This window comes from Herpailurus yagouaroundi, unplaced genomic scaffold (genome assembly GCF_014898765.1).
Source record: "Herpailurus yagouaroundi ecotype Mexico unplaced genomic scaffold, PumYag 166, whole genome shotgun sequence".
Taxonomy (NCBI): domain Eukaryota; kingdom Metazoa; phylum Chordata; class Mammalia; order Carnivora; family Felidae; genus Herpailurus; species Herpailurus yagouaroundi.
In genome coordinates, this window is record NW_024412407.1 from 15,638,876 (window position 1) to 15,710,964 (window position 72,089).

Consider the following 72,089-nt stretch of genomic DNA (forward strand, 5'->3'; position numbering starts at 1 on the left):
CACTGCAGTCGTGTGAGAAGCAGCTTAGTTATAAGCTCTTGTTTGAATCCACATATGCCCATACACACTCAAATAACACAGAGCTACACACCACACCACACCACACCTTCCTTGAGCCTTCAGTCACTCCAAATATGCATAAGAAATAAGAGTCCAGAAGATTAAAATTTTCTGCATTCAAGTAAACAGCAAAAGCAATGTAGGGATATCTAATATCATTTGGGTTTTTAAATGAATAGAGATTAACAGAATATGTTAAACACTGACCAGTTGATGTCTTTTAGGTTTTATAACATACAATTCATTGTAATTAAAATGTGTTTGAACCCAAAGAGTGAAGACATCTTTATTTAAGACAGAGTCCAACGTACACACTCATGGAGGAAAAAAAAATCTACACAGAACAGAGATATATATGGTAAATTTTTTTAAACACTAGTCTCCCACTTTCATTTATCAAATACTAAAAGGAGCTATACTTTATATAGCACTTATTAAGTACCAAGCATTATTCTAAATGCATTATGCATATCAACTAATTTAATCCTCAAAACACTCTATGAAGTATGAAATATTGTTATCCTTCTCTTAAACACTGAAAGACTGAGGCACAGATAAAAAGTCCAGCCCAAGGTCACAAGGAAGGTAAGTTTCTCAATGTTTTCCATCATGGTTTCTTCTTATGCTACTATTTTTTTAGAAAAGATGCATTCACTGCCAGATTATATACACCTCTGTTTCCTCTATATCTTTTATGTTTTCATTATTACATTTAACTCTTCACTTCACCTAGAATTTATTCTCAGATGGTGTGAGGAAAGTATCAACTGTCTTTCATTAATTCTAAGATATACACCTGTCAAATTTTAACATCTGTGAAAGCAGAATTCCTGGAGGTCTTACCATCGTTGCCAGGCTGCAGTCTTGCCTGGTTCTGTCTGATAATATCAAGACAGTGTCAAAATCACCCTTAAGGATGAATGTCAGAGGTTTGGAAACAAACATGAGAAACACTAGTTAGAACATGCGTTTAAGAAATGCCACATCACCAAAGTTCTAGAGTGAAACAGAGGATACTACTGTATAGGGGAGAAAACATAGACATGAATAACCCTGAGTAAAAAAAAAAAAAAAAAAAAAAAAAGTGAATTAAAAGAGCTAGACTTTGGGAAGTAGGTTTATTCATATCTGAATTGCTTTATTGCACCTCTACTCAATTTTTATATTTTTTTTTTAATTTTTTTTTTCAACGTTTATTTATTTTTGGGACAGAGAGAGACAGAGCATGAACGGGGGAGGGGCAGAGAGAGAGGGAGACACAGAATCGGAAACAGGCTCCAGGCTCTGAGCCATCAGCCCAGAGCCCGACGCGGGGCTCGAACTCACGGACTGTGAGATCGTGACCTGGCTGAAGTCGGACGCTTAACCGACTGCACCACCCAGGCGCCCCCTCAATTTTTATATTTACACACAAGAAGTGTATACAATTAAAAGTCTATACCTAAGTAAGTCTAAAATAGCTCAAAAACTATAGAGAAGGAGTCAACAAACTTTCCTTAAAGATTCACAGATTTTTTTTTGTTTTTGTGGACCAACAGGTTCTGCCACAATATTTAGTACAGCCATCATAGTGCAAAAGCAGCCTGGGCAATATGTAAATGAATGGATATGGCTGGGTTCAATTTTTTTTTTTTTTTTTTTTACAAAAATAGGCAGTGGGCCAAGTTTGTCCTGGTAACAAGAGTAACAAGTCCATGTGATAGGAAAGCATTTGGTTTTAGTTTATCAAGTAATTTTTTTTCTTCCTAGCAGTATAATGTTGACTTATTTTTCTCAGTTTTTTAACTTAATAAGTAAATTGACAAGTATTATTTATTTACTTACTCTACTCCTTTGAAATGTCATCTTTACAAAAATCAGAACGTAAAATCTCTTACATTCTAAGATTTATTTGGAGGCTTTCCAATTTGACCCATTAATATAATTCTCTATTCTTATTACAGGAATATTTAAGATATTATAAAATGATATTTTATTATTATTAGTGTCCTTTAATATCTCTTCCTGATAGAAATTATTATGATTTGTTATGTTTTTAGTTCTCCAATTAGTTAACATACAGTATAGTGTTGGCTTCAGGAGTAGAATCCAGTGATTCATCTGTTATATATGACACCCAGTGTTCACCCCGAAGAGTGCCCTCCTTAATGTCCATCACCCATTTAGCCCATCTCCCACCCATCACCCCCATCAACCCTCAGTTTGTTCTGTCTATTTAAGAATCTTTTATGGTTTGCCTCCTCTCTGTTTTTATCTTATTTTTCCTTTTCTTCTCCTATTTTCATCTGTTAAGTTTCTCAATAGAAATTCTTATTTTTTTAAACATTTATTTTATTTATTTTCGAGGGAGAGAGCACAAGTGGAGGAGGAGCAGAGAGAGAGAGAGAGAGAGAGAGAGAGAGAAAAAGAATCTGAAGCAGAGAATGTGAAGCAGGCTCCAGGTTCTGAGCTGTCCGTGCAGAGCCTAATGGGACTCAAACTTATGAATCATGAGATCATGACCTCAACTAAAGTCGGACACTTAGCTGATTGATCCACCCAGGTGCCCCAGAAGAAATTATTTTTACATTATCATAAATGTATTCTTTCCAGTGAACTTTAAAACACTTAAGTTGCAAAAAAAAAAAAAAAAAAAAAAAAAAAAAAGCTCATTAGAAGTATGTTTGATATTGCATTAAACCAACCCAATCAGTGAGAAGAGTTCAAATTTTTAGTGGTCAGTCTTTGTATCCAGGAAATCAAGTATTTTTCACACTCTGGTAAGATTTTATACTTAATTCATACAGGTTCCACATATTTTCTCGTGAGTCAATTTCTAGATATTTAACTTTTGGGGGATTATGAAAAATGGAATATTTTGTATTCCATTATATTTTCTAGCTTGCTTCAGGTGCTATATAATACAGCTATTAGTTTTGTACCATTTTAAACAAGAATATTTTTATTAATATTTTTAATTATTTGTTTAATTGTTTCTTCTTAATTTTCTAGAAAGATCACTGCATTACAAGACAACATAATAGTTTTGTCTCCTTCCTTTTTCCCTTCCTCTCTTTTTCCCTTCCTCTTTTCCTTCCTGACTTTGTTCCCTTCTTTCCTTGCTAATTTCCTTCTTATCTTTAATTGAGATATATTTAGCATATAACATTGTGTAAATTTAAAGTTCACAACATATTTATTTGATATATTTATATTGCAACATGATGGTCATTGTAGTGTTAGCTAACACCTCTATCATATCAAATTATTATCATATCCTCTAGTGTTGGAAACAATTGGAATTTACTCTCTTAGCAAGTTTATTATCTATAATAATCATTTTGCTGTCTATAAATGCTGTTCTGTGTATCAGGTTTCCAGGAATGATTTATCTGCTAGTTGCAAGTATGCACTCTTGCAACTTGCTCATTCTCCATCCTCTGGGCCCTGGTAACTACAATTTTACTGTCCACGTTTACAACTTCTTTTACATTCCACATATAGGAGATAATGTACAGTATTTGTGTTTCCCTGTCTGAGTTATTTCACTTAGCATAATGCCCATCCATGTTGTTGCAAATGCAAAATTTTATTTTTTTCATAGCTGAATAGTATTCTATTATATTTATACATACCACATCTTTTTATCCATTCATTTGTCCATTGTCAGACACTTCAGTTGTTTCTGTATTTTGGCTATGGGGAATAACATTACAATAAATTTTTGCCCACTTCCTACTCAGATTATTTGCTTTTTTGCTATTTAGCTGTATGAGTTTATATATATATACACACACATACACATTTATATGTATATACATTTGTATACAAATATATTTGTATACAAATGTATATACATATATATATATACATACATATATATGTATAATGAGTTATATATATATATAATGAATCATATATATAGTTGGATATTAATCCCTTATGAAATATGTGGTTTGTAAATATTTTCTCCAATTCCATATGTTGCTTTTTCATTTTGTTGATAATATTTCTTTTGCTATGCAGAAGGCTTTTAATTTGATGTATTCCCACATGTTCATTTTTGCTTTTGTTCATGTTTGCTTTTGTTGGTGTCACAGCCATGAAATCATTGACAAGCCAACTGTTAAGGAGATTTTTCCCTATGTTTTCCTCTAAGAGGTTTATGGTTACAGATCTTACATTAAATCTTTAATCATTTTGAGTTCATTTTTATGAATGTTGCAAGATAGGATACCTGTTTCATTTTTTGAATTGGAAGTGTTCTGCAATTTGGGGGGATCTGAATGTCCATATTGGGCTCTCATTTCTCCACAGGAAGAAATGTAGGTCCAAGAGGACCCTCTTGGTGCAGTGCTATGCTAATCTGGGGAAGGCCCAAGGCAGTCAGAATGTAGCTGCTCTTACCCTTCTAATGCAGTCCTTTTTGGTCTCAGTGGTCCAGGGTGGTACTTCAGCCATGTCCTAGGTTCTGGGATTTCACAATGGTGTCTTATTTAGAGATAGTTGCTAGTTGGTCTTCTTGTAAGGGAGACTGAAATCAGTAATGACTTTTGTTACCATTTGATAATAACACTCCATTGTCTTTTCACTTTCTTGATGATGTCCTTTGAAGCACAAATGTTTACGTTTGATGATGCCCATTTTTTCTAGTTTAAATCTTTTGTTGTTTGTACTTGTGTCATATCTAAGCAACCATTGCCTACTCCAGGGTCACAAAGATTGATGCCTATATATTTCTGTAAGAGTCTAATAGTTTTAGCCCCTACATTTAGGTCTTTGATACATTTTGGATTGATTTTGCATGTAAATGCAATGTAGGGTTTCAAGTTCTTTCTCTGGCATGTTGCTCTCAGTTGTCTCAGCACAGATTTTCAAAAAGACCTTTCTTTTTCCATTGATTTGTCTTGACATCTTTATCAAAGACAATTGATCATAAATGTGAAGGTATATTTCTAAACTCTCAATTCTATTTCATTGAGCAATATGTCTCCCTTTATGCCAGTACCACACCATCCTGATTACTGTAGCTTTGTAGTAAATATTAAAATGAAAAGTTAGTCCTTCAATTTTTTCTTCTTTTTCAAAGATTGTTTTGGCCCTTCCAGGCCCCATTCGTTTTCATATGAGTTTTAGGGCCCACCTGCCAATTTATTCTAATAATTCATCTGGGATTTTTATAGGAATTGTATTCAGTCATAGCTTATTATGATCCTACATAGCATATTCAACCTTAACATATTTAACATACTTTGTTTTAGAGTCTAGTTACTTATAAAGTATAGTTACACAACTATAGCTAGTTGTGTTATCCCCTTACTAGATGGTCAGCCCCATAACAGTAGAAGATATCTTTTATTTTTAAATGTCTTGAAATTTTTTGAATATCTTTGCAAAAGCATATATTTCCAAATATTTAACCTGTATAAATCATCAAAATCCTACTTAATATGATATTTTCAGTCATCTTAAAAGCATACTTGTATAGATCAATAGCGAATTTGGTCAGTTACATTCAAACAAGAGTATAGCCAATTTGTTTTTGCAATACGTATACTGCAGACTTGGGAAATATCATTCTTTATGCTCTGTATCTATGCTTATAAATTTGAGTCCAAGCCTTGTTCAAACTGCTCTTTTATATCAGCTATTTAACTTTTTTTAACTTGCTAGCCAAACTGGCTACAAAAAAAGGTGAGGGGCAACACACATACCACATTTTTTTCAGGACTTTAGAGAATTTTCAATAAATGAATATAAGCATATTTTAAAATGGTTTTAAAATAGAAACATGCAGGTGGTTTGGTGTTGCTTATGATTGATGAACTATTCATAAACAGTAGTAAAATAATAGTTACTCTATATAAGCCATCACTTTGGCTAAGAAAAGAAAAAATTCAGTCTGTGTAGTAATTCTCTGGCCAAAAATAAATGGGTATCACTTTTAGTTTTTAATTGTCACACCTGTGTTTTTTTTTTTTTTCATTTAGTCATGGCATGATACACAATGGGACATGACTTAATGACCAGCAGACATAATATGAATTATTTTCAGCTCACAGAGATGTTGCCAAGTGATTCCCATACATGGAGTAGACATCCAAAGAGTTTTTCAGACTGTAAAGAGCTCCAGTTCATCCGGACCACCGTTAACACTGAATTACTTGACACATCTCTAATTAAAACTACCACAGTGGTGTTTCTACTCAAAAGCAACCACACTGTGATCTGTGTGAACACACTTTTGCCAAGTTTCTGATTATCAGATGGCAACGCAGAACCAGCTGGTGTAGAGTCCTTTATATCTGATCCTCTGACATTGAGAATGCCATACATTTCTTTGGAAATCAACATATGCTTGACTAGCTATCTCTTGCAGTAATTATGCAATTTCAAGAATTTTTTGAAGTTGTATATCTCAAATCACCTATTAAAAATTATTTTATGTTAGTTAAAAAATTCTTTTTAATGTGTATAACTCCACAGTTTCCAAAATTCACTTATCCACAAATTTCATTCCGTTCTTTTATATGGATATGTCTTTAGCTATTTGCAACTAAAGGATTATTTATAAAGAAACAGATCAGCCCACAGGTGTAACTAAATATACAATCTAACTCAAATTGTAACCAATATACATCAAATAAGTTAGTCATTCCCTATATCTTGACATCTTGATGGAGGATATTATTTTTATTACAGTGTTCACCACTCATTGCTTTTCTTTAGTATATTCTAAGCTCACTAATTATATTAATATCCTCCTCAGCAAGTCCTGGTCTTGTGAATATTCTCCAGTTCTCTTTCCTCTCAGATATTTCTCCATTCTCCAGTGAGACAGATCCATCAATTTCATTCACTTTACTTATGTGAAACCATAGTATGCATATACAATTGAAGCCCAGTAACCCTGTGATTCATTTTGACTCCTGGTTGCTGTGTGGCCTTCCCACTGTGTGGGAATCTCACTGAGCACCCATTCCTTCTTCACTAAATTGAAGATAACATTAATTTATCTCATAAGTCCTTGAAATTTAAATGAAATTATGTAAATAAAAGCATTTTCATACATACAATTGATATTTTCTTTCCTTTACCAACTGTCTTTATTTCTCAAATTCTACTTCAAAGGAGCTATTAATTATTACTCAGGATCTCACTCTTTTTAAGTTCAAATGTATAGGTGTTTGAGCCACTGCAATGACAGTTTAGATCCACTGACTGTCCTTAAGAAGCATTACAAAATTATACCAGGCCAGGGTTTGATCTTCATATTTTCAAACTCAAAATTTGGTCTTATCTGCTTCTCAGACTGGATCAAACTTGGGGATATTTATTCACTGTAATAAAGATTACAGTGGACTAATGGATAATGCTGATTTCATTTACATTGAGAAAAACAATTGCCAAGGAGAACAGATACTCATTTCTTTGACCATTGTATTCTTTCTCTGTAAGAAGCTGAATGGGAAATCAAATTATAATCACAAGAGCTCTTAGTGATCTTGGAATCAGAGCAGAGTTTGCTGTGGCTTTGATTGCAGCGCCTAATGGCCTCCAGGTTTGACAAGTGCATGTGCTCATTTCCACAAATGCACCTGCCTTCCAAACAGGATGGGTTTGTTCCTGCACCAGGCAGTGACAGAACTGCCATGTAGCACAATTTTAGCAAGTACCGTTTTCATGACAGTCTACATAAATGATGCCCCCTGGATTTGTGCAACAGTGGCGATGGTAGAAACCCTTTTTCCTACATGAGATTTTAATGTGTACTGCTGATCTATTTTTCCTTGACATTTTTCTTAATACTTCCGCTGATGGCCAACTTCCTTCATATTTCAGATTTTGCATTACAGTGTCTTTGTATATTATTTTTATTCAAAAAAAATTTGGGGGGGGGAGAGCGCAAGCAGGAGGGGGCAGAGAGATGTGGACAGACGATCTGACACCGTCTCTGCAATGACAGTCTGACAGCAGCGAGCTCTGTGTGGGGCTTGACCTCACGAACTGTGAGATCATGGCCTGAGCCAAAGTCTGAAGCTCAATCGACTGAGTCACCCAAGTGCCCCCACCATTGTTTATTAACTTTATCATGGTCCTGTCAGAAAAAAAGCAACCTTCTAAAATGCTTTAAGATTATTTTTACAGCAAACATTTTATTTAATATGACATTTAAAATTTTTGATAAATCGTTGAATGGGCCTCCAAAAGAAATAGTGCCAAGGCTATAAAGGTCTTAAAACATTCTTGCACTCAACTGTCTACCTTCCTTAGCCAAACCTAGTCAAACTGCTCCCGAAGAGAAAGGCAAACAAAGTGCTTTTTGTCTTAAAGGGAATGGAGGGCTAGTTGCTTGATACTACTTTATATTTTCCCTTCTTTTGCTACTGATTCTATAGTCGACTCAAAATGGAAAGCACTGTATTCTCTGCCCTGCCATCTTATAGTCTGCTGATGTATGGTAATAGCTTTGGAAATTCCTGCCTTCTTTTTAATTGTTTTTGTTTTGTTTTGTTTTGTTTTGTTCAAGTTTTATTTTTTATTTATTTTTGAGAGAGACAGAGAGCATGAGCAGGGGAGGGGGAGAGAAAGGGAGAGAGAGAATCCCAAGCAGGCTCCATGCTGTCAGTGGGGAGCCTGATGCAGGACTCAAACTCCCAAACCATACCGTGAGATCATGACCTGAGCTGAAATCTAGAGTCGGACATGTAACCATCTGAGCCACCCGAGAGCCTGCTTGCCTTTTTTAAATATAGGGTTTCCCAAACTTTATAATTATGATTTTTAATAAGATCTATTAATATCCTGTAGAATACACTTAAAAACTGGGACCTATTTTCCATTCATTTCAATAGTGAATATAGTTGACATCAAAGTGGAGGGAATAATAGCTTTGAGAGACAAATTATTATGTCTCTTGTTATCATATGTTGCATCTTAATTTAAACGGAGTGGCAGAACCCACTACTCCAGGCTCTGTGCTGCATTTGACCCTTATAGTTCCATGGGCTCTGCTTAATGTCAGCTGAAATAGGTACTCTATGAAGCCTCTGGCAAAGCGGCAGATACTGGATGCTAAAAGCTTAGGTTGTATCTCTTATCACCTCACACCAAAAATCAATTCACTGGGAATTAGCCCCCTGATGGTGGGCATCTCCCATTGATTTTCTCTCTACTGTAGAGCCCCTGTGGTTGGCACTCAATAGCCAAGAACTGATGAATTTCTTCTTTCCCAGGTCCTCTCTCTCCATAGACACGTGCACACGTACACACACACACACACACACACACACACACACACACACTCTTACACTATACAAGGATGCCTATTTTTGTATAATTGGATTGGAAAGTATTATGACAAGAAAACTTTAGTAAATTTCTGTTATACACATTCACAGATTTTTCTGTTATGAGAGTCTCATCTCCTTAGGAATTTTATGTCACTTTAAATAAAAATGTCCCCAGAATATTTTATGACAGGGTTTTTCTACATGAATGCATCCATTCAAATGTTTCATTACTTTGCCAAGACACATTTTATAACTTTCAGGTTTTCACTTTAACAGTCCCAAGAATCTCATGGTATCAACTTGTCTAATTTACCAGTCCAGATATTTATTTTTTCTGAAAACAGAGTGCAATTCCCACACCTTGTAGCACAGGCCAGGAAATTTTTTTTTTCTTTTCAGTCCCTCCCTTTCCAGAATGGGGAAGATCAAGGAGAAAGCAAAAAGTTACCATACCAGAGATGAACTGCTGCAAAATGCACAGAAAAATTTAAAAATGGAAGGACCTCTGGAGAAAGAACCATGCATCTCACAGTCTGAATGACTCTCAGCATTGGGCCCCTGTATAACAATAGCACTTTCAACATCATGTACAAGTCAAAGCCTTCCAGCATTTTTACCCTTTCCTTTAATCAGCATATGACCCCCTTTCAGTGTAGTATGTATATAATTAAAACCATTTTTCCCCACATGCAATAGAGTCTTGTATCTGTTAAGATAATTTGTAAACTGATGTTGTCATGTGGTCTTTAAGAAGACCTCATAAAAAATGAAAACAAAATATTTGACTATTACAAATAATGAAATTCTCTAAATCAGGGTTTCAAAAACAGAGCTAAGCACCCAAACACCCCAAGAATTGTTCCAACATTTGAAAAAATATCCTTTGCAAATCGAGATGATTGCTCCTTGATTCCTTAAGTTTTCAGATGTGAAGCTTATCATGGCTTCCAAGAGAGGAAGTCATTATATCAGAGGATGGTAAGAAGAGACCAGAGACTCATTCATGTGCCTGGAATCTACCCCAGATTGGGCAACATGTTTCCTGGACGTGACTGGAATATCGTGTATGGAGCTTTATCACTGCCCTTATTACAGGGCTTTATGTTTGTTATGTGTTCATCTCTTTGAGGAGACTGTGAATTCCTTGAGAGCACAAACTATATAATAAGCATCTTTGTATCCTGATGACAAGCAAAATGTCCAGCATTTCAAAAATACTTTCTCAATTAATCAACTATGAAGTTTTACCAGCATCACCATCATCACTGCTACTAAAGCAAAAGAGGTGGTACTGCCTTTCTCTTTTCTTTTACCTTCCAGAACATTTCCTGTTTGTTCATTCAAATCAGATTTAAAGTCATGGAGCCTGGAAAGACCTTGAAAGAATGAATATTTATTGTGAGTCTACCTAGCAGCCGTGCTTTAATTGTATTATCCCACTTAATCCTTCCTTACAATCTTATTTAAATAATGCAAGGCTCATTTTATAGATGATGAAACAGGTTCAGAAAAGCTTAAATAGGTACCACTAGCATAACTGGGGTCTGAGTCAATCTGTTTAACTCTAAACACTGGACTTTATACTGTATTCTATCCTTGTGAAATAATTCTCTCATTTTATAGACAAAAGAATTGAAGATTAGAGATACTTATGGGCTAACTAAAGCCAGATGACTGATTAATGCTGTTCATTACTAAAAGTCTGATTACCAGATTAACAGCCCAATGGGATTTCCAATGGAAATAACATGAGAATAATGTTTCTCACTAACTCTACATGCTTTGTCTCACATCCTAGCTTCGTACCTTATAATAGCGCCTGAAGACTGGAGTTATAAGACTGAGATATGGTGTGGATTTTTTTTTTTTGTTTTTTGCTTTTTGTTTTTTTTTTTTTTTTGTTTTTTTTTTTTGTGGTAGAAGAGGCAGTGATGATAGTGTTGATACTGCTATTGGTGTTGGGAACAGGAGGGTTGGGGAGGTGTTACTCATTGCTCCTCTCAATGTAGCCCCTGTTTTCCCAGGATTTAAGATTTTCTCTGATCTTCACCTTAGTTGACTGAGTTCCACAGGAGACTTTGATATTGGTAGTCATTTCCAGTATGTACTGTTTGAGATGTTTGTTTGTGAGTATATATATATTCTCTGTAGGTGTACAACTACGGAAAAGGGAGAAAAGGGGAGAAAGAGAGTGAGATTACACAAGGAAGAAAAGAGCAGACATTTGGGAACCACAAGTCTAAGTTACAGCGTTCTACAATGAAAAAGTAAGACTTAAATTCAGCTAATGCCAGTCATGAATGGTTTCATGCCTTGTAGTGTTTTATTAAACAAAATCACCAGATGAAGAGAAGTTTGGCTAAATCTATTATTTGAAATGCTAATGATTTTGATTTTCAGTATTCAAAGGGGTACCTCTAATCAGCCAAGAAAATTTGTTCTGTCCCTGTAAATAGCAGGTAGAATGCTTATTGCAGTTCCTCTTATTATATAAATTTAAGCTGAAATTATTCTTTTAAAGTAAAGAGGTCTATCCCTTCTCGTTGGCCCTAACTATATAACTATAGTTTTCTATATAACTATATAACTATAGTTTTCTAACTATAGAATGAAGGAGCCAAGTTAAATGATGTTTGTGGCTCATTTTTGCTTGTAAGCTTATATAGCTCTAAACACATTATTTTTTAAATCTGAGGAGGATAGCAACATAGAGGTTAAGACTATAGCTTTAGAGTCAGACAGTCCCAGTGCTACCCCTTCCAAACTGAGGGAATTAGAGAAGTTATAGGCATACCTCTTTTCTTGCACTTCACTTTATTGAACTTTGCAGATATTGCATTGTTCACAAATTGAAGGTTTGAGGCAACGCTGCCTTGAGTAAGCCTATAGGTGTCATTTTTCCAACAGCATTTGCTCACTTCATGTCCCTGTATCCCATTTTGGTAATTCTCACAGTATTTCAAACTTTTTCATTATTATTGTGTTTGTTATGGTGACCTGTGATCAGTGATTATGACTCACTGAAACCTCAGATAATTGCTAGCATTTTTTAGTAGTCAGGTATTTTTAAAGTAAGGTATGTGTTTTTTTAGACATAATGATATTGTACACTTCATAGACTATAGTACAGGGCAAACATAAATTTCATATGCATTGGGAAGCCAAACAATTCATTTGACTTGCTTTATTTAGAGGGTTGCTTTACTGAGGTGGTCTGGAACCAAACCCACAATATCTCTGAGGTATGCCCGTATACCTCAGTTTAGAGGTAAAATAATCGCCACACCATTTAGGCAATAGCTCAAACTGGGAAAATTATTCTTAATGTATATCCCTTAAACTTACCCTCCTCACCATTTAACCCATCCCCAAGTCCCAGCAATTCCAAATGTAACAAATATCTTGCATGTATTCTGTATTGGTTTGCTGGGGCTGCCATAGCAAAGTACCACTGACAAGGTGACTTACACAAGAGAAGCTGTTTTTCTCACAATTCTGGAAGCTAAATATCCCAAGATCAAGGTATCATCAAGGTTAGTTGCATTCTGTCTCTCTTCTTGGTTTGCAGGTGGCCACCTTCTTTCTTTGTCTTCATTCTTTCTCTTACACCTCTGAGATTGAGTCTACTCTTTCTATAAGGACATCAGATGCATTAGATTAGGGCTCATCCATATTACCTCATTATAACTCAATTACATCTTTAAAGGCTCTAGCTCCAAATGTAGTCATCCTGAGACACTGGTGGTTAGGATTTCAACATGTGAATTTTGGTGGCACAAAGTTTACCCTAAAACTCATCTATTTCTCTCCATCCCCACTGATGCCATCTCAGACTCGACTGCCATCACCTATACCTGTATGGTTGCAATACATTTCTTGCACATCATCTTATATCCACCCATTTATTTTTCACATAGTAGCCAGAAGGATATTTCTAAAATGTCTATATGAGGTCACGTCAGATGTTGTGGCTAGGGTTCCATAAGCACAGTACTTGAAATTAAAGTACTTGAAAAGATCTAAATAAAATAGGAATTCCTATTTTTTTAAGAAAAACCTTAAAATGCTTATTAAAATGTTTCAGTATTTACTCTAAAATAATTTAGGATGCAAAAAGTATCTTGTATGAAGAGTTAGGAGTTCAGAGAAATGAAGGCATCCACTTTTAGCACCAATGAACATTTACAAAAAAACACTTCAGTGTGAAAGCCACTCAAAATCTCATTACAAAAATCTGTGGGACATTATGCACCATAACTTGGTTCATCTATCCATTCTCTTTCTGCTGTCATTGCTAAGTGCCTGGCTTCCAAATATGCCCTAGTGGTCCCCCTATCTTTCCGGAGCTGACGTGGCCACAGTGGAGATGCACTTGGTCTAACAAAACAAACCTATCATCATCTTTGCCTCCAGGATTTGCTCCCTCCTATAACTTTCCCACTTTTTCAGTGGTGCTACCTGGAACCAGTTTTTGAGCTATTCTCCCCTAGTTGTCCCTAGCATCTAACTGCCAAATATATTGCATGTTTATATTTACTATGCCTCCTCTAACATTTCATCCTGAACCTAGTTATCCCAGCTTCAGGTTTTATGCATGGTTAAAGCAATCCAAATCCATCCAATCTCTTTCTTAGTTTTTCACATCAAAACCTGTGCCACAACCATATTTAGCACATTTCTTTAGCTTATAAATCCTCTGGTGAAATGAAATTGTAGTAGAATGCATAAATAAATAACGTAGAAAACACAGGGCAGGACAACACTCACTTGACTACCCTAATGGACACTGATTTTCCAGTTGGGATATTCCTTAGGAATGGGGCCATGACTTACAATTGATTGTTGTCCTTCTCTCTCTCTCTCTCTCTCTCTCTCTCTCTCTTTTTTTTTTTTTTTTTTAATCTCCCACAATAGCTAGACAGTGCTTTGGTTACAGTAGTTGCATTGTGGAAAAAAAGATTAATCGATTAGTATCCACAGCCTCTTGCTGTTCTGCACTCAGGAGGAAGGATCCTGTGTTGACTACTAGGTTTAAACCATGCACAGTAAAGTAGATAGTGAAAGAGAAGAAAGAAGTCCTATAGAGGCTATTTGAATTCATCTGCAAGAGATCCAACTAGTCACCAAGTAAAAAGAGGAAACTAGGAAGGTTGAGGAAGATAAAGAACATCTGTGGACTGAAAGTGAGACAACTTTTAGAAAATTGAAGTGGAGAAAGGAAAATATTAATCTTTTGATAACATGCCTATGAAATATTGAAGATAAGGGGTGAGAGAGAAATTCTCAAAGTTTATTTGTATGCTATGAATGCAACCACTATGATTTTTTAAGAGAAAGCAATAAAAATATAAAATAGCTCTCAATTATTTTTTGATGCTGGATTGATATTACTTTGTATGTGACACCAGGACAGGCTTGGGCCTCAAATAGCTCTGGTGTCATTTTGAGTTACAATGATGATAATGTTCCAGACAGTTGATTGCTGTCTCAATTGTTAACATTCAGAAGCACGATGCTTAGTCTTTTTGTTATTTCTGTGAAATCTAAATGCGTTGTTTTTCAGTTTTATTACCTAGAAATACCACCTTATGCAGTCTTAAAATATATAATTACAATAATGCATACATGAACTGCTTTTTATAGGTTACAAAAACAGTGTGCATTCATAACATCCTTCTTAAAATAATTAGGTACGATATGTAGGATAGATATTGTCTCCATTTTACAAATCAGAAAACATCAACTCATAAAGGCAAAACACCAATATGTAGGTAGAAGCTGTCAGAGTAAAAACTAAAATTTTGTCTTCAGATTCCAATTTCAGAGTTGTTTAAATTTTTTTCATGTTTATTTATTTGGGGGGTGGGTACAGAGAGAGAATCCCAAGCAGGCTCCACACAGACTGTGCAGAGTCCGATGCGGGGTCAATCCCATGAACTGAGAGATCACAACCTGAGCCAAAATCAAGAGTGCAAGGCTTAACCAACTGAGCCACGCAGGTGCCCTCCAATCTTGGAGTTCTTTAGGGGCCCTATAATTCTTGTGTACATAGAAACATAGAGGATTTTTTTATGTTTAGCTTATGTTTTTTCATTTTTTTTTCTTTTTGAAAGTTTCTAATTTGATAGAGACTCAGTGGACTGTATGCACTAATCAGCTACAAGACTTGAAAGATAATCCTTATTGGCTCTCCTGTTGCCTACTACTCTTCTGAAAGGAAGCTGCTCCTTTTGTTAATTTTGCTTAGGTGTATGACAGCTTTGCCACCTGCGTACTGTTTCGCCTTGGGCAAGTCACAGAGGGGGTTAACCTCTCCAGATATTTGTAAGGATATAATGTGATATCACAGGATGTGACAGAGAAAACACTCAAAAAATGTAAGCTATCAAGAGCATCTTTTTCTTTCATTTCTTTCTCTAATCAGTCCACTCCAATCTTAGTCTTTCATTTTAATCCCAAAAGAGCAAATGACAGGAATACATCAGCTTTTCCTTTTCCTTTATCCTCTTCTACCAGTCATTTGAAATAGTGCAACTTTCAGACATATAGGAAATTTTTCAAAAACATTAACTCAATATTATTGAAGACATCAACTCAACACTGTAAGACAAAACAAACGGCAGTGTCTTATAACTAGCTAACAGCAGCCTCAAATTTAGAGTAATGTAGAAATAAAAAGGCAGCTGCAGCTTTGGCATTTTAAGGTTAACTATTTCTTTCATAAGAGAGAGAGAGAGAGAGAAAGAGAGAGAGAACTTGCATAAGTGCAAGCAGGGGCAGGGCAGAGGGAGATAGAAGGAGAGAGAGACTCTTAGGCAAGTTCCATGCCCAGCATTGGGCTCCATGCTGGGCTCTATCTCAGGACTGTGATATCATGACCTGAGCCAAAAATCAAGATCAACTATATATATATGTGTATATATATATATATATATATATATATATATATATATATATTATATTATATTATATTATATTATATGTATACACACATACATATAGCCAAAATCATGACCTGAGCCAAAACCAACTATATATAGTTGTTTTTGTTTCTGTTTTTCCTTTATTTATCTTTCTTTCACAGCATAAGTCATGATAAATTTCTCTGCAGTTTTAATTTCTGGAAGAATGAAGAGGAACACCGCTTAAGTAAAGCAGATTGCCTAGTAAAATTCGATCACTTAATCAAAAATAATCTCATGGTTGATAAACATAGAACAGCAAATATTGTAAGTTATTAGAGTAAATTAATTTTTTAAAGTTTTAGAATGTTTATTGATCAGTGTGTACAAACTACAACTAAGTGAATTAAATGGTGCAAAGAGAAGTGAGACAAACTTTCTATTATCTCACTGGTGGTTAGAATTAAAAGGGTAGGATAATAGGGGCGCCTGGGTGGCGCAGTCGGTTAAGCGTCCGACTTCAGCCAGGTCACGATCTCGCGGTCTGTGAGTTCGAGCCCCGCGTCGGGCTCTGGGCTGATGGCTCAGGGCCTGGAGCCTGTTTCCGATTCTGTGTCTCCCTCTCTCTCTCTGCCCCTCCCCCGTTCATGCGCTGTCTCTCTCTGTCCCAAAAATAAATAAACGTTGAAAAAAAAATTTATAAAAAAAAATAAATAAATAAAAAATAAAAGGGTAGGATAAGAAAGAAAAAAAATCATGGCAGAGATAATGCAAACTGTAAGAGGAAGCATGCAATAATTGTCAAGGGACTCTTTAAAGAAGGAGAGAAGGTATTCTAAAACTGGGTAAAAGGCAGTAGCCAAGAATACAGACTGGATGTTTGAATTGGGACTGGAAGAAAACACAGTTTCAACATAAAAGGTGGTAAAAACTTTTTTAAGAAGACTAGCATGAGACCAGCAGGGAACAAAATCACACTTACATTAATAGGAAATCTTTCTGTTTATTCAGTTTTAAGCCAAAATGGGTGAGAAAGCTTTTTGGAAGTAATGTATGGAGGCCTAGAAAGCCACCTTGGGTATTTAAACTTAATGTCATAGTCGGTAAAGAGCTGCATGATCCAAGCTCTGCTTCTGAAAGACTAATAGACCAAGTGTAATTAAAACAAATTAAAAGGGAGAAAGTTGTGGAAAATCAACAATTGTTTAGATGAAGGTAGTAAGGGTCTGAGATAAAAAGGTGAACACTGGATGCTAAGGAGGTAACAGTTGAAAAATAATGAAGTCGCCAAATTTATAGGACTTTAAATTGAAATATAATACACATGTTAAAAAAGTACATATCTTTGTTTACTCTCAGGGGTATATAAACTACCTTAATTATCACAAACCAGCACCTATATCAAGGAAGAGACCATCCCCAGAAGACCCCACTTTCTGTCTCTACCTCTCTCCATTCTACTGCTCTTTCACACCACACATTACTTTCAATTGCTTTCATATTTTACATAAATGCAATTTTCCATGATATTCCCTCCTGTTTGGCTTCTTTAACTCAACACCATGCTTGTGATATTTATCCAAGTATGTTAGCTTGTTCTCATGGCTGTATGGCATTATACCACATAGATGGACCATAGTTATTTACCCATTCAACTGTTGGTGGGCATTTGGGTGGTTTTCAGTCTGGAGTAATAACATATAATGCTGCCACGGACTTTTGTGTGAATGATTTTTGGTTGGATATACATGTAGGAATTTAATTCCTGGGTCACACACATGTTGCTGTAGTAGATCATACCAACTCCTTTTCTGATAGTTGTAGCAATTAATGCTTCACGTACCAGTATATGAATTCCAGTTTTTCCATATCCTTCCCAGTGATTGGCATTTTCTGTCTTTAACATTCCAGTCATTCTGGTGAGTATACAGTAGTTTGTTCTCATGGGTTTCATTTTGTATTTCCTTAAAATAAATAGTAGAGTTACCATATTTTCTTTTCTTTTTTGCCATTTCAAAGTCCTCTTTTGTGAAGTGATGAGTTTCTTAAGTACTCTTGATAGAATTCCTTTGTCAGATATGTGTGGCAAATAAGTTCTCCCACTCACTGCATTGCCTTTTGACTCTCTTAATTTTGTGTTTTAATGAAGAAAAAAACGTTAATGTTAATGCAGTTCGATATACCACTTGTATCTCTGACAATTTGTGCAACATCATAATGAGAGGCCATGAAGTGTGTAGCAATCCCTTAACCATGAATGTGTTACATTGGTAACTAGGTTCTTCTCATCTTTCTCAAGAGTACTAACCTCTCCTTTCATACAACACTCATTTAACAAGACTTTACCAGGAAAGGAGAAGACATAAATGATTTCTCCAAGTTGCCCACTCTGGGTGATCTTGAGGTACTATTAACAGAATGAGACAAGTCAGTAATAAATGTCTGGTTAGGGATAAAGACAGTTTTTGATTTGGGATACAATAAGTTTGAGGTATTTATGAGACATTGAAATAGAAATTTCCAGTAGGCCTCAGATTTTCAGGAAGAGCGTGATTGTTGAAAGGGTGGAATTGGTTGAAATTACTGAGAGGAGACTATAGATACAAGAACATGAATGGGAACAGAACCTTAATATATATGTCCAGGTAGTAGGTTGGAGGAGAATATCACAAATCTATATCTCCAGTTGCCTGTTAGACGTTTTTACCTAGAAATCTCTTTGTCACCTCACACCCAAGACAGTTAGAACAGAACTCATCATACTCCCTCTATTCCTGAGCCCGTTCCTCCCCTTTATTGGAGTTCATATTTCTGACGGGTTGACCCCTGGGTCTTACAGTCACTCAGACACCAAGCTTCAGAGTCAATGGTGACCCCTCATACTTTTTCACCCCTTTGGCTAGTCATTAAGGCCTATTACTTCTTTCATTCCTTAATCTTACTTTCATTGACATCTCCTTAAACTATTTTAATGGTCTCACTAAACTTTGCCCTTTGTACCCACTTTTTGTTTGCAAAGCATTTTTTTTTAGTTTTTGATTATTGAGCCACGCACTATGCCAAGTGTATTATATAAATATACCCTTTAATTTCATATAATCCCATGAGGAAACTGGGGGCTTAAGGTGTTTAAGTGACTTGCTAATGGTCATACAGAACCAGGGTTCCAACCTACATACATGGGAATCTGAAGTCATCTGTTAACTTGTATCATTGTCTTCCTCCACACAACTACCACATTAATAGTCCTAAAACTTTTTTCATATTTTGCCTCTTCTACATCATTCTTTGACCATGAGATAAAGTCATAAAAGCCCTTTAACTGACCTGCACAGCCATCTGTGTTATGACTTCCACCCATTTCTCCAAACTTTCATTAATCATCTGTTCTGGTAAAGCTGATGCGATCACATACTCTTCCCCACCTGTGTAATATACAATGTGTTAGAATAGTGTCTTAGCTCACACTGTATCCCTAAAATGGTTATTCGCCATCCCTTGCAATTTTAAATAACTATATGGCATCTCTCTGATGTAAACTGTAGTTACTTAAACCATTAATGCTGGAATTGTGTGTGTGTGTGTGTGTGTGTGTGTGTGTGCGCCTGTCATTCAAATTTTACTTTTTCCTTAAAAAACAAAAAGGTTTTTCATGGCAAGTCCCTTTATAAAATAATTGGTGTATATTTTTTTACTACCTTAGAATCTTAGAGTGGAAGATCCTCATGAATCATTTAGTCCAATATTTCAGTTGACAAGTGAAAAAATGAAGACCTGAAATGGTGCTGTGCTCAAAGTTTATCACTTTTTAGCACATGAGCTTAAGGTTCCTAAATTTAGGCCTAATGTTTTTTCCATTAAACACACTACTTTTTATTTTTTATTCTTAATATATTTTAAAGAAAAATATAGTTTCAAAATTCAAAAGTTTCTGCAAGTCTCATTCTTCCTAAAGTTGACAACAGTCTCAACATTGAACGTTGATACTCAGAAGCAACCGCTCTTAACTGCACAAGCTCTTTCCTATTTCTGGCTCTAAATGAATATAAGTGCTTGTCCTTGATTCTTCAACTCAGATACATGGTCTGTGGAATTTTGCCTTACAATATACATGCATTCCTTAAGTCCCTATCTTTTCCATACTTTTATGTCATAATTTTTGTTACTACTAGTATTTCCTGTTTATACGTAATTATTTTTCAGAGCTAGAATTTGCAATTGCCCCTTTTTAATCTGTTTCGTTTGGTTCATGTCTTTCGCTAATTCTTTCACTAAATTACTTTGGATAGTCAAGCACATTAATTACATTCTCATTAATGGCCATGTGGGGTGTTCTGGGTACATATGTTGAGAGTTTAGCTAAGCTACTCCATAGCATTGTTGCCTTATCATCCATTGTATTTGGCCAAACTGCCTTCAGTGACTTTAAGCTGACATTAGCCCCCTCATGCAACTGTGTGCCCCAACATGGCAGTTGTTGTGACTTTTTTAAATTAATATTCATTAAATAGAGCCTCTGAGTATTGCAGTGCAACGACAGACCACATGAGGGATTGAAATATAGATTATTATTCATAGGTCCTGAAGGAAGTACTGGAATTATAGATTATTACTCACAGGACCTCAAGGAAGTACCCAGTATACCACCAGTGGCCAAACTGGAAGTCAAGGCAGAGTGCAGATAGACAGAGTCAGGACCAGGTCCACTGCCTTTATTAGGATCAGTGGGTGGACTGCTTTGAAGTTTTCAGATTAAGCCCAGATTGGTCAATTCAAACCAAAAGAGCAAGACTTTGGTAAGCACCAAGGGGGTCTTGTCTAAGGGGTGCACAAGGAAAGGCTGAGGGGGCAGAGGAGAATGTTTCTCACAAGGATAGGGCAGTTGACTTGTGAGTCTGTGGGCTGTTATCTAGGAAGTGGGCTCGAGGGAGTGGTAGTATCAGTTCAAGGCACCCCACAGGCATCTTGGCAACAGGGAACAGATGCTAAGACAAAAATATTATGGAGTAATTTTGTTAAACTCTCCGTAGCAGTGCACAGAGTCACAAACAAATATAAATATAAGTTAACAGCCATTGTGATCAATAGTCTTTCCTGTTTCCCCAGCGTCTTCCCCTTTTGGCGTACTAATACTCCACTCTTTCGGTTTGAATTAAGCATTCCACCTACAGACCCTATTAAAGACAGTGCCCCAGGTCCTGACTTTCTGTCTGCACTCTGCCTTTACCTCCCATGTGGCCCCTGGAGGCATGCCAGGTATTTCTTCCAGGCCCCGTCAGTACTTCTAGTTCATCAGCTCATGAGGTCTGTTGTTGAACCATGGCTCACCATCTGGCATCCCGTGCACCACTTAGTATTAATCTGATAAAAACATAACATAATTATTTATGTAAACTTTTTTTTAAATTTTAAAACAGCTTTGGATTTATAGAAAATTGTGAAAATAGTATAGGAAACTTCTGAAACACATACCGTTTCCCTATTATTATCTATTAGTATGGTAAATTTGTCACAATTAATAAATCAATATTGATACACTTATTCTTTTTTTAATGTTTTATTATTTATTTTAAGAGAGAGACAGAGCACAAGCAGGGGAGGGGCAGAGAGACAGAGAGACACAGAACCCAAAGCAGGTTGCAGGCTCCACGCTGTCAGCACAAAGCCTGACTCAGGGCTCAAACTCACGAACCTTGAGATTATGACCCGAGCCACAGTTTGACGCTTAGCTGACTGAGCCACCTAGGTGTCCCATTGATACATTTATTCTTAAGTCCACACTTTATTCAGATTTTGTTTAGCTTTCACTTAATATCCTTTTTCTTTTCCAGGATCCCATCCAGGCTACCACATTACATTTAATTTTCATGTCTCCTTAGACTCTTCTTGGCTATAATAGTTTGGCAGATATTTATTGTTTATGATGATCTTAACAATTTAGAGGAGTGCTGGCCAGATATTTTGTAGAATGCCTCTCAACTGGGATGTGTCTGATATTTTTCTCATGATTAGATTGGGGTTATGGATTTTGAGGAGAAAGTCCAAACAGGTAAGTGTCATTTTCATCACAGCATAGCAAGGGTACATACTATCAACATGACTGATCACTGTTGACATTCACGTCGATCACATGGTTGAGCTAGTGTTTGTCAGTTTTCTCCATGGTAAATTTACTTTTTCCCCCTTTCTGTACTGTACCCTTTAGAAGGGATCCACTAGTTTCAGTACACACTTAAAGAGTAGGGAGTTTAAAACAAACAAGGAGTGGTAAGTTATAGTTCACTTCCTTGAGGGTGGAGTCTCTACGTAAGTTATTTAGACTTCCTCTAGATAGGAGATTCATCTACTTGCCTCCATTTATATATATTCAGTCATCTTCAGTCACTACCAGTATAGACTCATGGACATTTACTTTACCCTTTGGGTTATAATCTAATATTACTTTGTTACTCAAATTGTTTCAACTTCAGCCATTGAGAGCTCTTTCAGTTGGCTCCTGCAACCCCCTTTGACACAGAGACACAATGTCCATCATTGAGGGGTTTTTGGGTTTTTTTACATTTAACATTTTTTTAACATTGTCTTATTTTTACACACTACAAGATACACCAGGAGCTTCTTGTATATTTTCTGTCCCAGTCCTAAAATCAGTCATTTCTCCAAGGAGGCTGGGTTCTTTTCATTGGCAAATGTTATTAGAAACCAAGGACTGCTTGCTGCTACTGGGTCTCGTTGCTTCTAGGTTTTCTTAGCTGACAGAGCAAGGAAGTACTATATGTGTGTATATACAAATCTGTGTGTACAGGTTATGCTCTATATGGAGCCATCTGTGCTTATATTAAACTAAACATGAGTTAATGCTGTTATCTCCAGTGTGATACCTCTGATTTATTATGACATGGATCTTTCTAACCTCCATTATTTGCTTATTTGAACCCTCCATACCAACAGTAAGAATGTTCCCACCATTCACCATCTATTTACTTAATCTCTTTTTTAATGTTTATTTATTTATTTTTGAGAGAGAGATCAAGAGAGTGCAAGAGGGGAAGGAGAAGAGCAAGAAGGGGAGAGAGAATTCTAAGCAGGCTGTGCACTGTCAGCAGAGCCAGACGTGGGGCTCCATCTCACGAACCATGAGATCATGACCTGAGCCAGAATCAAGAGTTAGATGCTGAACTGACTGAGCCACCCCGGTGCCCCTATTTACTTAACACCTCAATTCTAGTATCCATTCATAGTGGTTTCAGAATTAACCCATATCACCCTGTGGGGAACTTTATCAAGTAGAATATATGCTCATGTTTTTCTGAGTCTTATAGACAATAGTTATTTCCATTCAGAACCATTTTCCCCAACTCCCTTTGGTGAGGTTGTTTCATACACTCACTTATAATACAGTTAGACGTTTCTGTTACATTCTGTATTCCATCCTGATATTCCTGACCTACCAACTGACTTTTTATAATCTACATACATTACGGTTCACTCTTTGTGCTGTAGAAGCCTGTGGGCTTTGACAAACACATATGGTCACTTTCCACCATTACAGTATCATACACAAGAGTTTAGCCACCCTAAGAAAACCCTCTGCTTCACCTATTCAAGCCTCCTCCTTCTTTCAAACACATGGCAACCAGTGGTTGATTTTTTATGTCTATATTTTGCTGTTTCCAAAATGTCATCTAATTGGAATCATACAACATGGAGTTTTTCCAGACAGGCTTTTTCACCTGCCAATATATATTTATGTTGCATTCATGTTTTTTCATGCCTTTATAGAGAACTCCTTTTTTATTATTGAATAGTATTACATTATATAGATATGTTTTAGTTTGTTTTCCATTCATTTATGGAAGGACATCTTGGTTGTTTCCAGTTTGGGGCAATTATAAATAAATCTGCTATAAATATTTGTGTGCAGGATTTTGCATGGACATATGTTTTAAAACTAGTTGGGTAAATAGTAGTGCAATTGTTAAATTGTATGTATGTTGAACTTTATAAGGAATTTCCAGTCTTCCAGTGTGGCTCTACAATTTTGTATTCCTACCAACAATGAATGACGTTTTCCATGGCTACACATCCTTATCATCAGTTTGTACTCTCAGATTTTGATATTCTAGATATTCTTTTTTTAATTCAAGTTAGTTAACATACAGTGTAGTCCTGGCTTCAGGAGTAGAACCCAGTGATTCATCTCTTACATATGACACCCAGTATTCATCTCAAAAAGTGTCCTCCTTAATGCCCATCACCCTTTTAGCCCATCCTCCCACCACCCTTCCCTCCAGCACCCTCAGTTTGTTCTCCATATTTAAGAGTTTCTTATGGTTTGCCTCCGTATCTGTTTTTGCCTTATTTTTCCTTCTGTTCTACTATGTTAATCTGTTGTGTTTCCCAAATTCCACATATAAGTGAAATTATATGATATCTGTCTTATATCTGTCTTTCCCTGACTTATTTTGCTTAGCATAATATACTCTAGTTCCATCCATGTTGTTGCAAATGGCAAGATTTCATTGTTTTTGATTGCTGAGTAGCATTCCATTGTGTGTGTGTGTGTGTTTGTGTGTGTGTGTGTGTGTGTGTGTGTGTGTGTGTGTGTGTACAGACAATGGAAAACACCACGTCTTCTTATCCATTTATCAGTGAATGGACATTTGGGCTCTTTCCATAACTTTTTTTTTTTGTATCCTTTGGATAAATATCTAGTAGTGCAATTGCTGGATCATAGGGTAGCTCTATTTTTAATTTTTTGAGGAATCTTCATACTGTTTTCCAGAGTGGCTGCACCACTTTGCTTTCTCACCAACAGTGAAGAAAGGTTCTCCTTTCTCTGCATCCTCGCCAACATCTTTTGTTTCCTGAGTTGTTAATTTTAGCCATTCTGACAGGTGTGAGGTGGTATCTCATTGTGGCTTTGACTTGTATTTCCCTGATGATGAGTGATGTTAAGCATCTTTTCATGTGTCTGTTAGCCATCTGGATGTCTTCTTTGGAAAAGCGTCTATTCATGTCTTCTGCCCATTTCTTCACTGGATTGTTTGGTTTTGGGTGTTGAGTCTGGTAAGTTCTTCATAGATTTTGGGTATTGATTTTTTTTATCCAATATGTCATTTGCAAACATCTCCCATTCTGTTGGTTGCCTTTTAGTTTTGTTGATCGTTTTCTTTGCAGTGCAGAAGCTTTTTATCTTGATAGGGTTCCTATAGTTCATTTTTGCTTTTATTTCCCTTGCCTCCAGAGACATCTCTTATAAGAAGTTTTTACAGCTGAGGTCAAAAAGATTGCTGCCTGTTTTCTCCTGTAGGATTCTGATGATTTCCAGTCTCCAGGTCTTTCATCCATTTTGAATTCATTTTTGTGTATGGTGTAAGATAGTGACCCAGTTTCATTTTTCTGCATGTCATTGTATTCTAGATATTCCAATAAGTATGTTATGAGATTTCATTGCTGTTTTAATTTGTATTTGACTACTGATAGATGATGTTGAGCATCCATTTTTATGCTTATTTGCCATCTGTTTATCATCTTTGATGACAACTCTGCTCCTATTTTTGCCCATTTTTAAATTGGGCTCTTTGCTTTCTAACTGTTGACCTTGAAGAGTTATCTGTGTGTTCTGGATACAAGCCCTTTATCAGATGTGTGATTTGCAAATATTTTCTTCCAGTCAGTGGTTTTCATTTTCATTCTTTTACAGTGTCTTTGGCAGAAGTTTTAATTATTTTTTGATGATAAATGTATTTCATTATTTATTTAGATGTTTAAGTTCTTGCACTAGATTTTTACAAGCTGGTGAACACTGACAAATTATTTCTCCCACAAAACTATAACCACACATTCCCAGACACTATAAATATATGGTTGAACTAACATTAATACACATCACCATTTTATCAATTACCTAATAAGACAAATTATCAAGTATCCAAATATTAAGTTATACAGGTCAAAAGGCATATAAAATATTAGATGTCTGCTCAATTAATTAGCAGAAACCCTCTTCTTCTTCTTTTCTTCTTCTTCTTCTTCTTCTTCTTCTTCTTCTTCTTCTTCTTCTTTTGCAAGAGAGGTTGGGAAGAGAAGGAAGAAAAAAATCACACTTCAAACAAAAATAAGTTGGTAAACAACTTCAGATAAGAAAACAAAATACAAGTATTTCAGAAATTTTATGATTAAGGTTTTAGCTACAATAACAAAGCACCTCTACCTTTTAAAAATATTTACTAAATTAAAGAGCATATTCTACATGTTCTGCACAAGACAAAGGCAATGTTTTACTAAAAATACTTAATAGAACCCTCCTGTTCTTTTTTCAGGCCCTCCCTGTAAGTTGCACCTGAAAGTGCAAACATTAAAATTAACTGTAAGGCTTTTTTGTCTGGAGACAGTAAAGACATGTGCTTCTGTACAATGTAGATTTTCAAAATGGAGGTTTTCCATAACAGCACAAAGTAAAATTTGTAGAAAGACATGAAACAATTATTGTAAGACTTGGTAAAAATAAAAAAAAATGGTTGAGCAAACCTGATGTATACTGGTACAAATGTGGGAGATCTAAACATAAAGTGAGCAGGCAAATAACCATATAGGCCCTAATTTCTATGTTTGAAATGACTGAAGGAGTAAACCACATAAGGTCCAGAGTGTTCATAGTTCCTGGGATTTTAGTTCTGTATAACACTAAAAATATACAATATTGTGCTGGGTATTTTGGCACCTAATCTTTGTAAATTTCTTATATATTGATAAGATTTTGGCATGGGAATAGATTTAAAGACATAAGTCAATACTGCATGATTTCAGAAAAGGTCAACTGGTACAAGTGATAAACACATTTTAAATGCTGAACAGCCAGAATCTTTTGCTAAGTGTCCAAACAGGTTGATGGTAACCCAAGCATAGAGGTTGCAATTCTGTCAAATTTGTGGCCTAATAAAGCTGCTTTCCACTGCTCCTATGGAAGCTTCATTATACTTATTCACTAAGCCAACATGTTGGCTAATGTGTACAACAAATTAGGTCCTGTTTCAAGTTTCACTTCCAAGGTAATGACATCAGGCACCCCAGTTTTATTGAATGCCACAGTTGTTTCTATGATCAGTGGAGTCTTTGAAGCGCAGCTGCATTTTAGGACGATACTTCTCCAAATACAAAAGTTGCTGGCTGTTAAAAGCTCCACATCGCTTTTGTCTTATGAAGTGTACGGCATCTTCGTATTTCATTTCACCTTCAATTAATGCTAGGACAACAAGCACTGGAGTTCTCCCAAGGCCTGCAACACAACGAACAGCCATACAACAACCAGGTTCTTCACAGAACTTGATTTTTACAAAACTTAACCAGTCATCAACAATCTGGCTGGATGGTGGTACACCATCATCAAAAGGCCAATCGAGAATATGGATGCCTTCTTTCTCTATAAGAGTAGTGTCATAAGTTGCTTCACACACTCTTAATATTGTGGTAAATCCATACTTCTTAAGTTCCTCTCTAAATTTGTTTAAGGTCGCACTGGTTGGATTGTGCGAAATGAGAAATCTCAGGTTCTTGCATGTGACTTTCACTGGAGCTGGGCAGTTCACTCGAGCCATGTTACTCTTGTTAAAAAACTCTCAATAAGGTTATGAAAGAATTTTAAAATTGAAAGCAGAAATGATGCAAAGAAACTGAGTCTACTTCAACATACTCCACCTGAAATTCTCAGTGCTCTGATTATGAAGTTGGGAGTGTGGTGGGAAATGAAATGAACCTCCTAACAAGAAGGAGCAATTCTTCAATCCAGTAATACTGAGGCAATAGAAAAAAAGTGCACTGAGGTTTATCCCATCCAGGTCAGAACTCTTGTAAAATGCTCTGTGGATTTCAAGCCAACACTCTGTGTCCAGGTTAATGATGAGTGATTTCATTAATTTAAGATTTCTTATGGGGGCTTCTTGGTGGAGTAGTCATGAATTTCTACAGTTCACTTGTCTGCATAGGGGTCGTGCTGTGCCTGGAAGTAATCTCCACTGCCCTTCAGAAACTCCATAAATGTGTGACAAAGAACACCACAGAACTGAGGAATATGTGTACTCATTGAAGATTGTGGCCTAATCATACAGCTGCTCCCGAGGTGGGGGCGACACAGAGCAGGGGGTAGCAGTGGTCATCATGGGGTGGCGGCAGGGGCACCAGACTCTACCACGCAGTGAGTGGCTCCGAGAAGAACCAGAAGTTATAATTTTAATAAAGTTCAACTTACCATTTTTTCTTTGCCTTTGGTATTATATCTAAAAACCCATTGACAAACCCAAGGTCAAGCAGATTAGCTCCTATGTGTTTTCTTCTGAAAATTTTAGAGTTTTTAAGTAACTGCGTCCTTTTGCACTAACTTTTGTGAAAGGTGCATGGTCTATACATACTATTTTTGAAAAATTTGCTTGTGTGGCTGGCTCATGTTGCAGCACTGAATTCTTCTCAATTTCTTTAAGCAGTGGGAAAGTTTGGAGGTTGAGTTTTTCTCTCTGTAATTTAACCTTTAGCATGAAAGCATTTTCTTGGAGGTAACACTCTTTTCCAATGCAAATTTCTTTGTCAAAATTTAGAAGCACTAGACCCTTAAAATCTGTGTCTTGAATTTTGTAGGAAATTTCTGGCTTTCTGTCCCTAAAAAGAGGAGTCTTGCAGAAGATGAGAAGGACCTCTGAAATATCCTGTATCTTGTTTAGAAAGATGTTTCCTTGAGTCAAATAACATATAATTATGAACCAATACTATAATTATTTCAATTGTAATAAAATAATTTATTGATCATAGTTATTTTGAAGTCAGTATTATTGACAAAGAAAACCTTTTTAGATTTACTTAAGATTTTATTTTTACTTTTTTAAAAAAAGGATTCCCGTGTCAATTAAGTTACACAAATTTATAACTAGAAAAAAATGCTTCACTGAATATACACAAGGTAGTTGGTGGTTGGAACAGTAATTTTCTCCCCATTTTAGGAGAAAACAAAACAGGTGTTGGCAGTCAATTTAGAGTGAATTAGGAAAATTTTAAGATTTCTAACTGCTACCACAGCATTTTCAAATAGGAAATCATGCAGAAAATTGCTATGAAATTAGCAGCATGGAGTAGGATTATGGACAACAGAAGAGAATGGTAATATCTTTGATCAATCAAGAGGATGTCTCTGAAGGTTCTTAAATGACAATTTTCAGCAACCTCCTCTTAGTAGCCATAGCATATGCCTTTTGGTGCTGTGGTACCAAAGCAACATTTTGGTAACTGTGGAGCCTATAAATGTTGAGTGGGGAAGGCAGTCAGTATAGAATCAGTATCCTTTGAGAATGCACACCTTTGCAAAGGGATATCATTCCAACTCTGTACAATGCTGTTTTAACTATTAGCACAATTTTGAGTGTTAAGCATACCAAGCACTGAATTTAGAAGATACAATATCTCCATTTATTCAAACCTCACTGGATTGGACCTTGACCTGGATATAATTTTTTCCCTTTTAGCAAAATTGAAGTTAGATATAAATGCTTTTGTTTTTCTTTTCCCACCACAGAATAGAAAATCTGATGCAGTTAATGTCTGGCATCAGCTATGACTTTAAGAAACATTTTCTTGCCAGGTTTTTGACAGAAGCTTCATTAGTGTCTGCCCACTGAGAGAGAATATTTGTAAAGGAGTACTTACTTCGAAGATTCCATCTTGTGGTAAAGCTGATAGGAAACAACTCAAGTATAAATCATTGCAATGACAAGGAAAACAACTCCAATTAACATTTATACTCGTACTTAATTTTTCAGTATGAGAGACAGGAAACCTAAAGATGAAAATGTAACTGCTTACTGGCAAAATAATCAGTTTTTAGGCAACTTTTGAAATAATCAACAAAATTAGATATTATTAGATGTTGATATGAGTAGGTCACCCTTAATGCATAAATGAAAAAAAGAAGACAAATAGGACATATTTAATAAGACAGACAGAAGAAAAAGGTGGAGGAAACCCATGGAAACAAGTGTGAATGCCATGTGATGATAGTGGAAAAGTTACTGGGCTGAGAGTCAGCAGAACTAAATACTGGTTTCCGTTCTGCAGCTATATAGCTATTTGATTTTAGGCAAAGTGATCAGTTCTACTGGATTCAATTTCTCCTTTTGCTCCATGGGGGTCACAACATCTGAGATTTCTTCCGCTTTCGGCTTCTATGAATTCATAAGAAGGAATAACACAGGTGAAAACATTTTTATAAATACACAACTCTGTTCAAGGGCCAGGTGTTATTCTGATTGAGGAAATTTCTTACCTAGAGAGGAGACGAGGGGCAGATTTCACAGCTGTTACTGACAAGCGTGGAGAGTCTGTGTGTGGCTGTAGCATGTGCACACCTTGCTCCAGGCTGAGCCCAACAGCGTAAGGAGCTTCACACTTGAGCGCTGCTACAGCGATGGTGCCAGCAACGGCTGGATGCCCAGAAGCCTTCTCAGCATTGCACACAGGGTGAGGACAGACATGTTGCAAACCTTGATTCTTGTAACCCCTTCTCGAAAGCAGACCATCTCCTTAGCAGAATTTTACTTTCTTTAGCCTCTGAAAGGACCAAAGAGCTTCCAGGTGTCCTCATAGATTGGCTCTTTTCAACCAGCTTTTGTAGCCTTTGCATCAGCAGCCCATAGAGTAGGACCTCATTCTATAAGGAAAAACAATGAACATGACACAATCAGTTGTCATTTCCCAGTGTTCACATACATTCCCTTCATTATCTGAGAATGCTGAGCTCATGATGCAGTTTAGGAAGGTTGGAAACGTGACAAAATAAATACTTTTGAGGCAATTTTCTGTTTCACTTCATTTCCCTAAGCTCTTCTTTTTTCCCCTATGACTTTTTAAAAGATAGTTTTTAAGGACTTCTAGGGGAAGATGGTGGAGTGGGAGGATCCTAAACTTACCTTGCCACATGGATACAACTACATAAAACCCACATTCATGTAAATAACCCAGAAAAGGATGTAAAGTATGACACTATATACCTAAAACATTGCGGGGGGAAAGAGAGGAATAAAAGTTTAGGTGCTTTTATAATAAATTCAAACTTAAATTACCATCAACTTAATATAGACTGCTATATGCACAAGATATTACATATAAACTTAATTGTAATCATAAATCAAAAAACTGGTAATAGATATGCAAAAAAAAATTTTTTTTAAGTAATCCAAGTATATCACTAAAGAAAACCAGAAAACCATGACAGAACAGAGCAAGAGAAGAAAGGAACAGAGAAGAACTATAAGAACAACAATAAAACAAGTAACAAAATGCCGTAAGTGCATACTTATAATTACCTTGAATGTAAATGGAGTAAATGCTCCAATTAAAATGTGCAGGGTAACAGAATGGATAAATAAGACCTTTCTATATATTGCCTACAAGAGGTTCATTTAAGACCTAAAGACACATGAAGATTGAAAGTGAAGGGATGGAAAAACATTTATTATACAAATAGAAATGAAAAGAAAGCTGGGTAGCAATACTTAGACAGAGTAGACTTTAAAATAAAGACTGTAGCACTGGGTGTTGTATGGAAACCAATTTGACAATAAATTTCATATATTGAAAAAAAATAAAATAAAATAAAAGACTGACATATAATCATAATGGAGACAATCTAACAATAAGATACAACAATTGTAAATATTTATGCACCAAATATGAAGCACCCAAATACATAACACAGCTAATAAGAAATATAAAGGAAGAAATAGTTAGTAGTACAATAATAGTAGAAGACTTTAACATCTCACTAACATCAATAGACAAATCATTTAAACAGGAAATCAAACAGGAAACAGTGCCTCTGAAGGACACATTGGAGCAGATATACCTAACAGATATATTCAGAACATTTCATCCTAAACAGCAGAATACATATTCTTTTCAAGTGCACATGGAAAATTCTCCAGAATAGAGCACATGTTAAGCCACAAAACAAATCTCAACAAATTCAAAAAGATCAAAGTCTTAGCATGCATCTTTTCTGACCACAACACATACAATGACACCAGAAATTGTCCAAGGGAAAAAATCTAGACAGAGCACAAACACATGGAGGATAAATAATACGCTACTAAACCAAGAATGGATAGGGGAGGAGCCAAGATGGCAGAACAGCATGGAAGTTTTTTTGTGTGTCTCGCGTCCATGAAATACAGCCAGACCGAAAAGAAACCATCCAGCACACCTAGAAAACTGATTGGAGGATTAACACAACAATCTGCACAACCTGGACCACAGAATTCAGCAGTTACGCGGCGCGGAAAGGTGAACTTGGGGAGCGAGAAGCCGCAGGAAGGGAGGTGCTTTTGCAGGCGGAAAGAGGACAGACACAGGGGGGAGGGGGAGAATACAGGAAAAGCACCCTTCCCCAAAAGCAGTTGGAGAAAGTGGAAAATTGGAAACCCAGCCACAGTGACTAAAATAAAAAGGGAGAAAGGAGAAAGGAGAGGGTTTAAATTCCATTAAGACTGTAAACAGGGGGAGTGCAGAGTCGGCAACTCCACAGCTCCATACCTGGCGGTGCTCTGGTGGGAAGGGCAAATCCCCAGGAACAGAGTGGGGTCCGGGACGTTCTCAGGCCACACGGGGAAAAGCGGTTCCACTGCTGGAAGGACATTTGGTGGAGACTGTTGAAGCCACCTGGTCCCAGCAGACCCCAGAAAATGGCCACATTCACTGGTGCTAGAACAAGATCGTTAAGGGTGAAGCCTGGTGCCAGATGTGTGTTGTGATTTTCCATAATCCCTGAAACGCTGCTGCTACACTGTCTCGCGAACTTTTTCTGGGATGGGCTGGCACCTGGCTGCAGTCTCGGGCACCGGCAGCAGCAGGGTGCAGCCAGCGTTCCTGGGTGCAGCCAGCGTTCCTGGGTGCAGCCGACATTCGGCCATTGTTCATTCGGCCATTGCTCGGTGAGACCCTCCCACAGAGGGGCGGAACAGGTCAAAGCCGCATTCCTTCGGAAGTAAGGGGCACAGGAAAACAGCCGCATCTGACACAAAACTCGGGAAAGAGGTACTGCCTGGGGCTTGGTCACGGAGAGTGAAAAAGCAGGGAGTGGACGAGAGCTGAAGACAGGGGTCAGGTGCTTGATTGCTAATCCAGAAGAACAGACTGCATAGGCGGGTGGTGCCATCATCACCACTCTTGCGCATGCGCATACGCACCTACAGCACTGCAACAATCCACCCCAGTAGGCTAGCAGCGCCATCTAATGGAGAGCGGAGCTGTTACACTGAGCCCCGTCCACTGGGTCAACTTTGCTCTTCAAGAACACAAGTCCCACCGCCAGCTTAGTTTATGGACTATATAATGCTACATAGACTGACTTCTAGGGGAAAACGAAGCAATTTCAGTCCTACTTCAATCTGTTAGCAGGTTCGTCTATTCAATTTCCTTTCTTTCTTTTTTCACTCTTTTTCACTTCTTTTCTTTTTCTTGAATACAGAAAGAGAAAAAATCATTTTTATTTTCAATTTTTATTAAAAATATTTTTCTTTAATTTTATTGCTATTTTTTTACTTTTGTTCAAATTCTATTTTACTTTCATCATTTTATTTTAGTCTACTTCAGTGTATTCACTTTTTGAAATTTTCAAACGATTTCCTTTTTTTCTTTTTTCTCTTTTTCGTTTCTTTTCTTTTTCTTGAATGCAGAAAGGGAAAAACTTCATTTTTACTTTCAATTTCTGTTAAAAATATTTTTCTTTAATTATTTTACTATATTTTTTTACTTTTGTGTAAATTTTTTCAAATTCTGTTTTACTCCCATCATCTCATTTTAGTCTACTTCACTGTATTCATTTTTTCAAATTCTCAATTTCCCTGTTTTCTTCTTCTTCCCCCCCTTTTTTTCCTCTAATCTGTCAAACCACTTTCAACACCCAGACCAAAACACACCTAGGATCTAGCATCATTTATTCGATTTTGTGTGTGTGTGTTTTAATTTTTTAATTTTAATTTTTTTAATTTAATTTTTTTAATTTTAATTTTTCTACCTCATTAATTCCTTTCCTCCCTTCAAAATGACAAAACAAAGAAATTCACCCCAAAAGAAAGAGCATGAAGAAATGACAGCCAGGGATTTAACCAACACAGATACAAGCAAGATGTTTGAACCAGAACTTAGAATCACAATAATAAGAATACTAGCTGAAGTCAAAAATATATTAGAATCCCTTTCTGTAGATATAAAAGAAGTAAAAAATAGAATGAAATTAAAAATGCTATAACTGAGCTACAATCACAGATGGATCCAGTGATGGCAAGATTGGATGAGGCAGAACAGAGAATCAGCGATATAGAGGACAAACTTAGGGAGAATAATGAAGCAGAAAAAAAGAGGGAGATTAAGGCAAAAGAGCACAATTTAAGAATTAGAGAAATCAGTCACTCATTAAAAAGGAACAACATCAGAATCATAGGGGTCTCAGAGGAGGAAGAGAGAGAAATAGGGCTAGAAGGGTTATGTGGGCAAATCATAGCAGAAAACTTTCCTAACCTGGGGAAAGACACACACATCAAAATCCAGGAAGCACAGAGGACCCCCATTAGATTCAACAAAAACCAACCATCAACCAGGCATATCATAGTCAAATTCACAAAATACTCATGCAAGGAGAGAATCATGACAGAAAAAAGGGGAAAAAAGTCCCTAACCTACAAGGGAAGACAGATCAGGTTAGCAGCAGACCTATCCACAGAAACTTGGCAGGCCAGAAAGAGTGGCAGGATATATTCAGTGTGCTGAATCAGAAAAATATGCAGCCAAGAATAATTTATCCAGCAAGACTGTCATTCAAAATAGAGGGAGAGAGAAAAAGTTTCCCAGACAAACAAAGATTAAAGGAGTTTGTGACCACTAAACCAGCCCTACAAGAAAATTTAAGGGGGACTCTTTGAGCGGAGAAAAGTTGAAAAAAAAATCTATATCTATATATATATAGATATATATCTAGATATCTATATACCTATATCTATATCTAGATATCTAGATATAGATATAGATATAGATATAGATATATATAAAGCAACAAAGTTTAGAAAGGACCAGAGAACACCACCAATAACTCCAACTCTACAAGCATCATAATGGCAATAAATTCATATCTTTCAGTACTCAATGTAAATGTCAGTGGACTCAGTGCTCCAATCAAAGATTGGATATAGGGTAACAGAATGGATAAGAAAATAAGATCCATCTATATGCTGTTTACAAGGGACCCACTTTAGACCTAAAGACACCTTCAGATTGAAAATAAGGGGATGGAGAACCATCTATCATGCTAATGGTCAATAATAGAAAGCTGGAGTAGCCATACTTATATCAGACAATCTAGACTTTAAAATAAAGACTGTATCAAGAGATGCAGAAGGGCATTATATCATAATCGAGGGGTCTATCCACCAAGAAGACTTAACAATTGTAAACATTTATGTGCCAAATGTGGCAGCACCCAAATATATAAATCAATTAATCACAAACATAAAGAAACTCATCGATAGTAATACCATAATAGTAGGAGACTTCAACAATGAATGGATAAACCAAGAAATCAAAAGGAAGTAAAAAAAAATACATGGAGAGAAATGAAAATGAAAACACAATGGTCCAAAATCTTTGGTATATGCAGCAAAAGTAGTTCTAAGAGGGAAGTTTATAGCAATACAGGCCTACCCTAGAAGCAAGAAAAATCTCAAACACTCTAACCTCACACCTAAAGGAGCTAGAAAAAAGAAAAAAACAACAAACAAAAAAGAAGAAAGAACAAGAAAAACTCAAAAACAGTAGAAGGAAGGAAATAATAAGGAATAAAGCAGAAATAAACAAATTAGAAATTAAAAACCAATAGGGGTACCTGGGTGGCTCAGTCAATTAAGAGTCCAACTCTTGGTTTTGGCTCATGTCATGATCTCATGGTTTGAGTTTGAGCCCCATTTTGGGCTCTCCACTAACAGTGTAGAGCCTGGTTGGGATTCTCTCTCTCACTCTCTCTCTACCCCTCCCTCCACTTGTGCTGTCTCTGTTTCTCTTAAAATAAATAAACTTCAAACAAAAAAATTTTTTTTAAGTAAAAAGCAATAGAATAGGTCAAGAAACCCAGGAGCTGGTTCTTTGAACAGATCAATACTGATAAACCTTTAGCCTTACTCATCAGTCAATCAACCAATCAATCAAAGGGAGAGGACTAAAACAAAATCAGAAATGAAAGAGGAGAAATATTAACTGACACCACAAAAAGACAAAGGATTGTAAAAAAAATATTATAAAAATTTATATGCCAGCAAACTAAACAACCTAGAAGAAATAGATAAATTCCTAGAAACATAACCCCCAAAATTGAATCAGGAAGAAATAGACAATTTAAACAGACCAATAACCAGAAATGAATTGAATCAGTAATCACAAAGCTCCTAACAAACAAAAATTCAAGACTTGATAGCTTCACAGGTGAATTCTACCAAACATTAAAAGAAGAGTTAATACCTATTCTTCTTAAACCATTCCAAAAATAGAACAGGAAGGAAGGCTTCCAAATGTATTCTATGAGGCCAGAATGAGCCTGATGCCCAAACCAGATAAAGTTACCACAAAAAAGAGAACCACAGGCCAACACCTTTGATGAAATAGATGAAAAAATCCTCAACAAAATATTATCAAGCCAAATACAACAATACATTAAAAAAATAGTTCACCAAGATCAAGTGGGATTTATTCCCAGGATGTAAGGGTGTTTCAATACTGGTAAACCAATCAACATGATCTATCACATCAACAAGAGAGAGGATAAAAACCATATGATTCTTTTCTTTCTTTCTTTCTTTCTTTCTTTCTTTCTTTCTTTCTTTCTTTCTTTCTTTCTTTCTTTTTCTCTTTTTTTAAAGTAGGCTTCATGCCCAGTGTGGAACCCAATGTGGGGCTTGAACTCATGACCCTGAGATCAAGACCTGAGCTGAGATTAAGAACATATGCTTAACCAACTGAGCCACCCAGGTGCCCCCATATAATTATTTCAATAACTGCAGGGAAAGCATTTGACAAACTACAACATCCATTCATAATGACAACAAAGTTTTAGAGGTAACATGTCTCAACATAATAAAGGCTATAGATGAAAAACCCACAGCTAATATCATACTTAAAGATGAAAAACTGAGAGCTTTTCTCCTAAGATCAGGAATACGACAAGGATATCCATTTTCACCACTTTTATTCAACACAGTAATGGAAGCCCTAGCCACAGCAATCAGACAAGAAAAATAAATAAAAGGCACCCATATTGGTAAAGAAGAAGTAAAACTTTCACTATTTGCAGATGACATAATAGTATATATAGAAAACCCTCAAGACTCTATAGAAAACTACTACTAGAGAAATTAAGTAAACCATTCCATTTACAATTGCATCAAAATAATAAAGTACCCAGGAATAAATTTAACCAAAGAGGTAAAAGACCTATGCACTGAAAACTATAAAACATTGATGAAAGAAATTGATGAAACACAAACAAATGGAAAGATATTCCTTGCTCATAACTGGAAGAACAAATATTGCTAAAATGTTGAAACCGCGCAAAGCAATTTACAGATTTAATGCAATCTATATCAAAATACCAACAGCATTTTTCACAGAACTGGAATAAATAATCCTAACATTTGTATGGAGACATAAAGGACTCCAAATAGCCAAATCAATCTTGGGGAAAAAAAAGAAAAGAAAAGAACTGGAGGTATCACAATCTCAGATTTCAAGATACACTACAAAGTTGTAGTAATGAAAATAGGAGGCTACTGGCACAAAAATAGACACATAGATCAATAAAACAGACTAGAGAGCCCAGAAATAAACCCATAATCATATGGTCAATTAATCTTTGACAAAGGAGGTAAAAACATGCAATGGGGAAAAGTCAGTCTCTTCAACAAATGGTGCTGGGAAAACTGGACAGCCACATGCAAAAGAATGAGACTGGACCACTTTCTTATACCATACACAAAAATAAACTCAAAATGAATCAAGGACCATAAAAATCCTAGAAGAAAGCACAGGCAGTAATTACTTTGACATCAGCTGTAGCAACATTTTTCTAGATATGTCTCATGAGGCAAGGGAAACAAAGCAAAAATAATTACTAGGACTACATCAAAATAAAAAGCCTCTGCACAAGGAAGGAAACTCAACAAAATAAAAAGACAACCTACTGAATGGGAGAGGATATTTCCAAATGATGTATCCAAAAAGGGGTTAATATCCAAAATATATAAAGAACTTATACAACTCAACAGCAAAAAACAAATAATCTAATGAAAAATGTACAGAAGACATAAATAGACATTTCTCTAAAGCAGACAGAAAAAATGTTCAACATCACTAATCATCAGAGAAATGCAAATCAAAACACAATGTTACCTCACACCTGTTATAATGGCTAAAATAAAAAAAAAAAAAACCACAAGATTGTGGAAAATAAGAACCCTCATGCACTCTTGGTGGGAATGCAAACTTGTGCAGCCACTGTGAAAAAGAATGTGGAGGTTCCTCAAAAAATTAAAAACAGAATTACCATATGATCTTGTAATTCCTCTATGGGGCATGTACTCAAAGAATACCAAAACACTAATTCAAAAAGATGTATGCACCTTATGTTTAATGCAGCATTATTTACAATAGCTAAATTGTGGAAACAACCCAAGTGTCCATCGATAGATGAATGGATAAAGAAATAAAGATAAGTGGAATATTACTCAGCTATAAAAAAAGAATGAAATCTCGCCATTTGCAAAAACATGGATGGATCAAGAGAGTATAATGCTAAGTGAAATAAGTCAGTCAGAGAAAGACAAACACCATATGATTTCACTTATATGTATAATTTAAGAACCAAAGAAAAAAAGAAACAAACAAAAAAACCAGACTCTTAACTGTAGAGAACAAACTGGTGGTAACCAGAGGGTAGGTGGGTGGGAGGAATGGATAAAAGTAAGTGAAGGGGATTGAGTACACTTATTGTAATGAACACTGAATAATGTATAGAATTGTTGAACTATATTGTACACCTGAAACTAATGTAACACTGTGTTAATTATACAAGAATTAAACAAATAAATAAAAATAAAAGATTGGTTTTATTTATTTACTCATTGACTAGGCAATAATTCTCATGATCAATTATCAAAATGATATTTTAAAAAAACTATTAAAAAGTTTACTCTATCTCCTGCACCCTATAGACAACCAGGCGTTAGTTACTTCTGTATCTATCCAGTGTTTCTTTGTATCTAAACAAGTGTGTGAGTATGTGTCTCATTTCTCCACTTCCCTACAAAAAATGTTGCAAACTAAATGCACTTGGGTGCCCTTTGTTCCCCAAACTTTTCTAATATAGTCTGCTATGTAGGCACTCTGTAACGTTCAGGTTGCGATTCCATTTATAGAACCCAGAAAAAGCGAAGTCTGATTCAACGAAAAGGTTATTCCCTTCTGAGGAGGAAATTAAATCCTATGTAGCAATTTTAATTTTAAAGTAAATTTTGGTGCTATGGCATAAGCCCTGACCCTAAGCAAAAATCTCATCTCACTGTGTTGGAACATTCTGTTGGCATTTGATGTCCTTAATATCCCAAAAGGATTCATCACATAAAAGTACTTCAAAAGTTTTTTGTTGAATTCAATTAAATTTAAGAAGAAACGGCTACTTTGCTTGTTTCTCTTTTACTTATTTTTTTTTTCTTTAATGAGAGAATAAGTAGCTTAGATCTTAAAACTAAGTAATAAACAGCTGAGGAGAAGACAGAGCTATAAAAATGATTGTCTGTTTTTCCATCTATCCTTTCAGTCAACAAGCTTCAGTCAAATAGCTTCTGCTATAATTCTCCAGCAATGATATCATGCCCTGGGGATATAGCAATGAAAAAACCAAGTTCATTCCAGTTTGATGCCTATATTCCAGTCCCTGGCACATTCTGTCACCCCAAACACATATCAAATAACCACATCCAGATTATTGCTTTGCCTGCTATCTCATGTCCTTGCTTCTACTCATCCACCCTTCAGCCTGTACTCAAAATAGCATCCAGACTTGTTCTGTTAAAAATATAGATCAGCTCAGGGCATTCATGCTCGAGATTCTCTAATAGTTTCTCTTCTCCTTTGAGTAAAAACCAAAGTTGTTACAATACCACAAGGCCTACATGATCTGTCTCCTTTACTTCTTAGTAAAGCCACATAATAATACATTAAAATATAGTATAATGATAGTAAAGACTATTTAAAAAAAGTTAAAAAGTAATATATGGCAGTGTTTATCCTTCCAGTGAGCAATATTAAGTACTTAGTATCTGCAGATAGATTACTGTTTAAACTTCAGGTAGGAGAACAGTTATACAAACACTAAATACAGGCATTGGCTTAAATAACCATAGATTTCCTTTCACAAATGCATATTTATATTTAAGGGAAATGAGTATGAATAAATGCTTGTGTTATTTTTGCTGAACCATTGTCCTATTTAGCCATTAGCCAGTAAGAGAATAAGCCAGAAATCACAAAGGAAAAAGAATGAATTGAAAACAACAGACCTAGACAAGGCTGAATTAAAGATGTTCAAGTCTTTCCTTTGGCATTTCTCAGAAGTCAGAGGCAGTCTCAGTAATACAATATATAATATATAATAAAGTGATAAATAAAATGATTTATTTCCTTCCGTGTAACTTTCAACAGAACAAATTACACTGCTAAAATTCAAACAATATATGAAAAAAAAAAAACCACTTTCAAATTCTTGAAGGAAAGTACTTCATACTATTCATCACATCTTTATTCCAAACTCTTAAAACATGCTGTAGTCAAACTGTAGACACCCAAAAGTATCTATTGACTGCATGAGTCAATAAATGGACAAGTGTAAGTCTTTGCTGTGTATTTCTTAGCAGAAAGAAAAGGAAGAATCAGGATCGCCTAGGATTTTTTTTTTTTAATCTTTATTTATTTTTGAGACAGAGACGGAGCGTGAACAGGGGAGGAGCAGAGAGAGAGAGAGGGAGACACCGAATCCAAAGTAGGCTCCAGGCTCTGAGCTGTCAGCACAGAGCCCAAAGCGGGGCTGGAACTCACAAACCGGGAGATCATGACCTGAGCCGAAGTTGGGCGCTCAACCAACTGAGCCACCCAGGCGCCCCTCACCTAGGACATTTTTAACCCAGTGTTTATAACAGGAATCTTTTTTTTTCTTTGGAATTCCTTTCTGTTACGTATGTTTAATCTGTGCTTTAGTCCCAATGAAACGGCATGTGTAGCAGAAAGAACGAGATAATCCTGAGCTCATGTCATGACGTCGTGTTTACTGAGTCAGCGACCTTTATAAGTTAAGTCTGTGTTTTCTTCTGTCTATAAAATTAGGCTAGTACTACATGGTTCACAGAAACCTAGTGAGGATTAAAGGAGATAATGTGTGTATAAATTTCAGAGTCTTTGCCTTGCTGTCATTGGAATAGTCTTCCTTTACCAATTCACTTTAGCCATTTCCTTCTTCATATTCAGCATTCAACGCAAATATTTCCGTCTCCAAAATGCCTTTATATATTTCAAGTGTCCTCTTCTTTACCCCTCTGTCATATCACACTGCTAAAGTTTTCTTCATAGCACTTAGTGTTACCTGAAATTATCTTATTCATTGACTGGGTTTTTTCCTTTTCTATTAGCACATAATTTCCCTGATACCAGGGACCTTGTCTACCTAGTTCATTATTCAGTTCCCTGCTCTGAAAATAAATGCATCAGATGATTACATGGCAATTTCTAGACCACAGATATAATTTTTTTAAAAATGTTAGTTTTGTCCCTTTTCCTCATGGCAGGGTCAATATTTTGTCATGGTTCAGCATATGACACACGATCAATAAATAATTTGGGGAGGAAAAACAGGAAACATCTCTAGACACATGCCTAAAAATATGTCCTTTGGTATCCTGTATCAATTCTGATTTGCACAAACTTGTATAGATGGCTTTTTAGTTCACATACACACACAAATGTTCTCTTCTGAATGTGAACCCATATGGCCTTCCCAACACCATCTCTATATAAAGTTGGATAATAATGTCTCCTGAGGTTATAGACATGTAATGTCTTCAGCCAAAAATTCACTTCAGAAAGATTAGAGTTTGCTTCTTCATCATTATCAATGGTGTCTTAAGAGCAATGGCTAGTTTCTAAAGGGATTTTCTTTTTCTCTTTTGCTAAGGACAGTGATAAAAAAGTTAAATAAAATAAAATAAGATGCCTTGTTCCTGGACTTGATGAAACAGCCCAAGAAGTGAAGTGAGAGAGACAGCATCGTTAACCCACACAACCTCTTTCTAGCCTCTTCACCAGTAACAGAAGTTTTCATAATGAGGAGCTCAGGAGGTTCTTTGCAGCTCAAATATAATAGAGAAGCCATGTATCAGTAGACAAAAAATCAAAGGTGGAAAGGAGTTTCCTTGTTTATGGAGGTGTAGCTTGCTCCACAACACCATGCTTCAAAAGTGCAGGTCCTGCAGACCTAATTCAGAATTTGCCCTGCAATATAGAACTTTTCTTTATAAATTGCTAGAAGTCATTTCACTACTTATGAATATTTTATTTATATCTGGTAGTGCAAAGTACTTGTGATGCTTCTTCAGAGAATCACAGTAAAATCAATACTCTTTATAAAATTGATAACTAATGTCCACACTAGGAACAAGATATTACACAAAGCTCAACTAGGGGTAATTTTGATTATGGAGGTGGGATGAATCTGGAGTAAGAATTTTTGACAGATCTTTGCCCTACATGATCACTTACTCTCCAGTCACAATTATATTTAGTCTTTTTATTCCCAGCTATCCGGATAAACTTGAGGCTCATTGTTTTCTAATTCTAAGAGCCCTAAATTGCATGTTTCCAAAAACAAAACAAAACAAAAAAACCTATAAATGTATTTCAAATTCAGTTTTTTCAAAGAGGAACCATTGTTGATTATATAGAACTGTTTTAGAACATGAATTGCCATTTCCTGGGAGGGGTCCAGTAGAAATGTAGGGAAAATGCAACCACTATTTTCCCAAAACATCCAAACCATGGCAGACTGACCATAGCATCGCCCTGGAGCAGCCTACCTCATATTGAATCATGGCTCTGCAGCTTTCTAGCTGTGTGACTTTGTAAGTTACTTAATTTTTTTGTTCTTCAATTTTTTCATCTGTAAAATGCACATAATATGGAATTGCATCTACTTCATATGATTGTCTCCAATAGTTCCTGTGAGAATTAAATTAGTTAATCATGGAGAGCTCACAGAACAGTACCTGGCATGCAGTAAAATCCAATAATTTGTATTTAATGATGGTAATAAGCTTCTCCAGTGCTGGAGCCAGAGTAATCAAAAGTAATGGATGGAAGAAACCTCGTTCTAAATACTTCCTTCCTCTGTGATTGCCAAGCTGACATGATATGAACAAAGGACTCCTGCTGGTCATTCTTCCCGCCTGAGTGGAGAAATCTGGCTGCAGTAGGAGAGAGTAAATTAACAGGCAAAGAGAAACAGAGATGAGACAGAGATGGGGGAAAAGAAATTATGAGGCCCAGTTCTAACCCTGAGGTTCTAGGGAGGGCTCAGATTCTTAAAGTTCTTTCTTTGATCTTCCAATAAATTCCTTTTTGTTTTACTTTGTTTTTGCTTAAATCGTGGTTGTTTTTGTTACCTACACTGATAGATTCTCACTGGAACATGGTGGTAAGTAATGTGATGGATGAAGTGGGCAGAAAGATCACCTACTCATTTAGGCTTGCCAGTCTCTTAGGCTTCAGTTTAGCTCCAGCGTTCATTTCCACCAGGCCTTTTCTTTAAAAGAAAAAAAAAAAATAAATGTCTTATGAGAGAGAGAGAGAGCACAAGCAGGGAAGGGCCAGAGAGAGAGACACACACCGAATCTGAAGCAGGCTCTGAGCTGTCAGCACAGAGCCCAATGCAGGGCTCAAACCTACAAACTGCGAGATCATGACTTCAGCCAAAGTCTCATGCTTAACCGACTGAGCCACCAGGCACCCCTCCACAAAGCCTTTTCTTGAGGATCCTTTGCCATTGGCTTCAGGGGCAGAAGGACAACATTGAATGAACTCAGTGAAGTAGGAAGAGAAAAAAAAACAGAGAAAAATAAATTGGTATATAAATATACCAATAAAAATATATTGGTATATAAATATAACATCAGTTACTTATTAAGGTCAGTGTAGTAAGTTTTTACTCTTTTAGAACAAAATTCAAGACTTATTGCTGATTTTATATATTTTTAATACTTGAGAGATTTAGAATCACATAATTCAATGTTGTATTGAATGTTATATATACCATCTTAGCCAAATGTCTAAAAATGTCCAATGAGTTCTCAATCCATTAACCAAAAAACGTGAACTGATAATGAAAGGTTTAGAATACATAAGTTTATATATTATAAAAATTAAGTATTTTTTTTCAACGTTTATTTATTTTTGGGATAGAGAGAGACAGAGCATGAACGGGGGAGGGGCAGAGAGACAGGGAGACACAGAATCGGAAACAGGCTCCAGGCTCTGAGCCATCAGCCCAGAGCCTGACGCGGGGCTCGAACTCACGGACCCCGAGATCGTGACCTGGCTGAAGTCGGACGCTTAACCGACTGCGCCACCCAGGCGCCCCTAAAAATTAAGTATTTAATATCAAGGGGGTAAGCTAAAAATTGCCAGATTTGGCAACATAAGAGAGTGGAGGGGCACCTGGGAGGCTCAGTTGGTTAAGCATCTGACTCTTGATTTTGGCTCAGGTCATGATCTGAGTTTGTGAGTTCAAACCCTGCATCTATCTGGCTCTACCAGCTGTCACTGTGGAGCCTGCTTGGGATCGCTCTCTTCTCCTCTCTCTCTGCCCCTCCCCTGCTCACATTCTCTCCTCTCTCTCTCACTCTCCCTCTCTCAAAATAAATAAATAAACTTAAAAAAAAAAAGACAGTACAAACATTTGCTGTTTAACCTATCAATAACTTGGTGTTTGATACCAGTTGTAATTACAAATAAATTGATACTTTTAAAAAGACAGTTACATAGGAGTATATAAATCAGTTTCCCCAAAATCCATCCAAAGAGATTGCAAATTCTTCCCTTCCCTTTGTCTAAGCCCTTTAGCAGTACCCTTCCATAGTGACTCTGGCTTAGCTCTGATTTTTGCTCTGTCCAATGAAACAGTAGCAAATATAAAACAAGCAGAGACTTGGGGGACCTGGGTGGCTTCACTGGTTAAGCGTCTGACTTAGGCTCAGGTCGTGATCTCACGGTTTGTGGGTTTGAGCCCCACATCAGGCTCTGTGTTAACAGCCTAAGCACAGCCTGAGCACAAAATTGGAGACTGCTTCAGATTCTGTGTCTCCCTCTCTCTCTGCCCCTCTCCTGCTTGTGCTTGCTCTCTTTCTCTTTCAAAATAATAATAATAATAAGTAAACACTTTTTAAAAATTAGAAAAAAAAAAGGCAGAAACTGAAAATTGCCTGTGCATTGTGACTTGCCCTTTCTTGCTGCTCCTGGGAGCTCTCATAATGCTGCCATGTGAAGGAGCACAAGCCAGCCTGCTGGAGACATGTGGCCCAGTCCTGCTGACAACCCCAGTGAACAGTTACCTATCTTCCTTGTCAGAATGGTATAACTGAAGTTGTGAGTCTAGCTGAGACCAGTGGGCAATCACCCATTTGAGTCCACTCCACACTGCTGACTTAATTAGAATCATGAGCTATATAAATTGTTGTTTTAACTATTAAGACTTTCTTGGATATTACTTTATGTTTTGATCTATAAAAGTGAATAAAAAGGTCTTGATTATGAATGTAGAATTTTATAGAATTGCTTAATAAAGATTATAACTTCCTATTATATCATGCACGGGTTAAATTATTGTGGTTTAAGTCACCTTTTGAGAAGCACAAGAACTTTCTCATTAAGTATAAGAATTGTCTATTTTAATTGGCAAGGTGGTTAACAAAAATGAAAAACTGCGTACCCAAAGATGAGTGAACTGTTATTTTTTGTTGGAACACCATGATGAGAAGACGGCATCCAATAACAGCCCTATTTATCTATGTAAAAACAAAAAAACAAAACTTTCCTCCCTCAACACCAGTATATGTAATGGCAAGAATATTACATTCACATTTAAGCAATAGAAGATCACTATGCATACAAGTGAAAACAAAATTAATGCTGCATTGTTACCATTATTTGACACAACTTGATTTGAAAACAAAACAAAAAAATTAGGTATGATGGCCCACTATTTAAAAAGTATTAATGTAACAGCAAATATGTAATATTCAAACCAAACCTCAGTGACTCAGAACTCCAACACATCTTCAGAGAGAGCTGTGAAATTGGCTACCTGAAAAATTTATCAATGTAACTGAATGACAAAAGATTCTGTTTTAAAATGGGGTAAACAACAAGAGACACATGGGTTGCAAATACAACTGTTGATGCTGCAAAGAGCAGTGACTTATCTGTAGTCTCAATGTCCTTTCTATAAATTGTGCCTTGATTTCCCACCATACATTTACACGCAAGAATATTTTAATTTGAAATAGTATTGGGAAGACATTCACTGGTGATATGTGTCAAATGCTTTATATCATTGTATATCACCAAACTGATACTATAACTAATTCTAATCACCAAAAATACAGGATTTTCTTTTTATAGCTACTACTCACACAACACATATTTCTAAGCAGTTTATTTAGAACATTAGTTATTTCCAAATAAGTGGTAAATGTTTCTAAATAATCCATATATAGATATATATATTTCAAAATAAATACTTCAACATTTACACAAAGAGAATATTCTAGGTGTTAATAATATGAATATTGCTATAAATTAAATTTCTGCTAGAGGATCTTATATATTACTTTTATTTTAAGGTAGGGAGGCATTCTACTAAAAAGCTATATTGGCCTTTAAGTATCTAGTTGAATATCAGATAAAAGATAAGGATATGAAAATTCCATAGAATGTTGCCAGATTTAAATCTGACTAGAGTTCTATATTTAAAAGTTTAGCAACCTGAGGCATCTAGTTATTCATATTTATTCAAGCAGTCAGTCAAAAACAATTTATTGCATATTTGTTGTTTAAGTGCCTGACATTTGTGAGTACAACAGACACAGTCTTTGACTACATGAAGCTCATACTAGTCTAGTAAGGAATAAAGACAAGGAAGCTGTCAATTTCCATGGTGTGATGATGACTATGAGAAAAATAGAAAAACATTCAGTAATGAAGAGAGGAATTCACAGAAGGCTTCCTGAATATATCTTCTTCTATCCTATCTTCTCATTTGATATTAAATGATGGATACTTTTACAGCAATGAAGAATCTCAGACACTTAGCAAATAACTGTTGATTAATCCTGTAATTATGTTTTTCATGGGGCTCTCAGGAAAAAAAAAAAAAAAAAACTTGGAAAGTAAAGTCACACATACACATCTAAATTTACTATAAAATGTTGTAGTATAAAATATTAGAATAAAATATTTGTTTGTTATAAAGAATGATATATTCCTAAATTGGATCAATCCATGGATATTCTTAAGACAGCAGCTCTAAAAGGACTGTTGCTGAATAAAGTTGGTGCAATGTGTAACTTATGTTGTTAATGTAATCAATCCTGCTGTGTAGGCTGATCCAATTAGAACTGCTGTGGGGTTTGGTGTAAAGAAGGAAATAGAGGACCAAAAGAGATGGTGAATATTTTGAACTTGGTTTATCTCCAGTGATGCTGAGCTGTTGTCCAAACTTATCCACAATGTTTGCTATACATTCCAGATTTATAAGCACTGGGACTCACGGGGACAGACGACATAGATGGGGAAACAGTATCATCTCCTAGTTTATGTTTCTTTGTCCACTCTCAATGATTCCCCTTATCTCTTCCTTGCTTCATTAAAAAGCTCAACTAATGTAATTCTAAAGAATGTAACATTTTTTAGAACATCAAACTGCTGTTTTTTTTTAAAGAAAACAAGTTCATTAACTGTAATAATTAGCAAGTATCCAAGAGGTCACAAAACAGTTACCCAAATCCATGGCTTTTTAAAGAAAAAAATTCCATTTTAAATAATGTCAAAAACCATTCCACAACACTCCTGCAGATGGTAATGATTCAACTATCTAATACTATTTAACATTATACAAAACATATAATAAAATTTAATTAAACTATTTGGAACACAGCCTGAGTCACATTTAATAACTAATACATATCCCTTACATGGTGTGTGATTACAGCTATCAGATCATTTTCATTTGTATTTCCTTTTCTCGTTTGATCTTGGCAGGCTCATCTACCTAGTATCCCACATGTTGAAGGCAGTCAGGACTTGAATCCAGGTCTTCTGATGCCAGCTGAATGTCCTATATTTTACAGTGTTACTGCTCTAGATGAAAAGACAACTGATCAGAACTTAGTGTACAGTAAATAGGAAACTGGTTTATTTTTATTTTATTCAATCATTTTCTCGTGTTAGTTATTTTAATAATTATAAAAGTTATAAATTAGAATATTTTTTATTCTAATTTTTACCATGATTAATTTATCCTTATCAACTAGTAAACCCAAACTACCAAACCATTAATAACATGAAGGCCATATGGATCAGTGTTTTCTTCTTAGATGCTTGCCAATTATTTGTCATAATGAGATACTTTTCTTCCAAAAACTACCATTCTTTCAAATTGATAAGAATTTGCAAATGGAGGAAAACTGGACAAGGAAGAAAGTAAAATTATACTAATCCCTTAAACTTTAATGATAAACATTTAGCTGGGAATTTACTAACAAAATAACAGATAGGGCACCTGGGTGGAAAGTTGGTTAAGCACGTGACTTCAGCTCAGGTCATGATCTTGTGGTTCAGGAGTTTGAGCCCCATGTCGAGCTCTGTGCTGACAGTTCAGAGCCTGGACCCTGCTTGGGATTTTGTGTCCTCTCTTTCTGCCCCTCCTTGCTCATACTCTGTCTCCCTCTCTCCCAAAAATAAACATTAAAAAGAAAAAAAGAAAATAAGAGAGTACATCCAGAGATTCAAAGATCTCATGATAATAAATTTATGATCTTCCAAACTGAATTATTTATCTCTTGAGACTGAGAAAATACCATTGGATGATAAATAGTCCATGGAAGTTTTCATACATACATATATATGGAAAAACTAACATAAAGAAAGAGCCACTATAATATCAAACATTATAAATCACAAAAGACCCATAAATAGTCTGTCAGGTCACATAAAATATCACTGAAAACTATTGGGAGACTTGCAGAAACTTTAAATTGCACTTATTTCAGCTAAAATGAATGATTATTTAAAACATTCACTTCCCATGTTACTCATACAGCATTACAAATACAATTACTTCGCTTTCTTCCCTTATCAAGTAACCAGCTCCGTAGCTCAGCTGTCAGAGAATGGCTGACTTCTTGTGTAATGGCCAGATAGAAGGAAAACAAGAATTTCCCACTGACAAACCTTTTGGGGAACAGATATATTACACATATAAAATAAATTCCATAGGAATTAAAACTGTATTTATAAATTCCAGGTTTTACTGGTATTCTAAGTGAAAATATAAGTAGAAAATATAAAGTTTTTCACATATACTTAATAATGAGGAATGGAATGCAGTTGTTAATTATCTGATTCAAGTTTGTACTGGTCACGTTTCCAAAATGCTCCCTGACAAAAAATAAGTAACATTTACCTAAAACTAAGCGTATTTAAAGAATGTCATTCAAAAGATAATGAAAAAATCATTAGTATTTGTAACATTATATAGGTAAATAAAATGGTATAAAGTTCCCGTAACACTAACTGGAAAAGATGTCCAAGATTGCCACCTTCAGTGCAATTGAGAATAATGAATTTTGAAAACAAGATTAGCAAAAAGGGGATTAAAAGTTGCCCAGTTATCCCCACTAAAAAATTAACATTACTCTGGATTTCAATTGTGCAAGCAGAGATCAGTATGGTCTTTCAACCCAGATCCTATTACATTCTTCTTTCTTTTCACATCAGTATTTTGTATGCCTTCCATAAGAAATGAGCCACCTGAATAAAGTATTTGTTTCAAAGTATATTTATTTTGAGAGAGATGCAGCACAAGTGGGGAAGGGGCCGAGGGACAGAGAGAGAATCCCAAGCAGGCTCTGCACTGTCTGCACGGAGCCAGACGTGGGGCTGGAGCTCATGAATCACAAGATCATGACCTGAGTCAAAGTTGGATGCTTAACTGACTGAGCCACTCAGGTGCCCCCTAAATAAATTATTTTAATAAAGAAATTCTGAGAGTCAATAACATATGAAGAAATGCTTCCTCTCTGGGCTACCATTTCTTGTTGGCCCTTACTCTTTCTTCAGTCTTCCTACTTCACTTTCCTTTTTTTCCTGGCAATATTCCTGAAGTGCTCATGCTCACCATCCCCAGAAGTACTTGCACATATGTAGGTGGGTAGTCAGGGGGGGTAGGGGTGAGGACGGTGATGGCTGGAGGCTTGGAGGAGACACACATATTCTCATATGATACTAAAACGTAAATGCCTGATTAGCCTTAATGTGTTATTTTCCTCTGCATTGTTTCAAAAAGGGACAAAGTCTTATGATGAAGGCATAGATTTCTAGGTGGGTTAATTAAAAATTGATATCCTAGATCAGAAAGGTCTCCTCTGCTTATGGATCTCCCTAATCCAAGGGCCTCCTTACACCTCTGCGACTTTGCAGTATATTTGGTCAACCAGTCATAAGACCAACCCAGTACACAGGTATTACTTAAAGTTAACATTCCAAGTCAGGCCAGGTTTCTTAACCTACATTTGGTTCTTTCACCATTCGTTTAGAGACTGACAGATTGTAAAATAAAAACAAAAATTGCACTGAACAGTACTTACTGAAAAACACTAATAGATACCTATTTCCTCTCATGAAACGTTTCTCCCAACAAGGCTACATCTCTCGGCTTCAAAATCTTTCAGGCTAGTTTTAGGGTGCCCCCTTCAACCTTTCATGCTGCTTATTAAGAATGTCCTCCCTAGTCTCTGTACCATGTATAACAGGATCTGAGGAGGGACCACAGAGCGATTCTCTTCCTCTTCATCTTCTGGACATCCTTTCTCAAATAATAGCTATTTTTCTTCAGCCCCACTTATCATAGGGTCTGCTTATAGGATGTGTGTTCTCTTTGCTCCTCATTGCATACAGCAGAACATTTTCTACCTATTTTTTATATAAAAATAATCTCAACTCCTTTGAAGTATAGGTTGTCAGATTATACAAGTTTGGAATTAGTGTAGCACTTTGCATAAAAAGGCAAGTGGTCCTGGAGCCACTCTTCCTAAGTTTGCAAGGTTTCAACTTCCTGTACCTCACTTTCCTCATCAATAAAATGGGGATAATCGCATTTGCCTCACAGTTATGAGACTTAAATAAATTAATCCATATTTAAGACTTAGACCAATGCCTAGTACATAGCAAGCATTCCATTAATACTGGTCAGTTATCATTACCTACTACTCAAGTGCCAAAGTTTTACTATGCAATTTCTATCCATGCCCCTTTATGCTGCCTGGAATGTTTTTCACAATGTCTTTATCTGTCCCCAGCAAGTATAGTCTCAAAGGCTAATTTTCCCATGAAATTTTTCTTTGCCCTTTCAGTCAGGTATAATTTCTATTTCCAAGTAAACTCCCTAGCTTTAGACTCCTCCTTAGTGATTATCCTATACTTTGCATTAGTTACCCCCAATTAAAAGGTGAGTTACTCTTATCTGGAATAGATTAGTCACTTTCAGGTTTTTGATATCATTCTTATATAAGGGACCTTCAAATAGCTGTTGGATTTAATACAAATTTTTACAAATTTGGGTAGCTCAGTCGGTTAAGCGTCTGACTTCTGCTCAGGTCATGATCTCACAGTTTGTGAATTCCAGCCCCATGTCAGGCTCTGTGCTGACAGCTCAGACAATACCCCCACCAATTTTTAGAAACTCTTGTTAAGTTCTTCAAAGCAAAAGTAACACCCCAACTTCTTTGTCCATAAACAGAAAGACTATATACATAATACATGGCAACTATAATCAAGACAAAACTCCTGGGCAGGTAGGTAATAGCAGAGGAACTTTATCTTATTGACTCTTCTGCAGATTGATAAACTGAAAAAGGAAAAAAAAATGTATTTATACAAGCACTAAAGAGCAAACAAAAGCAGGCAGGAACTGGATAGGATTTGATAATTGGAACATCTCACTGGGTGAGATCCATGTTTGTGTGACTTTTTCTGAGGCCAGGAAGCTGCAACAGCACTGGCTTGAGGCATGAGAGGATAGTGTTAAGATGGCTATAAATTAAGAAGGGAAATCCTGGAAGGAGGGAGACATAAAGAAGGAACCCCCAAACCTGTGTCTGGCTGACATATATAAATGGGAGAAACTTAAGAAGCCCAGTGGAAAGCAAGAACTGGGCATCTAAAACACAGAACAGGGATCTCTTCTCTTTACCACAAGGGGTCAAAATTTGGGGTTTTAGTCCTGCCAAGTTAAAAGTCCTTGGAAAACACTCTGGGCTTTCTAAAGTCCTAGACTAACAATGAAACCCAAACCGCTACAAGTTCAAGGTGACCATCCAGCATTTAACTGCCTTCCATTACTATGAGAATAAAAGGAAGATTATATACTTATTTAAGCACTCATTACAGATGCTTACAATTATTCAGTTCTGGGGCAGCTGGGTCGCTCAGGTGTTTAAGCATCCAACTTCAGCCTAGGTCAAGATCTCACCTTTCTTGAGTTCAAGCCCCTGTTGGCTCTGGCCTGACAGCTCAGAGCCTGGAGCCTGTTTCAGATTCTCTGTCTCCCTCTCTTTCTCTGCCCCTCCCCCATTCACACTTTGTCTCCCTCTCTCAAAAAAAAAACATTTAAAAATATATAGTATTCAAGGGCGCCTGGGTGGCTCAGTCGGTTAAGTATCCAACTTCGGCTCAGGTCATGATCTCACGGTCTGTGAGTTCGAGCCCCACATCGGACTCTGTGCTGACAGCTCAGAGCCTAGAGCCTGCTTCAGATTCTGTGTCTCCCTCTCTCTCTGCTCCTCCCCTATTCACACTCTGTCTCTCTCTCTCTCCCTCAAGAATAAACATTAAGAGGGGCGCCTGGGTGGCTCAGTCGGTTAGCATTCGACTTCAGCTCAGGTCATGATCTCACAGTCTGAGTTTGAACCCCGCGTTGGGCTCTGTGCTGACAGCTCACAGCCTGGAGCCTGTTTCAGATTCTGTGTCTTCCCCTCTCTCTGCTCCGCCCCTGCTCACGCTCTGTCTCTCTCAAATAATAAACATTAAAAAAACTAATATATATATATACACACACATATATATAATTCAGCTCTACTAGTTCAAGACTAACAAAGGTAGGATTGGTGGATGGTAGACAAGGAAAACTGATAGTAGTACAATGAGCCACTAGCATCCAGGTTAGAATTAGAGAGTATGTTAGACACAATAAATTATAAAATATTATAAAACTGAATTTATTTACAAGCAATGTGAAACCATGATATCTGAACAAACTTTTTAAAACGGAAAACAGAAGTATTTTATTCTTAGAAATAGATTTAATTAAAAATCAGTTTTAAATGACATAAACCCACAATATAATTTTACAGAACAGTTATCTAACAAAATATAAAACTTAAAAGCATCTATATATAACATATATTTATAAATTTTTTTAAAGATTTTTTCCAGTCAAAATTTTTTTAAAATTCCCAAAGTATATCATGTTTGACTAACAATTTGCTTCCAAATAAAAGTCTCTTCAGAGAAACTGAGTAATAATTTTCAAACAACTATGCTCCTGCCTTTGGTAGCTGGAATTATCTAATTGAAACAAAGGTCTTTATTTCAGTGTAACTATGGCTAAGACTCCAATCCTGAGGGTTTTTTGGTTTGTTTTTTCCCTCCAGAAAATGGAAGGTAATATGGCAGATGGAAGATTATGTGCCTCTGGGATAGCCAAATTAGTGGGGCCTCACAATCCTGACTTATAAAATCAGGGAGTATAACTACACTCCTCAGGTTTATTTTTCTTTCTGAAATGCTACGAATTTGAGGGTAGAATCCATGTCTTCTCCCTTCCCCCAATCAGTTGATAGCAGTTAACGTGGATTCTGGAGTCACCCTGCCTAGATGTGAATCCCTGCTCAGCCAGTTATTTTGCAATCTTGGGAAAAATATTTAATCTCCCTACACTCAGTTTCTTCATGTATAGATTGGAGATATTAAAAACAGTACTGATCTCACAGGGTTGTTATGAGGCATAAATAATGTGGGTAAAGCACTTATAACACTGGCCAATACAATGAAATAGAGGAGTTTCCAAATTTTTCACCATCATCCTTCACTGATATGGGAAAAGATCTTGTCTATGCCATATGAAGTAAAAAATGTCATACAGGAAGATATGTTAGATTAAATCACTTAATACAGGATTACAAAACACAAAAATGATTGTTTTTTACATTTACTTTAGCTTCACAGAATTTAGAAAATATCCTAACAACATAATAAATAAACATGGATAACTATAAATTACTTTGCAGTTCAAAACTTAAAACTATAAGAAAAGTAAATTCAGACTATTAAGAAAGTTTAATTACTAGAACACTCAGAAATGTAGTACAATATCACCACCTAGTGGATACTGCATTTAAAAACATTTTATAGATAGTGCTTGCCCTATTTATCATTAAGAGGAACATCCTTTTCAAATAGAAGCACATTCTCTTCACGAATGTAAAGGGGATTTAAAAAAATAGAAAACAAATTTAATACTATATTAGCAGTACTCTTAAACATTACAGATAAAAATACCTCTACTAAATTGTGTATCTCAAATTTATTTCTAAGACAAGGTAACAGAATTAGAAGTACAATTTTTGTTCAGAAATTTAAAATATATTAGAGACAGCATGCAAGTCACCAGAAATACTTCACCACGACTTATCAGTTCATGAAAAAAAGGTCAGTTGTAACAAACATGAATTTCAAATCACCGGGTTACGAAGCATCTTAAAAACATTTTACTCTACTTACTATCTCAATCACTTCTGAAGCATTCCTGATAAATAGAAATCTTGCCTCCAACGAGAGGGGAAACTTACTTTTTTCTGGATCCATTCCCCACAGAGACTAAACAGAAAATGTACATTTTTTTATCAGTTGAAATCTGTTGGCCCTTGATATACACTTCAGGGAATGAAGACTAGTCCAATCCTTCTTCCAAATAATTATTCTTCAATTATGAAAGCCTATCAAGTTGTAGAATCTCTAATTCTCCAAGTTAAACATTGTCTCTAATCTTTTAGCCATTTCTCTTACAACATAACTATCTGTTCATGCTCTTTTAAACAGCTGCTAGCATTTTAAAAAATGACTATTACAATACAAAATCCAATGCAAACAATAATATGCCATGAATGTTCTGGTTAATGCACAGTAAAGACAGATGACCAGCTCTCCATATTTTACTTCTCTTAATGAAAAACTTTCACAGTGAGGCAGAGTATCAATTAAAAACTCACAGGTTTGGGAGTAAGGCCAATCAATGTTCTTCAGTGACGATGCGGACTTTGGGCGACTTGCCTGGTCTGCATGATTTTAGCTTCTCCAGCGGTTAAAGAGAAATCAGTATCTGCCCCATACAAATATGAGGATCAAATGAGACGATATTTATAAATCAGTCCACATAATGCCCTGAACACTCTAGGTGCTCAATAAATGACAGCAATTGTTAGTTACCATTACTTTTCCTCCCTCTCTTTCTCATTTTGTACATGCCTTCCCACCCCCAACACAGTTCAGCTGAACTGAATCATCAGAAAAGTTTCAGTCAGTGTGCAAAAAATCAATACAATGCTTAATATTTATCTCCTCAGAAAAATACCATATTTCTTTTTGCCTGATGGTGATGTACTGGGCTCAAATTAACATTAAATTCACCAAATGCCCATTTTTTATAAGCAAAATGTAACAGTATTATTAGATTTCTCACTGTGGCAACATTTCTTACTCTAGAAATAATTTTTAAATGTTAAAGTATTTAGTATTGGGTTCATGGATATGTGTTAAAAATATATCATCTATCTGATTTTATTATAATTTTCTTTCTTCTTTCTTATAATACAAGTTTTAATATATTGCAAATATTTGTCTAATTGTCAACATTTAAATCATAAAAAAGTACCCTAAATAAAAAATAACATTTGTTCCTAAAGTAGTAAAATGCAGCCTAACTAAAATAACACAAATTATTCATAATTGCTTGAAATCTCTTTTCCCTTAAGAGTTTAATAAGCATCAGAAGTTTTACTGCTATTATATTTTAATGGTTGAGAGTTACTTATTTTAAATAAAACAGCAATAATTTTGAAATCACATCCTATTATAACAACATAACATATTTACAAATAGATACATAATATAAGTATTAAACAGTATAGTAAATAAAAAAAAATTTTAAATAAGGCAGAAAATTTAGGCAGAAAAAAGTTTAGGACGGTTTTCATTATGAAGCATGTGATTTATTTCCTAAGGTTGGTTTATGGTTATATAGTATATCTTTTCTAGGACATTCACTTCATTCTATACTAAAAACTTCATTCAGTATACACTTCACATTTACTATACATGTATGAACTTTATGGATATACGGTGGAGGTTGAATTAGTTTGAAATTAGGCTAGACACATGACAGGCTAGAATAACTAGAGTTAGGACAAATACTGTTTCCACTTGAAATGAGGTCAAATGCTTAAAACCACCTGCTTTATTGAATCCAAAGTCACAAATACAGAAATCCTAACTTTCATGTTAAATGCTTTTTCTACAAGCCCATGGTTTCTATGTCATATTTAAATTTCTATTTGAAAAGGCTTTCTCATATTACTTGCCAGATATTTTTCTTGTTTCACTAAAGGAAATTCTAATTGGCTCAAAGATAATAAATGCTCTCTAACCTGATCAATGTGAATTCATTTTTCTATTTCCACATTTTACTTAAATGTTTATCTAAAATAACTGTCCACTATTTAGGCAGTATAATAAAAATAAGGATCTCTTTTCTTCTCCTCTCCTACCTTCAGATGATTATGAAGAAAAAAAACATCAAGAACAGTGACAGTTAAATTCAAACAAGAAGTACACTACATTAAGCTATTTATCTGTTAGAAATAAACTGCATTAAGCTACTTACATTAATGTACTTCATGATAGACTAAGCACATTCCAGAAATAACTTTAAGAAGACGAAGAGGCCAGACAGCTAACATAATTTGTCTTATGACAAAATGACATTCTATATTTAAACTCAGGAACACTGTACTTCCAAATAATTTAAAAACATAGTTGGACATATTAAAAAGATTTCCAGATATCTAACAAAAGAAAACACAAATAGTGTGTGAGGAAACACACAGCACACTGCTTACTAACACCATATAAAGGGAATACTCTGTATCTATGGAATTTCATGTAAGCTAAAAACAGTTCAAAAAGATTTATAAGGCTTAGAAAATTTATGCACTAAATCTTTTTAGGACATTCTTTAAAATAATCCTACTTAAAGACTTTAACAATAATCACAAGGCTCCACAGGCTATCCAGCTTATCAATACTTCTTTTTTTTTTTCAATAATTACCTTTTAATCCAGAAATTCAATTTAATTTTCAAAAAATGTCAAAATACATATCCAATAATTCTTGAAAAATCTTCAAAACACAAATGCAACCTAAGATGTTTCTAAAAGCTATGCTCCATAGCACCTTTTAATTCACAGTATTCTTTTCTAAAGTATTAAGTACTGTATTTTATATACTGTATGGAAAACATGGAAGATTACCCTGTTTCCCTCTGAGTGTGGATTTCCTCCCAAAAAATCTCTTAAAATAGCAGGAATTCAACACTTACAAATGAACTGGAACAGTGATTCCCCCAATATGGAGTAGAATGGTTTCCTCATGTTGCCAGACTGGGTTAGAGGGGAAGTTTTTTCATCTCAACAATATTCCGAGTCACAAAAGCCTTGCATTAATAGTATCAGATAAGAAAGTTGTTTATTTTGACTTCCTGGAACTCAGATCTCCATTATAAGATAATAATTCGTGTTTTCTTATCTAATTATCAAAAAAAAATGAGTTGTTAAAAACATCTCTCAACAATCACTGTTACAACTAGAGAATCAATATACTTTCTAAGTACTGAACAGAATACAAGACTGCCCTATACTTATTACTAAAGACTATACCTGTAATTTTCACCTACACAAGTTTATATTTGCAAATGCAGAATATTTTCCAAATCCACCCATTGTTTAAAACCCAGAGAAACGGGGCGCCTGGGTGGCGAAGTCGGTTAAGCGTCCGACTTCAGCCAGGTCACGATCTCGCGGTCCGGGAGTTCGAGCCCCGCGTCGGGCACTGGGCTGATGGCTCGGAGCCTGGAGCCTGTTTCCGATTCTGTGTCTCCCTCTCTCTCTGCCCCTCCCCCGTTCATGCTCTGTCTCTCTCTGTCCCAAAAATAAATAAAAAACGTTGAAAAAAAAATTAAAAAAAAAAATAAATAAAAATAAATAAAACCCAGAGAAACCATAATCTAACATTGAAGATAAAGTAATTTGTTCAGTTATTTAAAAGTTTACAAATGTAAAATGATATTAAAAGATAAATTCTGTTCACAGTTCTAAGTTTGCATGTCAAAGTAAACATGTCCAAGTACTACTTTTCTGTAAAGGAATGACAACCAAGTGAATTCACATGAAACAGTAAACACAGAATTTAAAGACTCATATAAAATTCCTATCTGAACAGTTGCTTCCTAATCTACAAAATAAGACTAGCTCAATGGATCTCTAAACTTCCTTTCACTTCTATTTTGGATAATGGAATCAAATACCAAATTACCCTTACTTTTGTAATTCTGTAACCTTGGAATCAGCTCTTAGTGAAGACATAATTTTATTTAAAATATCTCAGCAAAGAAAGAAATTATTTCCTACAAATTTTATGAAGTTTATCCTAAAATATCCTTTGGTAACTTCAGTGGGTGAAAAGTATCCCACAAAAAGATGTCTACACGGAACCTATAAATGTGCCCTTACTTTTGAAAAAGGGTCATTGTAGATTTAATTAAAGGTCTTGGCATAAGACCATCCTGGATTAAGGTAAACCCTAACCCAATGACATTGTCCTTATAAGAGAGAGAGGACCATGTGAAGACAGAGGCAGAGATTGGAGTGACACAGCTGTAAATCAAAGACTGCAGACAGTCACCAAAAGCTAGAAGCATGGAACAGATTCTCTCCCAGAGCCTCTAGAAAAAATCAACCTGGCCACACCTTAATTTTAGAAATTAGATATTTTTATAGCTACCAAGTTTGTGGTTATCTGTTACAACAACCAGAAGAAATGAATACACTAATGTATCTCTGAACGAAAATCCCTTTTAAAAGGTATTATCATCAACACAATTTATCTTTGGCCATCATATATTTCATATTAATAATCAGTGAAAGGGGGACACCTGGCTGGCTTAGTCAGTAGAGCATGTGACTTGATCTTGGGGTCGTGAGTTTGAGCCCCACATCAGGTATGAAGATTACTTAAATAAATAAATATATTTTTTTAAAAAAAGAATTAGTGAAAGGGCTTGATCATTTCTAGATTTTTAACAAAAATTAACAACTTAATTCCAAGATAAACATAGATGAGCCTCTAATTTATAACATTTACTATCTGAGTCTATTTTGCCTTATGATTCAAATTATAATCACTGAAATATTTTAATCAAGAACATTACCTGATCATTTGTCAATATGTTTCAAATACTTGTCTGCTATTGCTTTCTGAAGAGAATTCATAAATAAGTTTCAGTACTACAAAGCTCAGTTTTCTTAAACTTGTACCTGTAAAATGTTTTCAAGCTTTTTGAGTGGTCAGCAGTATCAAAAAGATATCATGAAATAACTGTAAACAATTTCATTTTCCACTATTCAGGCTTATGGAGCAAGTCTTAAACTTTTCTCAGTTCTTTATCAGTTCCTTGGATTTATTATGTATGTTTAAAACACAAAAAGTCTGATGTGATCTGTGGATCACCACTGTGCCTAAAACAAAGTCCGTAATTTTTACCTCTTCAATTGTTCATTGTGGAGATAGTCTATATAAGTCTATTTTTAGAACTCAAGATATCTCTGACATTACCACATAAATCTCTGAATGTCCTGACTATCTGGCCACTGAAAAGTCTTGTTCAGGAAGACATAAAAAGTTAGGAAATTAACAACTGCATAGCAGCCTAGTTCACAAACAAGTCTAGATATAGGTGGTAGAGGTATGTTAAGCCTATAAATAACATAAGGTAAAATGAAATAACGAAATTCTAGCAGTTTCTGAGGTACTGTAACAGTAAACAAGCATATGAAAAACATTAAATTCCAGAAAATTGACTTAGATTTCAAGGAGTCAGCTATACTCCAACCAGCAAATATATATACTGGAACTAACAAGTATTTCATAATTTCATATTTTTGAAAAACTCTTTTCCATACATAGAATGTATAATGTCTGTTATCTGCTAGCAAGTATTTATGAGCATAAGTGAATTTCCAAACTAAAAACAGAGAGACTAAGGTGATCATAAAAAACTGAATTCTACGTTTCCAAACTAAGGAAAGAAAAGCTCTAATTTTGCCAGGAGACAATAGGTGAGGAAAGGAAAAAAAGAGAGTAAAAGAGAAAAAGTAGAAGAGTTGAGGAAAATGTAGACAGGCTTCATGACTACTTCGATCGCCAATAACAATTCCACCATTAACAACTACAAAAACACAAAACAGAAACACCAGAAGGATGTACGGCCAAGTCAAAAGGAAAAGCACACTCAAGTTCTTAAAGGACATGGAATAAGCCAAAAGAAACTGAAGAATTTTCCTGAATTCTGAAAATGGTCCTTTAATAGGCGGAAGCCTCTCTTCCTTCTTCTTTTGTAGCTCAGTTTTCCAAGCTTCTGTTAATTTTTGTGCAATGATATTTCCTGCGCAGAAGACAGCCCAGATGATATTAGTTTGACGAAACATGAAGCCACAAAATCCAAGCAAAGCTGAAGTTTTATGATTTCCATAAAGACACATCAAATAGGCAAAAAGAGTAAAAAACATGGATCCTGCTTCTGTATAATAAAGGAAGTTAAAAAAATAGAGTGTGGGAAATACTGCTAATGTTAATGTTGACAAGATTCTCTGGATACTTGAGGCAGCCTAAGAGGAAAAGAAAATACATTTACAATTATTTTCACAATAAAACAAATATGCTATTTCTGCTGGGCTAACAGAGATTTATTAAAAAAACAAAAACTACCTTAATCTTAAATAAAATTATTCAACGTTAATCTTATTTCTAGCTTTGCAAAAACACAACATACATTTGTAAGGATGCTTTCTGGTACCTTTTAGTTCTATTTATCAGTTTGAAAGTCATGAAGACAACACATGTGTATGCCAAAGCCTCTATGTTCTAAAACACTTTGAATGATTCAACAAATAATGAAGGAGTTATTGTGTGAACTAAATTCTATGAGGAACATGTTGATGAACGGGACACAGGGCACACAGTTTCATTTCCCTGAACTAAGTCTTAGCGCTTCTAAAAAGCATTCATTTAGCCATCATCCTTAATTTCTTTTAAAGATACTCCCTTCAAAACTTTAGAGGCAATGTAAATATGTATATAGCATTTTTACCACTATACCCAATGGTCTTACTGTTTCATGATGAATTTACAGGTTTTTTACTGAAAATAGTGGTCTCAGTCTAAAGTTAAATATCTTATTTTGGCCTTTCTCAAAAGCTATTTCAGATTTTGAAAGTATTCTTATCTCCTGAAATTTTATCTTCCACTTAATCTAAATCACCAAATCAGACCATGCCATTCTCTTGGTTAAAATTAAAAGCTGTATGCCATCACTTACTAGATCAAGTTCAAAATCCTTTCCATGACATATGAAGGCATTCATGACTTCACCCCTACCCACTTGTCTAGCCTCACATCCTTGTACTTTATCATCTTGTGATTCCAAAGAGCAACAACTCTGTATGATCTTGTTGCTCACCTCCTTTCTACCTTTGCTTATGCTTTTTCTCCTGCCAGGATTCATTCCCCACCCTACAGTACTGTCTATTCATCGGGATTCAGTTCAGATACCATCTTTTCTGGGAAGTCTTACCCAATGCCACCCATACATCTTACTGCCATTCAGGCTACAAAATAAGTGCTCCTCTAATCCTTCTGAGTCCTTATAATGTCTTATACCTATCTCCCTCTCATCATTTACACTATTGAAATCATTTAAGTTAAACCTAATTATTATAATTAATATTTATTGAGTCCTTACTATTCTATCAGGCATTATTCCAAATGCCTTCCCTTTATTAATCTCCTGTACTCCAACAGTCCTCTGATGTAGATTCTATATTTCCATTTAATAGAAGAATACAGTAAGGGGTCACTAAAGGTGACCTGCTAAAAGTAACACAACTTGGAAATGGACAGAATTCAAAGCTAGGCAATTCACCTCACAATTCCTCAAAGTCTGTCTTCCCTAAGGAAGATAAAAGTTTGGTAAAGAAAAAAAAAATGCCTTATTTATTTCTGTAGTCTCAGTGCCTACCACACATAATAAGCACCATAAACATTTACTGAACTCATTTGATTCACAAATATTTATTTTAGGTTTCACAAATCAAAGTATTACAAATCATTCAAGTATTTAAATACAAACTTATTCTAAAATGGGGGTAGGAGACTTGCTTTATCTTAACAAAATATACATAAAGACTAAGTGTTCAAGATACTTTTCATCAAATCTCATAAAATCGATTTATCAAAATTGTGGATCTGACTACATAGAAATTTACAATAAATTATTTTGGAAACATACCTTGTGTCTGGGTTGTACCTTGCGGAAAAGCAAATATAGTAAATAGAAGTTGCCTACACTGAAGAGAAGATTAACAAATCTGAGCATTCCAATGGAGCACACAACATGTTCAGACCATCCAAAGATCCAACTGGCAGGTTTGACCACTCCAACTGACAGCAGGTATAAGCCAGGTAATGTAGTAATCATGGGATCCCACTTAAAAAGGAAAGGCCAACAATGAAGCAAAAACAAGATGAAATACTAACAGGACCTACACAAGGAAGTCAAGCTCAAAAACATCTCTACCAATGATCAGGTATGTTGAGAAGTTAGTCTGTGACACGGTGGTTAGGTAAGTCCTCAGCAGATAAAATATCTCCTTTAAACAAAAGTTTTGCTTATATTTTGCCTCTGTACCTGTTCTGTGCGGAGGTATCTGTAACCAGTAAACAACAACAACTTAAAACCAGTTTCCATTTTCCAAGACCTACCCTTCAGAAACCCTATATTTTAGTGATCAAACTGCAAATGTTCCCATTTTAAAGTGTGGAAACACTGACTAGAACTCTGATGGTTTTGGAGGGAAAGAAGTGTTTAAAGAGATCAAACCACAGGCTCCATAATGGTAGCTAACATGTACTGAGCCAAGAATTGTGCCAAATCCTCTTTATTTAATCCTGCAACACATCTTATAGTAGATCCTGTTAAAATTGTCATTCTCAGAGAAGTAACCTGAGGCTCAAAAATTTTCCAAGGTCACATAACTAGTAAATAACCACACAAAAATTACAGACTTTATATTTCTAACCACATTGCTTCCCCAGAAAAGTAAGGATAATACATCTACTTTATTTTTTATCTTTATATTTACATAGGCCTTTATATTTTCAAACATGATGCCACCTCACTGGGTGCTAGTTTCTCCAGTTAACTGAAGGTTCCCAAAAACACCAAGAATGGAATTAATGTAACTTGTCACTTCTTGGTGGCTGAAGATTCCCCTCATTCCCCCCATTCCCCATAGTATCGCACACCCAAAATATTGGGGGAAACTCTTAACAGGTGAACTAAAGTGAGGTTTCCCGACATTTCCAAGGGGGCAGGCCGATGCCTCTGATCTAGGGATTGGGGAAGAAAAGCTGGGATAGCTAATACCACCCACCAAGAGGGAAACAAATGTACCGTGCGCCTGGGTTGTACCTTGTGACAAAGCAAATATATTATTCCATTAGCGAATTTCTCAGAACATTACTTCCTGAGACACAGATCTGCTTATATTCATTCATTAAACAAACATTTCACAGATCTCAGGGACAGGAACAAAAGATTACCCAGTTCCTTTCATAATTCGAAACTGGAAGGGTAGAGCGGAGGGACCAAAGGATAAGGGGGGGGGGGGGGGTAGAAAGTAGTGCTGGGGCTGGGTCAGCCCTCTCTGGCCTGCCCTAGGGTGGGGGTAGGTTGGGGACCCCACCTGCGAGAGGGAGAAATGGCCCTCACAGTAGCGCTGCGCCTGCGGCAGGTGGAAGATCTCGTCCATGTAGGGCTCTCGCAGCGCCCGGCTGAAGGCGGAGAAGAGGAGACAGGACACTAAAAAGGTACAGCTCAGGGCAGCCGAGAAGTAGTAACCCTCGAGCTGCGCCATTCCTGCCCCCATAGCCACTGCCCAAGAACCCAGTCCTGGAAAATCTGTTCCGGGTTCTCGAGCCTGCAAAGTCGAGCTTGAAACTCGGGCTCGAAATGGGCGCGCAAGGCGGGACTGGCCGGACAGGACTGAGCATAGCCGGAAAGCAAAGGATGCTGGGAGAGCCCGGACCCTGATCTTCCGGAGGGATCCGGTCACTGTTTCCGGAGTGACGAGTTTAGGTAACGGACCGGGCTGTTGCCCTGTCAATCACGTTGCGCAGGTCGCACTGGAGTGGTCAGAGCCACCGGGAGGGGCGGATCCCGGAGTCTACAGGGGCTGTAGCTGCGCGGCTAGATGGCTTTGAAGGGAAAGTCGCAGTTGTTTATCCCTCTAGTTGCATTTGGCTTTTTTCCTGCTCGTTCTCATCTCTTACCAGGAGGTGGCATCGCTTCCACACGTTTGCAATCCCCAAGCCCTGACATTTTGCACCTTTCCCCCTAATTATTTTTCTTTCATGTGATCTGAATTGAAACCTGTGATTCCAAGATATTTGGTTTCATCAATTTTGGAGTGTAGGAGGGGAACTTTGGTTATGGAAGCTAAGATTACGACTTCCAGATTAAAACTTGAATGTCTGAAGAGGCTTTTCACTGCTGAATGAACTTCACTTAATTAGAGGATTTTTTTTAAGGTTAAAAAAGACCTCTTTTAGAATGTGGACACTCTTAAAGGGGATTTAGTTAAGTCGGCATTCATAGTGCACTCTGATAACCAGATTGCAGTACTCTGTAGGAGCTGGGGAAAGAAATTTTTAGGATTTGGGGTGTTTTAGATAAGAAAGGATTCTCTGTATCGGCAAGTTTGTTCTCGTTCATATCTCTGCTGCAGTATTTTATTTTTACTACTAAATAATAAGCATGAACATATTAATGGGTGGCACTGTGTATCAGTAATTTTTGTAGTCCCCCAAACGGCTTTCACATACTAAGCTCTTAAATTGGTAAACTGTTTACAGGTTGTGTAGATTTCGCATATTTCTGATATTAGGAGTTAGGGGCAGGAAGTGAAAGAGAATATTTGAAGAATGCTGAAGATAAATTATGTCTTGTAATTTTGCCTTGAACATAGTTGGCATGTTTTGAAGGATGCCCTCTTGGGTACTCTCAGTCAGATTGTCTTTGGTGGGAATACATTAGAAAAGGGTCAGGATTTGTTTAGTGTTACAAACCTCAAGGTTCTCAGTTCATTTTTCTTTGACTCCAAGCTAATTCACACTGTCCCAATTTAGACAAATTAAACTGCATCCCTATTCAGTCTCTGCTATTTCTTCATTAATAAAAGGGCACAACGTGAATAGGGGTGGGATGGAAACATATTTAAGCCACTGGAATCAAATCATGTCAGGATTCTGTTTTGATGTGATGCTTAGCTTTGTTTTCTTTATTATCTCCCATTTTATTACTGGGTCAATAATGTGCTTACCTATTTAAAATCATGTCCAGATGATTCAGTCTTCAAAAAGTAGGTAATGGTCTACAAGTAATGGCCCCAGATCCCATGATTTACTCAAAGGTGACATATATACTGTAGGGGAGGAAAAGTATCTGTTTCCTCTACCCTTCTAAGTTCTCAACTGGGAGCTCTGTAACAAAAGACAGATTAATGAGGAGAAAGCATACAAGTATATTTAATATAAATTTTATGTGACATAGGAGCCTTCGTATGGAAGTGAAAACTTGAAGAGATAGTTCAATCTGAGCATTTTTATGCTAGGTTTGATGAAGAGTGGAAAGTAGTGAAAGGGTATGATAAGACAAAAAGTATGAGGTAAGTATAGTAAACTGGAAGAAACTTAGCAAGGCCTGTTCATTCAGATTCCTCTATGTTCCTTCAATTTCAAAAATAAGGATGCTTCTTTCCTCTGTGTGTAGGAAGGCCACCTCTCACATAAAGGTTTTATGATCTGCTTCAGGAGGTCAGAAAGTCCTCTCTAGGTTTTATGATCTGCTTCATTGGAAGACCAGAAAATCCTTCCTGCACATGCCATTTCTCAAATTTCTTTGGCTTGAAATATTCAATATAACAAGTTATCATATTTGGGGCTAACATGTCTTAAACCTCCCTCCCCATCAATACCCTGCAGTCTGTTGACTTATCCCTGAAATAGTGGCAAATTTTTCAAGGTAGTAGAGTAAGGCCAGAGATTTATGCTACAAATTTCTTTATATAAAAATTGCCATCAAGAGCTTACATTATACATCCTGTCCCTATAGATATCACACACATCCCTTTAAGGTTACGTGAATGTTTCAAGGAAATATGGGGCTTTAGAACTGCTAGGGATCTTCTTTAATCTAATTGATTTCATTTCTGAAAAGCAGCTGCAGTTAAAATAAGTGCTTTACCTGAAATCACATAGGAAATTAGTGACAGAGGCAAAGGTAGAAACTAGGATATCAGCTCAAGAGTAATAAAATGACCCCATGTTGTTATTGTTTAAAACAATCTTCAATTTATACTGAAATGAATGTTTGTTAGTCCCAGTAACCTTACATCTACGTTCTACTCCTTTATGTTTTTATCTACCAAATTGAAAATACAGGTGTCTTTTTTTTTAGATGTCCACCTTGCAGAGTAATTGTATTAAAATCTGCTGGAGAGCCTTGTAAAAAATTAGATTCCAGGGTACCATCTCAAACCACTGAATAATAATTTTCAGATTTGGAAACCATCAGTGCAAAACATGAATGCTAAGAAATCCTATTGGTTCCATAGTGGTCTTCACAGAATACTCTACTAGTTTGTTGGTGAATTATTTTTACTATTTACAAATTGGAGAAGGTTTGTCATATATCCACTTTGGGATTACCACATCTCCAGTAACCTATAAATGCTTTTCCAAAGTCTGCCACTAAATCAAGACCTAATAAAATAGCTACCTGTGGGGATTTTAATGAAGTAAGCTATATTTTACTAGGCTTATCTTTTAAAACTGGATCATGATTCATATTCACTTTGCATTCTCTGTTCAGGATTTCAACCCCAATTTCCCACAGATGTTTATTTTGTGGAAGAGAGTCAACACTAGGATGAGTAATTCCATCATCATTGAACATTAGTTAAGTTCTCTATTTTGTGCTATTTGAATTATGATATAAAAAGTTAGGCAAGAAAAATAAGCAATTTCTGTTGGAGTTCTAAGGATAGGTAGTGTTCACAAGAAGTAAATATTTATGGGGTGCCTGAGTGGCTCAGTCAGGTAAGCATATGACTTTGACTTAGATCATGATCTCGATCTCACACCTCTGCTTTTGAATTCAAGCCCTGCTCGTGAGTTTAAGCCCCACGTGGGGTTCTGTGCTGACAGTATAGAGCCTACTTTTGGATTCTCTATTTCCCTCACTCTCTGCCACTCCCCCACTGGGGCATGCACTCTCTCTCTCTCTCTTTCAAAAACAAACATTAAAAAAAGAAATATTTGTTGATTTAAGCCATTAAGATTTTGCCTTTATTACTGCCATGAAACTTAGCCCATCCTGATCAATTCTGACATTCCTAATTTGATGAACTCATGTAACATTGTGTATATGAATTCTGTGGAACATAAATTTCCAAACAGTGAGTTTCCCTAAAGACTGTAATTCTAAGAGAAATTTGTCTAAGTACCCTCTTACTTTGAAGTGATAGACCAAGTACCATTCTTCCTCTTATTGAATGCTTTTCACTTGCTACTGAACCAAAACACTGATCACTTGATACTGATAGTCGTGAGATGGCTTACTCAGTTCTAGGTGACAGTTCTAACTACAGCAGGGTACTATACCTTGGGCAAAATCATACATGATGACATTCAAAAAGCAAGTCTAACCTTGAGCTCAATTTCAACATATTGACGAAAAAACTTTTATAATTAACCAATGAATGAATGAATTAATTAAAAGAAAACAATGCAACATTTTGATATAAATGTGTTAACCAGTATTTTAGCTCTTTGCTGAAAGTATCTTGAAGGTATGATGTAGGGTGACCAATCTTCTTGGTTTGCTGGAGACTTTCCAGTTGTAGCCTTGCAAGTTTCAGGAAATCCTTTGGTTCCAGATAAACAGAGATAGTTGGTCAGCTGGAAAGTTATACCATACAAACCAAAGCAAAACTTCCTACATATCCTGTATAACAATGGTTCTTAAAGTGTGGTCTCTGGACCAGCAGCATTAGCACCACCCAGGAACCTGTTAGAAATGCAAGTTATTAAGCAATGTTTTAGACTTACTGAAACAGAAACTCTGGGGGCAGAGACAAGAAATCTGTGTTGTAAACATTCATTTAATAATCAATTATGATTCTCCTAAATTCCTAGGTAAACCTGATGCACGTCTAAATTCGAGAACACTGTAGTCCTCTACATTGCCTTTGCTCTTCTGGTCACATGTACTGCTTTGCCACCTGTCTAGGGTCTTTTTTGTGTGTCTTCTCTCTCTTTTTTTTTTTTCTCTCCTGGAGTCGAATTTGGCTTATCCAATTCTTCATCTCCAGGCTTTACCCTACTGAAAAACACAAAGTTAATCTCCAAACAACATAGAGATTCCTTCCTCCTCAGCAGGTGGAAAAGAGAATTTAAATACAAGTTAATATTTTTCTATTGTATAAATTCATACTTAAATACATCTAATTTTTCTTTTAAAAAATCTATGTAAAGAGGAACTGTTCTTTTTGAAAAAGAGTAGCTGAAACTATAGTCCTATAGCTACTGCGTCCAGTTAAATGAGAAGCATTCCAGGGAAAAGAAACTTCACAAAGACCTTTGCCCTTACATTATGTAAAATTTAAGGAAATGATGAATGATTGTTAAATGGATTGAAATATTATATTGATGAAATTGCAGTACCATTAAATCAATCAAAGTAAAAAGTTAAAAGAAAGACACTGACCTAATTTGTAATTTTACATTTTTAATAAACCAGCAGTATGATCTTACTAATTTAAAATGTTCAGAGTTTGGACTCAGATTTATCATACTGCTTTTATTACTAAAGAAACATTCATCCATGTTAATGTGAAATATTTAAGAGGCTATTTACTTATTTCTCTTTTCATTTTATTTTTTATTTATTTATTTATTTTTTAATTTTTTTTTCAACGTTTATTTATTTTGGGGACAGAGAGAGACAGAGCGTGAACGGGGGAGGGGCAGAGAGAGAGGGAGACACAGAATCGAAACAGGCTCCAGGCTCTGAGCCATCAGCCCAGAGCCTGACGCGGGGGGCTCGAACTCACGGACCGCGAGATCGTGACCTGGCTGAAGTCGGACGCTTAACCAACTGCGCCACCCAGGCGCCCCTCTCTTTTCATTTTAAAGGCAGAGCTAGAAGAAGACAGAACACTCTCACACTGATCATTTGGTGCCCTGCACCAACTGAAAGTTTGACATACATTCAAAATATTGTTCTTGAATTATTTGTATGATATTAATTTAGTGAGTACAGAGACAACCTGAATTTTCATTAATGAAATTCAAATGCAGAAACCCTCATTTGGACTTTATTTTCACTGGGCAAAGCAGAGACGTTGGAGGAGTAGCTCCTATTCTCTGGTCCCTGTTTTCGGTCTTGTTTTGCCTTGTATAGCTTTTCTGGATGAGACAACAAACCATATTAAAAGATTTACAATTATTTAATACAATGAAATGAAATAGTACCTTGTTTATCACTGTCTCAAAGTTTTAATTTCTGTAACAGCCAAGTTTTGATGACTGATGATATGTTTGTGCAAAAATAGTTAAAATAGATATCTGTATTAAAGAAGTGGTTTTTCAGAAACTTATCTCCACTAGAGGGTGCTGACAACTTTAGCAAAATCAGGACCAGTTTGTTCCTTTCCTAAACTGACTTGTTTCCTAAACAAATGTTCTAGCCTTGCTTATCAATCAGCACTCAAAATCTGCCTAACGAGACTGCCACCAGGTTGGCTCTTTCTAGTTTTTAAAGCTCATTATTTTCAATATTAATACTGCATTACCATTATTTTTTTGTATTGATGTTCTTTACCATATGTAGTTTGAGAAACACTCCATACCTTGTGATAAATGCAAATTTACCTTAAAAAAGCAAAATTAGAGACTCCTGGATTGCTCAGTCAGTTGGGCATCCGACTTTGGCTCAGGTCATGATTTCGTGGTTCATGAGTTCGAGCCCCGGGTCAAGCTCTGTGCTGACAGCTCAGAGCCTGGAGCTTGCTTTGAATTCTGTCTCTTCCTCTCTCTGCCCTCCCCTGCTCACGTGCTCTCTCTCTATCAAAAATGAATAAACATCAAAAAACATTTTAAAAAAGCAAAGTTAAAGAGAAAAAAAAAACTCCGTATTATGTCCAAAAGATATATAATGTAACTTATTTTCAAAGTGGCAACCTGAAAAATGTAATGTAATAAATATCCAAGCACAGTGTTTCCATTTGGCCCACGTCATTTAATACAGTGGTCAAGAGTCAATCTAAAGTTTGCACTTTCTTGAGGCACCTGGGTGGCTCAGTTGGTTGAACAGCTCAGGTCCTGATCTCAGGGATCGTGAGTTCAAGTCCTGCATCAGGCTCTGTGCCTGGAGCCTGCTTCAGATTCTGTGTTGCTCTCTTGCTCTGTTCCTCCCCAGCTCATGCTCTGTCTCTCTCTCAAGAATAAATAAAACATTTAAAAAATTTTAAGTTTGCCCTTTCTTTTATTTTTGAGAACTCAGTGCTCTGTGAATGAAAAGTTATTTACCAAGCTAGCCTAAACAAATGTGGCTTATGGGTAAATGGCAAATTTTATTTGTTCTCTCATGAATGTGGGTACTCTGAAATTGTAGGGAGAGCCTGGGGATGGTTCTGGTTCTCCATCTTCGCAGCCTCTTTGTCAGATGGTTCCTTGCAGTGAAAGCAAGACCTGACCAAATTCCTCAGAAAATGGGCATGTGTTAGCTCCAGTAAGGCAGGGGCAGCCATAAAATATGCTTGTAGGTGGAAGGAGCTCTTTCTCTATGCCATCTAGTAGCTCTCCTGGGCAGCTCTTCTTCATGCGTGTCTTATTCCCAAGCACATGTGGTGACTTTCTTACGGTGTAATCAACAAACCTTGTAACCAGCTCTTCAGGC

At 36.1% G+C, this 72,089-nt stretch overlaps 1 protein-coding gene, 1 non-coding gene and 1 pseudogene across 2 annotated transcripts; all 3 read right to left on the reverse strand.

The window, feature by feature from the left end:
* Positions 1 to 18,440: 18,440 nt before the first annotated feature.
* Positions 18,441 to 18,561, reverse strand: LOC121039134 (U6atac minor spliceosomal RNA). The gene has a single exon (XR_005794651.1). It is a non-coding gene; the product is annotated as a U6atac minor spliceosomal RNA (small nuclear RNA).
* An 8,177-nt stretch (positions 18,562 to 26,738) lies between these two features.
* LOC121038734 (protein tyrosine phosphatase type IVA 1-like) lies at positions 26,739 to 27,939 on the reverse strand (annotated as a pseudogene).
* Positions 27,940 to 60,009: 32,070 nt separating this feature from the next.
* ALG10 (ALG10 alpha-1,2-glucosyltransferase) lies at positions 60,010 to 65,134 on the reverse strand. Its single transcript, XM_040488447.1, has 3 exons — positions 64,816 to 65,134; positions 63,360 to 63,557; positions 60,010 to 61,680 (listed from the first exon to the last, which is right to left on the reverse strand). Exons 1-3 carry the CDS (start codon positions 64,996 to 64,998, stop codon positions 60,625 to 60,627), a joined length of 1,437 nt encoding a protein of 478 aa, XP_040344381.1. The 5' UTR covers positions 64,999 to 65,134; the 3' UTR covers positions 60,010 to 60,624.
* Between the last annotated feature and the right edge of the window lie 6,955 nt (positions 65,135 to 72,089).

What these genes read in the sequence shown, in the direction of transcription:
- ALG10 (XM_040488447.1), bottom strand. Translation starts at nt 64,998, where the DNA reads ATGGGGGCAGGAATGGCGCAGCTCGAGGGTTACTACTTCTCGGCTGCC. An exon ending in GCCATTTCTCCCTCTCGCAG is followed by an intron (nt 63,558 to 64,815) that starts GTGGGGTCCCCA and finishes TTCCTTTTTAAG; the next exon opens with TGGGATCCCATGATTACTAC. An exon ending in AGGTACAACCCAGACACAAG is followed by an intron (nt 61,681 to 63,359) that starts GTATGTTTCCAA and finishes TTTTCCTCTTAG; the next exon opens with GCTGCCTCAAGTATCCAGAG.